Source organism: Mixophyes fleayi, chromosome 9 (genome assembly GCF_038048845.1).
Source record: "Mixophyes fleayi isolate aMixFle1 chromosome 9, aMixFle1.hap1, whole genome shotgun sequence".
NCBI classification, from domain to species: Eukaryota; Metazoa; Chordata; class Amphibia; order Anura; family Limnodynastidae; genus Mixophyes; species Mixophyes fleayi.
The window spans coordinates 13,093,121-13,165,209 of record NC_134410.1 but is presented as its reverse complement, the minus strand read 5'-3'; the positions used below and the strand labels follow the sequence as shown (position 1 = coordinate 13,165,209).

General features: G+C 42.2%; 2 protein-coding genes across 7 annotated transcripts; one reads left to right on the top strand and one right to left on the bottom strand.

Annotated features, from left to right (window-relative positions):
* Positions 1-13,747: 13,747 nt before the first annotated feature.
* LOC142101983 (class II histocompatibility antigen, M alpha chain) lies at positions 13,748-48,861 on the bottom strand. Of its 4 annotated transcripts, none has more exons than XM_075186478.1 (9): positions 48,772-48,861; positions 44,335-44,393; positions 22,800-22,952; positions 22,450-22,668; positions 21,861-22,098; positions 20,038-20,319; positions 17,305-17,433; positions 16,192-16,270; positions 13,748-16,025 (listed from the first exon to the last, which is right to left on the bottom strand). In XM_075186478.1, the coding sequence occupies exons 4-8, from the start codon at positions 22,606-22,608 to the stop codon at positions 16,248-16,250; spliced, it is 831 nt and encodes a 276-aa protein (XP_075042579.1). In that variant the 5' UTR covers positions 22,609-22,668; positions 22,800-22,952; positions 44,335-44,393; positions 48,772-48,861; the 3' UTR covers positions 13,748-16,025; positions 16,192-16,247. The 4 variants fall into 4 exon arrangements, with proteins under 4 accessions (XP_075042579.1, XP_075042578.1, XP_075042580.1 ...); XM_075186477.1 differs by having other exon boundaries at positions 22,754-22,952; positions 48,772-48,854; XM_075186479.1 differs by lacking the exons at positions 16,192-16,270; positions 48,772-48,861 and having other exon boundaries at positions 22,754-22,952.
* A 91-nt stretch (positions 48,862-48,952) lies between these two features.
* Positions 48,953-58,405, top strand: BRD2 (bromodomain containing 2). 3 transcript variants are annotated; one of them, XM_075186474.1, is made up of 12 exons: positions 48,953-49,466; positions 51,476-51,776; positions 53,187-53,324; positions 53,473-53,611; positions 53,712-53,908; positions 54,089-54,454; positions 54,775-54,903; positions 54,992-55,198; positions 55,404-55,645; positions 55,831-56,138; positions 56,572-56,721; positions 57,099-58,405. In XM_075186474.1, exons 1-12 carry the CDS (start codon positions 49,435-49,437, stop codon positions 57,230-57,232), a joined length of 2,343 nt encoding a protein of 780 aa, XP_075042575.1. In that variant the 5' UTR covers positions 48,953-49,434; the 3' UTR covers positions 57,233-58,405. The 3 variants fall into 3 exon arrangements, with proteins under 3 accessions (XP_075042575.1, XP_075042574.1, XP_075042577.1); XM_075186473.1 differs by having other exon boundaries at positions 54,086-54,454; XM_075186476.1 differs by lacking the exon at positions 48,953-49,466 and adding an exon at positions 52,394-52,496 and having other exon boundaries at positions 51,667-51,776; positions 54,086-54,454.
* The last annotated feature ends 13,684 nt before the right edge of the window (positions 58,406-72,089 follow it).

Sequence of the window (72,089 nt, the reverse complement as noted above, 5' to 3'; positions counted from 1 at the left end):
ACACAGGGGGTGCAGGGGCAAACGCAGGGTTTATAGAGGGGGGATTCCACACCACACCACCAGTGGGCTTGACCAGCATGTATGGGGGCGTGGCTATAATATTAGAAAGTGCTTGATTGTTCTCCAACTCTTCCTATCCCTATAATATACATGGGCAATGCTGCGTGTACTACTGTTAGGTGCACGCAGCTCTCCCTTTTCAAGCAGAACCGTGTGAAGCAGGGGCAGGGTCCAACCACCTCAAATATACAGTACCCCAGGCTTGGAGGGGGGTTTCCAGGCACTATGAACCCCCCTTGGTTTGCCTATGGGGGTAAGTGTCTCACAAATGATAGAATTCTCAGGCACCTGCCATTCTGCTATTTGGGTTTGGGGGAGATTGTATATGATCATATAATTTTAATTGTGGGTGCTTTCTTTAATCACTGGCTTAAATATGTAGCTATATGAAGAAGAAGAATGGCTAAACCATATGGTGCTTAGCGGTTAAAAAAATTGTATAACACTAGCAGCACCAATTTTGAAATAGTGTCCATCCATCCTAGTTTTACTGGTATCACCCACTCCTGGAGGGTGTGGTCATGGTAAGCCAATGGTGTCAATTGCTCCCACAATGTGCAAATCATGCACTGCAGTTATCAACAGGAATATCTCATATTATCCCTGAATAGAACTATGTTTATCCAGTGACTAAGCAAGTCAGAATCTTGATGGGGTCATCTCAATGGTGTTTAATTGTTGAGACGTAATGGACATTGAACCGCTGCATTTTGTTGTATGATGGGGCAATTAGTTCTAAATACCAATTTTACTTGTACAGCTTTAAATAGATGACGTTGTTTATTTGTGTAAGGAATAAGTAAGCTACATCACCAAGGCAGAAAAGCTAATTCACAATAGAATCAACAACTTAATTTCCTACAAGTGCTGCTTGAGACAATTGCGTCAGTCTGACCCATTACAGGATCAGCACTGACAACACCGTTGTTATATTTTAGTCTATCGGAAGACAAATCTTCCTACACGGGTTTTCCTGTGAACCCCACGGACGTGTTTCACAGGAATACGAGCACAGAGCTTTCATTGTTAAACTGCAGCCGTCCTAGAGATTCCGTTTAGGTGATGAGCGAGTCTAACATTTCATTGGATGGCTTTGGCTCCTGTCCAATCAGATGCCTCATTCACTACACTCTTCCTATCCCAGCAAATTTGAATCTTCTGCCCAGTACTCTCCCAGGGATCAAAACTCTTCCTCCTTCTGTGTAAAACAGAGGATGAAATGAGGCACCCAAATGATATATTAATATTATTGTTGTTTATTTATAAGGCATCAGACACCGTAAAGCGTGGAAATAGCACATAGTATATGGAACACAGAGGTTCAACAGGCATAATACAGAACATGCAATGGCAAATGCATAATATTCAAGAAACATAAATGCAATAACTGCAAAAAGAATTACGCATAATATGTAAAATAATTCATCCAGACAGCACTAAGGAGTGTATTTATGAATAGGTGGAAAAACCTATTGCCGGTAATAAAGGGAATTTTCAGGATGATCGTAAAATAAATGAGATCTATTTTTAAACTTTATTTCTATATTTTTTTAACAAGTGGAACTGAAAATCCGAACCAGCTTCACAAAACTAGTTTCACTGCTGCTGGAGCTAGAGGGACATTCACAGTGAGGTAGACACAGAAAAATGGGGACTCTTCCTCAGCCACAGTTCTAGACCCAGAACTGTCTGGTTCATTTATTTCCTGTCCATTGACCTACCTACCGGTATACTAGGTGATTTCAATATTCCCATTGACGCCCCCTCTGTCTCTGCTGCCACAAAACTTATTTCACTTACTTCCTCCTTTGTTCTCTCCAAGTGGATCTCATCTCCCACCCATTGTGATGCACACTCCCTTGTCTTCTCCCGATTCTGTCCATCTATAGTGTCTCTAAAACAACTCAATTCAGCCTTAGACAATACAGCACAAACCACCACATATAGGAGCCTGATTCATTAACGATCTTAACTTAAGAAACTTCTTATTTAAGTCTCCTGGACAAAACCATGTTACAATGCAAGGGGTGCAAATTAGTATTCTGTTTTGCACATAAGTTAAATACTGACTGCTTTTTCATGTAGCACACAAATACTTGATAGCTTATTTGTACACTGACATTTAAAGTTGATATCTGTGTGCTACATGGAAAAACAGTCAGTATTTAACTTATGTGCAAAACAGAATACTAATTTGCACCCCTTGCATTGTACCATGGTTTTGTCCAGGAGACTGAAATAAGAAGTTTCTTAAGTTAAGATCCTTAATGAATCAGGCCCATAGTTTCCAACTATCTAAATCTAAACCGTAGCACACCAAACAGAACGGCCACCTGCCAAAGTGCTCCCACACTGCTTAATTGGCTGCTGACAAAATGAACCCTAGTCTGTGTGTGTGTTTATATGGTAGGGAATTTAGACTGTAAGCTCCAATGGGGCAGGGACTAATGTGAATGACAAATATTCTCTGTACAGCGCTGCGGAATTGGTGGCACTATATAAATAAATGGTGATAATGATAAGTGCCACTTAAGGAAACCTCACTCCAAAGCAGACTTCCTCCACTATAAAACTCACAACATTGCTGTTTCAAATTCCAAGAAAATATACATCACTTCTCTAATATCCAACCAGTCTTCTAACCCTGACACCTCTTTGCCATCTTCAACAAACTTTCCTGCCTACTTGCACCTCCTTCCCTTTTCTCCCTCATAGCACATGATTTGACACCTATTTCAAAGACAAAAGCAACTCCATTCAACAAGATATTTTCTCATGCCAAATCCCACACACCTTCTCCTACACTCCCTAATCCACAACACAATAAGATCCATCAACCGAATTCCCTCCCAAATACTTAGCTACTTCTCCCCCACTGTATGTCCTCCTATAGCTCATTGTTTCAACCTTTCTCTCTCCACTAGCACATTATCATTCTCCTTTAAACATGCTCATCTAACCAATCCTAAAGAAACCATCTCTCAACCAGCTTTTCTCTCTAACTACTGCCAAATGTCTCTTCTCCCCCGTGCCTCTAGACGACTTCTGCACTCAATGGTCCTCTGAGACTGAAATCACAATAGTCAATGATCTACTTGCAGCAATGTTTAATGGTTACTTCTCCATACTCATCCAACTGGACCTCTCTGCTCCTTTCAACACTGTTGATCACCATCTTGTTGTGTACATAGAGGAGACACAAGTTTAGTCTTCACCATCCAGTAATTATTGTAGCTGGTAACTGACAGCACGAGAGGAGTAAGGGACAGGAGAGGGCGAGGAAGTACTCTCCCTCTCCTGTTATTACTCCACTTACCGGGGGGTATTCAATTGGCCGCAAGTTGTTTTTAAAATAAAAAAAATCTGCGGGTTTTTGACGGCAATAGCGGTCGTTTTGAGTTAGTGCGGTGGGAAAACTCGTGCAATTGAAAAAGAGGGACCGCTGCCCCCGCGCGTTAATCGTTGTGTTTGCGAGATTTTAGGGGAGTGAAGGGGAGTTTTAACGCGGTCATGTATAACACAAAAAAAAAGGTTTGCATACATTTCCATACATTAGATTGCATTACACATTGATAATATCTACATTACAGTACTTTCTTTAGCATTTTTTTAATTGAACTATTTTTTACCATACAATCATCTATATCATGTCAAAACACATTACTACACTCGTATTTGTACCAAAAACATACATAAATATAATTAATTAGTGAGTTTATTTTATTTCTTTTTTATTTCTTTATTTTTTCACAAGAAAATCAACTTTTACATGTTAGGCATTACTGATAAACATAAGTTTAACTTTTTTTTCCACATTATTACATGATTTCAAATAGTTTTCAGAGGTTTTTTTTATTTTTAACTAGAGATGGGCGGGTCCGGTTCTCCGAGAACCGAACCCACCCGAACTTTGGGTATCCGAGTACCGAGCTGAGCAGCTCGGTACTCTCCCGCCCATTCCGAATCCAAATCGAGGCCGAACGTCATTGTGACGTTGTCGGATCTCGGGACTCGGTTCTCGCGATACTTCAACTTTATAAATACACGCCTCCACAGCAATCCATCGCCATTTGACAGAGGGAGAGAGCAGGGTGTAGTCATAGGCTAATTAGAGCAGGGACAGAGAATACAATATTGTTCTTGCAATTGCTCTAACCAAAATCGCTAGTGCAGAGAGGAGGATAGAGGTTTATTATTTTTTCTTCATATTTGGCACTCCCCAGCGCTTTTGGGGTGTCCCCCATAATTGTGCATTAATATTTCTGGCTGTCAAAAGTCATATCTGTCAGCAGTATCTACTAAATAATTTGTAGCACACCTCAGTGTTTTTGGGGTGTCCTCCCTAATTGTGCATTAATATTTCTGGCTGTCAAAAGTCATATCTGTCAGCAGTATCTACTAAATAATTTGTAGCACACCTCAGTGTTTTTGGGGTGTCCTCCCTAATTGTGCATTAATATTTCTGGCTGTCAAAAGTCATATCTGTCAGCAGTATCTACTAAATAATTTGTAGCACTCCTCAGTGTTTTTGGGGTGTCCTCCCTAATTGTGCATTAATATTTCTGGCTGTCAAAAGTCATATCTGTCAGCAGTATCTACTAAATAATTTTTAGCACTCCTCAGTGTTTTTGGGGTGTCCTCCCTAATTGTGCATTAATATTTCTGGCTGTCAAAAGTCATATCTGTCAGCAGTATCTACTAAATAATTTGTAGTACTCCTCAGTGTTTTTGGGGTGTCCTCCCTAATTGTGCATTAATATTTCTGGCTGTCAAAAGTCATATCTGTCAGCAGTATCTACTAAATAATTTTTAGCACTCCTCAGTGTTTTTGGGGTGTCCTCCCTAATTGTGCATTAATATTTCTGGCTGTCAAAAGTCATATCTGTCAGCAGTATCTACTAAATAATTTGTAGCACTCCTCAGTGTTTTTGGGGTGTCCTCCCTAATTGTGCATTAATATTTCTGGCTGTCAAAAGTCATAACTGTCAGCAGAATCTACTAAATAATTTTTAGCACTCCCCAGTGGTTTGCGCTCAGAATGGATTCAAAGCAGTCCACATATGATCTGAATGAGCAACCAGGTTCTGTCACCAGTCCTGATGTTAGTGTTCCCAGTACGTCATCTGGCCAAGGCGATGTCAAACAACAGAGTGTTTTCAAATTAGTGCAAAAAACAAAAACCAAAAAAAATTTTACTGTATTGAAGCGAAAAAGAAGTGTAACAGAGCAAAAGTTAAGTGACGATAAAAAAAAAATTGCAAGCATGCCATTCTACACATGCAGTGGCAAAGAGAGAATGAGGCCTTCACCTTTGGCTATTAGTGGCAGATCCCAAAAAGTTACCCAGCCTACAATTGGTGCACAACTACTGTTACGCGTCAAAGCCGAGCTGCAAGATAACAGTGAGGCATTACAGGAGAATATTTGCTCTGATTCACAAATGACAACAATCCCTGTGGAGAGTCCATCCAACAGTGGGATGTCTAATCGTGACCATTCTGTTAGTCTACCCATAAAGAAGGGCCCTTTCAGCAGTTCTGCTGATGTGTGCCTGAACAGCCCGAGTGTAGCCGGTGATACACCAAGTGAGGATGACACTTTGTCTTTAGAAGAGGATGTGGGGGAGATTTGGGTATCCGACGATGAGGATGCGGTTGATTGTGTAAGTCCTGCAGCAGTGTGGCACCAGTGGGAGCAGTTCTGGCATGTGAGGTTCTGGCACCAATATGCACTTTCCAAACACAAGCAGGGATGACGCAGGGGGCAGACCACAACAGTTTGACATCTGGGCTGGTTTGAAGGATTTGTCAAAAAAATGTGTGACCTTGACCATAATTCCAACCAATCCTACTATTAACATGCAAAGGATGGTGGAGGGCCTATCAGGGATTAAACTGTATTTTTCATAATTTTCACTAATAATGTTTGGGTGTAATATACACCCAAAGACGAGTGCTCAATTGCTAAGAGTCATTGATGGAGAGGAAGACAAGCAGGCTTGTCTGTAGAATTTGCAGGCAAATTGTGCTGCGTTATATAGGTAACACCCAAAGAGAAGAGCTCCATTGCTCCATTGCTAATTGTAATTGCTGAAATAGAAATAATAGGGCTGACAGTCTTGGTCTAAATCTGCAGTTACATTTTATTGTACCATAGCTCATTGCGAAACTGGAGAGGTGGCAGGGTTTAGTGATAATCTTCCTCCAACAATACTAATTCATCCCAATATCCCAATATCATAGAAGTCTGTGTAGTATGATGTAATTGCTGATAATGGCCTTCCAAAGGGAATGACTAGTTGATTTTAGGGCAGAGCTGTCACGGTTTTTGGGCAATTCTTTTACAGCACAGCAAATATCAAAATGTTTAGCGGACTCATCTGCATCACCACTGGGTGTCTTGGGAAAGCAATTTCTTTTACTACAAGCAGTTGCCAGAGAAACTGAAGGAGAAGACGTCCCAACAAGATGTTGATAAGTCTGGGATCCTTGCAAAGAAAATTAAGTATTTCATCTACAATTAAAATATAGTTAGCACATTTACTTTGTTTTATTGCACACTATAATTTTATGTAGCACCTTTTCAAAATCTATTATTAAGGCAATCACTTGACTCAAGCTAACCGTGTCTGCACTTTCTTCACAGGTAACTACTTCGCTGGACTAAAGTATATTCCCCTCAAATGCTAGTCTTCTTGCAGCTGCTGTATTCTCCTACATGCTGTTGCAGAAACCACAAATTGACCCTAAATGTTTATGGACACAAACAGCATCTCCTGCATGTCATTTTTCAAAAGTTCTGTAACACCAAGTTGATAGTGTGTGCAAAACAGGAAATGTGATGGAATTCAGCCCCGCTGTAATGCTGGACCAATATTGGGGTCGTAATCAGAAATGACATATCCTCAGGAGACTCCAAGCAGGATTAGCCATCTTTCAATGACATCCCTTAGTTTTTGGAACAGTTTGTCAGCTGTATGCCTCTTAGTGAAGCTGCTGATACACAGAGTAGCCTACTTCTCAAAAATGTGATGTACCTGGGTACATGCTGCTGCTGTCCATGCTGGGGAAGGCGAAAGACCAACCCAGTGGGCTTTCACAGTCATATAATCTTTTGTTTGCCCAGTTCCGCTTGTACACATATCTGTGGTTAAGTATACAGTGGGTAGAATACCATTTTGTCACCCAATAATGACATTTTTAGGAACTTTCCGGTACAGGAGAGAATAAGCTTTTCTAGTAAAATGGTATAGTGATGACATTTGCTAACAGGGACATAACACCTCAATTAAATGTCTTAAACCAACTGTATTAATAGTGGACATTGGACACAGATCTAACGCTAACATAGTACCCAGGGCGTCTGTGATCCGCTTTGCGACTGGGTGACAGGTTTCATTCTTGCTTCCTCTTGCAGAGGATTGTTTACTTGCCAATTGTTGGGGGGGGAAGATTGCAGGTGCTGGGATGTAGATGAGAGAAGGGAGGTAGATTATGCTGGAATGCTTGTTGTTAATTTTTTTTTAACCAAAGTTTCTGATTTTCCCAACAGTTTGCCAATAACTCGCTGAAAAATGACGAAACATGGATGAGGATCCCAGATGGTTAAGGTCCCTACCTCTACTGAGTGTGGCTTTCAAAATGTTACAAATGGATAGACAACTCTTGCCAGGATTCGTGTAAAAATAATTCCACACTTAAGAGGTGGATTTTTGGTCTTATGCCCAGGCATGACAATGGCCTTTTTGTTAGCACTGGCAAGAACTGCAGCAATTTTTCTTTTCAAGTGTATGAAAATCATATTGTGATATAGGAGGTGTTCAAAATTGAATAAAAAATGACTGGAAATTAGTGTTACTGAGGTTAATAATAATGTAGCTACAAAATAATACCTAAATTATGTTATTTTAGCACCAATAAATGTAATTTTTATAACAAATTGCAAAACAAAACCAAACAAAACCAAAACCAAAACCAAAACACGCAATGGCGGTTTTGCAAAACCAAAACCAAAACCAAAACACGACGGTAATCCAGATCCAAAACCGAATCCAAAACCAAAACACGGGGGTCAGTGACCATCTCTATTTTTAACACACTCCAAGGAGGTGTGAGATATAACAGCATATTTTCCTGTTTTACCCACCGCGTTAAAAAACAACTGAATAGCTTTTAACGCGGCTGCCTCTCGCACACCCTATACTTTCAATAGACCTTCTACTGGAGCTCGAGAGGACCGTTTCATGAAAAAAAACGTAGCGTTAAAAATTGAATTGAATCGCGGGTAAAGTTAACCCGCTCGAAAGTGCCAAAAAAAAGCGTTAAAATGTATTAACACAGCGTTAAAACATTTCTTGTGGTCAATTGAATACCCCCCACTGTGTCAGTTACTGTACTATCAATACAGTGACCATCTGGGTGTGAGGGTGACCAGCACAAGGGCCCCCTGGGCAGCAGAAGGTGGGTGGAACACCCCTGATAGAGACTTTACTACTGCTAAAGGGGGCATCATTGGGATAATAAAGAGTGCTTTCTTCAACGGGTATGTGTGGAGACGCTGGCTCCACACACGGGCCGCGGGCCAATCACGGCGCCCGCCCACGGACCAATCACGGCTCCCGGCCGTGATGAGGTCATAGGGAAGCGCCTGGCCCGGGGATTTGGTCGGCGGCCACGTGGGAAGCGTGCTGTTCGGCGGGAAGAAAAGCTGGAGGAAGGACGTCCGGACGGAGCAGCACCCTCAGCAGCAGCACCCACGGTAGCAGCAGCAGCACCCTCAGCAGCAGCACCCTCAGCAGCAGCAGCACCCTCAGCAGCAGCAGCACCCTCAGCGGCAGCACCCACGGTAGCAGCAGCATCACCCACGGTAGCAGCAGCAGCACCCTCAGCAGCAGCACCCACGGTAGCAGCAGCAGCACCCTCAGCAGCAGCACCCACGGTAGCAGCAGCAGCACCCTCAGCAGCAGCACCCTCAGCAGCAGCAGCACCCACAGTAGCAGCAGCAGCAGGACCGAAGAGGAGTTACGCTGACGTCGCGAGCGGAGGGCCTAGACCAGGTAAGACCCCAGTGGGGACCACCCCTCCCGGGCCCACGCCCGCATCCTATCGGACACTCTTTACCCGGGCCCAGGGCCTTCTGCCGGCGTCCATTAAGTCTGCCTTTCCATTTGGTAGCTCCCGTTAGACCCAATAGGGCACCAGGCCCTGAGTAGATTCCTAGGGCGCTAGGCCCTCAGGTCACCTCTGGCCTTTAGGCCCTGCCTTGGAAGTCTGTCGTTGTTCCCTCTCTCCCTTTTCCTAACAGTATCACCCTTGGGGCAGAGTAGGACAAGAACCCACGCACTCTGCTTGATATTACACTTTTCCGTGTTAATAGTGTCCTGGGTATTGTACTGTGCAATTGAGTATTGTATTGTGAGTATTGTACTGTCAATTGAGTATTGTATTGTGAGTATTGTACTGTCAATTGAGTATTGTATTGGGGGGGTATTGTACGGTGTAGTGGGCGGTTGGGGCGTGTTGTGTCTCCCTGCAGGGGTCGGAAAGTGGTGTGTTGGGACTGATCGCCGGGTGGACTCAACTCGTTCCCGAGCAGGTAAGTATTGTCTATCCCCTTTCCCTTCCCCCTTCCGTGTAGGCCCTGGTGGGGCAGATCCTTGGGCGGCGGTGTGGCACGACTTCTTTGCGGGCTGGGAGAGATCCAGGTCTCCCTCGGTGCCTTGGAAGTAGTGTAGCACAGCCCTTCTGAGTTCCGAGGGCGGTTCGGGCCTTCCGCGGTTCCACTGGGGCAGTACAGCCCTGCCCTGGTGAGTTCCGGGGTTGGTCACAGCCGTCCACGGTTCCATTGGGGTGTCTGGCCTGAGTTCCGGCAAGGTTGCCTGACGGTTCCAGGGCAGACGGTGCCTCGTGGGGTAAAACGGAGTCCGCCCGCACGCCGGCAGGAGACTGACGGTTCTGGGTGGGGACTGTGATACCTCGCGGCGCACCGCCGGCGGAGTGAGTCTTGTCCCCACACTTGTGGCCCTCCCCAGAGGGGAGTAGGGAGTTCGGGCGAGAACGTTCTCTACCCCGAACTCTTGGAGCCGCGTGGCTTGGCCAGAATAAAACGGAGAGTCGCCAAGCGGGGCTGTGTAACCCTCTAGTCCTGGGCGGCATTCCGGACACCCCCCTTCCACCTCCCCCATTGTTTTCGTGCCTCTGTTCCTCTCGCACGCAGGAGGGACCGTGACTGCAGCAGAAGCCTCCTGCACTTGACGGGTTCCGCCCATAGCGACCCTCGGGATCAGGTGAGAACCTTTCCTCATTACAGGGGATCCTTTGAGACGTTCTTCGGGAGTACCGCTCTCACAGGTAGGGGGCTTTTTTTCCTTTTTCCCCCCAAATGTTTGGAGTTACGGTTTCACTGCCTTCATAGCACTGCACAAACACATGGACTGGTTCGTCTTTCTAGGGCAGTGTGATTTGTAGACTATCCCAGAGCAACACATAGAATGTGTAGAATATTTATGTACTTGGAACACGATATGTTGATGCAAAGCAAGGATGGTATTCCCCCTGTCGTAGTCATGCACTTCCCCTGTCCCAAAAAAGGATCTGTCTCACTTTTATTGTGAGCGGAATGTTCAGATCTCTTCCCCTTATGCAAAACCTTTCACTAGCATCACTTAATATGAAAAATGATCACTACAAACCTTTGCTGACCTTTAGAAGGAATAACTTTCATAACTGACTGGCTGCTAAAAGAAGTTATAAATTCTCATAATTATTTAAGAATAATTATGATTATTTGAAGAGCTATATATACTGTACTGCATTATGTATAATTTATACAGATTATAGTAACTAGGAAATACAATTTATAACCGATGGTAAATAATGGTTTCCTGTTAAACAAGTCCGCGTCCGCTAAAAAGTCACAGCTTCGGCCAGATACAGGTGAAAGCACTGATCCGACTTACCTGCATATGTAATGGTTACCAGTGAAAGAGATCAACTGAATTCCTCCCACACTCCAAAAACATGCTGGTAGGTTAATTGGCTGCTATCAAATTGACCCTAGTCACTGTTTGTCTGTGTGTGTTAGGGAATTTAGAGTGTAAGCCCCAATGGGGCAGGGACTGATGTCAGTGAGTTCTCTGTACAGCGCTGCGGAATTCGTGGCGCTATATAAATAGCTGATAATGATAAATATTCTGCACATAAGGAAAATACTGTTTTTTTCATGTAGGACACAAATATTTGATAGCTTTATTTTTATACTGACATTTGAAGTTGATCTAGGACGTGCCCTATCCCAACTATAAATCTGTCCCCACATTTTAAATTTATCTCCCCCTCCAATGCAACATGGTTTTGCCCAGACGAAAAGTTACTCATTTTTTTGCTTTACTTTCCTTGATGAATCAGGCCTATTGTGAGCTGTCAGGTTGCCTGTTGTGTTTAGTGACAATGATCAAACTGGCTATAAGATTTCAGGATATCCGTGGCAAACAATAAAATGTTAGTATGTACAATATCTGTTTTAGTGACTTCATGGGAGAAGAATGAGGAAGATGATGAAGATAATGTCTGAGTGCTGACCCCAGTGTTCTTATGTTCACATTTTAATAGTTTATTGTACATAGTTCTAGAATTGTATTTTATATTTGTTGACATTTATATTTTTTATCATTGTTGTTGGTAATGTTGCTGTTGTTATTATTATTTGTTAAAAAGTTGACAAATTAATTTTATTATTTTAGAACATTAGTATTATGTACACTGCTCAAACTTTTGCAATTAAAGTGCGGAAAATTATTATTATTATTATCCTTTATTTGTTAGGCGTCACAAGATTTCCGCAGCGCCGTACACCAAATTGTAATATAAAAGCAAAATAAGATAGTAAATACATTTTTTTTATTCCAGGAAGGGTGACTTAGTACAGGTGAATGGTAATATGATAAATAAATAATGTGGGGGAAGAAATTGTTAGCTGAATGGTTTTAGTTTTATAAAGGACCGTGCATATTGTGATTATTAGAGGATAACCAGTGGTGCAAGAGGGGGTGTATATGGTGGTATGTCATACCGCCACTTCTTCTACTGCCTTGCAACAATACCACATTCCAGTCACTTAAATTATATATATATATATATAGACACACACACACAGTGGTGGAAGTGGGGGGTATATGGTATACCACTACTTCTCATGCTGCCTTTACATTCCCATTACATTTTCTTACCACCACTTCTAAATTCCCACTTCAACCACTGAGGATAACCACATATGGGGGCCAATCAAAATCAGTATTGTTTTTTTAATGTTAAGCAAATAAAATGCAAGGAATGAGGTGTACAATAGTTTTTTTTAATAAAATAAAAGTATTGTCTTCTTGCACCTACTTTTAGGACAGTAACATAATATTTACATACCTGCCAACATCTCAGCTCCTTGACTCGGGAGAGTGGGTGGGGCCGCGTCACGATGGGGGAGCGCTGCCCCTTATCCCCCCCCCTTCCGTTAAAACACCTATTCATTGCCGCGCGCGCCTGTAACTGGCCCCTTGAGCACAGCAGCAATGAACAGAACAAACTGCCCAACTTTACCACCATGGTTCAAAAATGACACCATAATCAGGACTGTCCCTCCTGAATTAGGACATTTGGGAGACATGTAGTGAAGCTGTCTAAACATCTGTACCTCTGTACCGCTGCCACCACCTCCCCCCACTCTCTATCTTAGTAATTGTGAGATATAAGGACTCCAGGATGTGCTTGTGGGGCACTTACACTTTCAGTGCACAACTAACAGCTGGAGCATATGCTCCGCCCATACCACACCCACTGTTTAGTAGTGTACGTTTTATTATAATAACAGTGTTCCACTATAGAATGGCGCAATAAACTATAAAAGGGTACAGGAAAAAAAAAGAGCTGCTACTAGAAAGTGTTTTATGTAAGCATATATATATATAGAAGGAGTGAGATTCAAGATAACATATATGCACAACTCTATACTATCATCATCTATTTATATAGCGCCACTAATTCCGCAGCACTGTACAGAGAACTCACTGACATCAGTCCCTGCCCCATTGGAGCTTACAGTCTAAATTTCCTAACACACACACAGACACACACACACACACAGACTAGGGTCAATTTGAAAGCAGCCAGTTAACCTTCTAGTATGTTTTTGGAGTGTGGGAGGAAACCCACGCAAACACGGAGAGAACATACAAACTCCTCACAGATAAGGCCATGTTCGGGAATCAAACTCATGACCCCAGTGCTGTGAGGCAGAAGTGCTAACCACTGAGCCCCCGTGCTATGAAGCATCATCTAGCAAACAATATATGTTATTGTATACAAAGACACGCCCCACTATTACTAATCTGCACCTAGTTCTGCTGGAAGAGAATGGTGGAAAACCTGGAAATATCACAACAAACATCTAAAGGGAACATCAGGGCTGTCTTTATTATATGTGTTTTCAGTCTTGGGTTTTACAGGTAAAGGAGTCCTAACTTGATGCCTTCGGATGTTTAGGTTCTCGCATATTCTGCCTTTTTGGAGTGCCATTATTATTTCTACACTTTATGCATTAAATGTAAGACCGTGCAAACTAGCAAAATAAATATGAATTTGTGAAAGTTTTTTTGGGTGGAATTTAGCTCGAAAAAACCCCACGTACATGTTTACAGTTCACTTTCTTGCAATTTTAATGGAATAACATTTTTGGTACATTGTCTGTGCCCTGGTAGGCGTTATAAAGAAACCAATGTTATTTTTGGAAAATGCAAAGTCTTTAGAAACAAACATGGTATGATATCTCTGCACCGAATAATGATTAGTATAGATGTTGGAATGTGACCAGCCCAAAAAGTGGCAAAATATGTGCAGCAAAGGGGTGAGAAAAATCTTCTGCAGCGAAGGAGTTGAGCTTAAGAGATCATTCGCCTGAACTTCCTGTTTATTTTATTTTTATCATTCGGTCAGATTTCAACATTGGTCACGTTGTAACAGATGACCCTGGTCTGGTTTACGGAGCCTATGAGGACACTGAGACCATATAACCACGGGCATTTGATAGATTTTTACTTGCATTTTAAAGACTATTGTGTATTTTTAAATGCCTTGAAGCAGAAGCACAGAAATGAAATCAAACGAACACAAGTAAAAACTCTAATGCGTATGGAGTAGGACTCGCTTAGAACGATGATGTTTAGGGTCACATTTATTTATGTATGCATTTATTTAGCAATAAATACATGCATATAAAATCCAGAAATTATTATGTGTCTTAAGCGGAACAGTTCAGATTCAACTGTGTTGCGAGGACTGAAGTCAGGTTTAGATCAGAGCAGCCTGTAGATTGGGACCTCCAGAAGGGATCCCAGATTCTGTTTTTGCCCCCACATTATCACATGATTATCATACTGTATATATACATTTTATTGGGAACCATCTGTTCCGGGGTTCCACAACAATGCCGTAAAGACCTGGGGGTATATTTAGTAAACTGCGGGTTTAAAAAGGTGGAGATGTTGCCTATAGCAACCAATCAGATTCTAGCTATCATTAATTTAGTACAATTTACAAAATGAAAGCTAGAATCTGATTGGTTGCTATAGGCAACATCTCCACTTTTTCAAACCCGCAGTTAGGTAATTCTAGCCCCTGATCTCTACAACCTCTTTCCATCCCTGGCTCTCCTTGTGCATTTAAATAAATAATGGATGCACCAAATCTAGATCTATGGTTTGGCTGAATAAGGAGATATTTTACCAAAGACTATGATGAATGTCTAAAAAAAATCTATGGTCTAATTTGCATATTAATATTTAGCAGGTGTGACTAAATTATACAATCTCACAAGTCCTTTTTGGCATTAAGATTGCTGGGAAATCTAAATAGAGATGATGCTCAATCTTGCTTAAAACATAAATAAATATTTGACTAAATCTGGAACTGAATGGAGTCTTGATACATACCTAGAACAAGTCATGTCTCTTGCCCCAGATCCTTTGCTTCTCAACGTAACTGACCGCAGATGAGAAACATTCCACTGACTGTCCAACAGGGCAGGAGATTATTTCTGCACATCTCCTAACATCCAGCGCCAGACTTTAATAAATCAAATGAGTTTCCATAACATGCAACAATGCAATATTGTTAGTATTTTTAGGTATCCCCACCAAGCAAAAATAAACAAGGATACATTTTTATCTCTTCAATAAACAAAAATACAAAAGCAGCACAGGTAATATAAATTATCCTTTAGGAATCAGTGAGAACTCCCAGATCAGTAATGATTTACTATCAGAAATCATCCTACATTAGCAACTACTTTCAAATCCACACAATAATGAAGCAATTTTATTGGTTATTTCTATCTTCATCCCATTCATCCACTTATAAAACACGTGTACATTACGGCTATATTCCATCCATAATGTAAGATGAACCGTCCACACTGATATTACTGATGTTGGTGATCTTTGGCTAGCGAGGGACTGTACAGAGAACGGACCATTGATCCAACTGGAGCGGTCACGCAGGTCTTGTAACACTGCATAACACAGTTTAACATGGAGCGTCCCAGGATCCATATTCCCTGAGGAAAGTACTTTATAATGTATTAAAAGCTGGAACGGTCTGGTGATTGTTACAGATGCCTCCTGCAGTGCTATTTGCATTGAGGAAACCAGGAAATGACACATATTGAGCAATGGAAAAAAACAAAAAAACACTTCCTATTTTGACCAGTCCTGCAAAAAAAAAAGTCTAGGGGTATTTTTGAGGTTGCATCGGTTGCAAGAGGTGAAGAGCAAAATGACGCATTTCAGTAGTTTACGAGAAGTCTGACAATCATGTCACAAGGGGGCCTGGAATCTAAACCAAAGCACCGTTGTTATTGGAATCCATCTTTTAATTTTCGCAGAGATGAAGTGAAGAGATGCAGAGTCCAACTGATTCAATCTGTTGGGTACAAAACAGGGGAGACGTGAGAAACAATTTCATAAACTTCTTTCAGAATTGGAAATCAGGGCAGGAAAAGTAACAGGTCACCATTCACACTAAAACTACACAATATTCCAGTCTAGTACACATATAGACAGAATATATACATATAATGACTGCTTACACAATCAGGAGCGTATGCGGCATCACTGGGCCGCATAGCGAGTTTTGTAGGAGGGCTCAGCGATACCACTCCAGCTTTCCTGGGCAGAGATAAAACATACTTTAAGGGTGGTTTAGAGTGTGGCTAACCAACTTTTGCCACTCAAGAGAGATTACACTTTATGTAGGTTACAAATCTAGATTATACTCAGAAAAACTTTGTAACATAGTAATTGGATTTATGGGAGAAGAAGAAAATACACCATCATTTCTTCTAGCCGATAGTGAAACGCGTGGTTAGTGAGAGATCTACACAATAGGCTACTAACCATATTAAATGGGATATCCACACAAAAAGGTTGTTAATCTACCAGTGATTATTTAAATAACCCTGTTTGGGTCATCACTGACATGTAGCTTCAGCAAACCATGTCATGCCACCATATTTATCAGGGCTTGGCTGGTGACACCAGCAGGAGGGAGAAGGAACAACTATAGTCCTAATGCAGTGAAATGTGGTCTCTGGGATCAGACCATTACAAATCTCCAAGAGCAAGGCCAGCCTGGCCAAGGCTGAAAACTCTTGAAGACGTTTTATCCGTTTGTAGAAAATGTTTGTGGACATCCTCTTTTGTAAATGTTCATTATACTACATCCCTCTAAAACAGATGGTTTGCTTCAGTATATCAGAAAGCCGGAAACCATTGCTCCTGTATCTTGTTGCCTTTCGCAATAGAACTTTATGTATTTTACAATATCTTATCACAAAGGAAGACAAACATTAAAGAAGCAAATCAATACTTAGATTATATTTATTTCTGAGCCCTTACTCCTGTTGTGCGATTTCTAATATTTATAATGTATTTATAACTGTGTTGTAAAGGATGTAGACTCTTTATAAATATATATACATTATATATTATAACATAAATCATACTCTCTTGGATTGTTTTAGGTATTTGTGATTACAGCCTCACAACACAAAATCCTCCCCCAGGAATTACTAGTTATTTTCTTTGTCTCATCACAGAGTAACAGGGTAGTGAAATATATTGCTGTAACTAAATCAACGCATAACCTGAACATTATTGACAACCCTCCTCTTTAAACTAAACACAGGAAGCATCAAACTTACCAGTGTTCCGCAGTTTCCAAGCCAAATAGAGGAACACGGAACCCACAAGGAGGAAGACAATGCCGAGAGCAAAACCTAAACCACACACGGCATTCTCCAATAGATCAGACGGGACGGGGTAGTCTGGAACTAAACATAATTAGAGTTAAAACTTAACACTGTAATATACTAAAGCCGGACACTGGAACATGAATTGAATATAAATCTCAGGAGTTACTGAGCAAAGGCTTCTGAAAACCACATATCACTTGCCAAAGTAACCAAATAACTTTATAATGCACAAGTGATGCCAATAGTATGTGTATAAACTCCTTTAATGTCTGGATAAACTGTGAGTTCTAATATCATCACTTCAATGTTTTTTAGGAACAAGTCCAACCTGAGTGGGTAAAAAAGAGTGAAAGAGATAAAAAAATGCTGAAGAGACCCAATTAATAGTTGAAAACGGTAAAAAAATAAAATAAAAAAATAAAAATCGCCCTTAGTGGTTTTGAGTTTCAGTAAAAAAAAACTCTACGAGAGAAGATGCAGAATTGTATCTGTTACTCAGTGAGGAGAAAACCATTTCTGCCAAATATGCAGTAGAATGTGATCTTGCAGAAGCAGAGGTTCGAGATAAAGAGACCGAACCACTGGTCTTGGCCCACTTCCTGAGTTTCAAAATACACATAAAACATTAGCGCTTTTCCTTTAAAAGTGAACCTGCTGCTAGAGTGGAAAATGACAACATAAAAGGACTTTCTCATGAGAAAGTCCTATTGAGGACGAAACGCGTTGGTTACCATTATTTTGCATGTAGACAGGTGGTGAGTTTGACTGGGGCGGTACACCTGTAAAACCATAACTCAGGTGTCCTAAGGCGAGCTCACGGAGGACAGAAACCTCTCGTGGAGCAGAAGGGCTAACATCATTTTGCATGTAGACCTCATGAGCCTTTGAGGCACCCGTAGAAACAGGAAGTGCCCTTTGGCCTGCGTTCCACGCACGGACGGAGAAGGAGGGTCTACTTTTTTTGGAACTACCCTCTATCCCCTCAAGAAATCTACCCTGGAAAGAGCTCCATCACGAATACACTTATCGGGAGACAACGTGGAGAAGTGTATGCCAGGTCCAACAGGGAAAGAATAGGGTAAGAGTCCATATATTATAACGCTCAAAACCTATCTATCTTCAACAGAAGAGTATAAACATTCTGGTTTATTGTGTCATTTTGTATTTGCAAAACGCACTACTTTTTTTCACGTCACTGCGCCATGCGCTGGAAATGTGTATTTTTTTTCCTTGAGTTTCAGGCTGAATTAAAAAGACTCAACAAGCAACTGCACGAAGAGATGGAGGACTTGGTCAGCTCAGAGGATGAGGAAGTGCGGATACATGAGGCACAAATCCAAGAGCTAGAACAGAAACATAGACAAGCCGCTGAGAACCTGTCTGAGCAGCTGGAGATGACACGGGTGAAAGAGGACTTAGAATAGGTCAGCCAGGCTCTAGAGAGTGAGCCCAAAGAGCTAACCGATGAGGTGAAGCAAGATGGCGGCTCTTGGGAACTCGTGTGGATTGTTTCTTCCCAAGGAAATGTTTATTTACCAAAATAATTCAGCATTTGCAGGATTCTAATGATGAGTTATCGGATGGGGCGAGTTTCCAAAAGAAAACACTGAAGAAAAATGTAAACAAACAGACAAAGCTGGAGGTCCAGAAAGAACAGAAGGAGGATACCTCTGGGTAAGAGTGTGTCCGTATTTATGACACAGACATGCAGAAGATGGTCAGTAAGAAGACAAACTAATCTGTCTGTGAAAGAGGTCGATAGTCCGTTTACCTCTGGTCAAGGGTGTTTTATACATGTTGTGATTACCACAAATAGGTTGCTAAGAAGAAAGAGGGAAGCAGGAAAAGTCTGCATAAGAGACCAAAACAAGATGGTTTCACATCCAGATGGGGAAATCAGGAAGGAAGAAGCAGAGTTATAAAAAACATCAACGTTTGAAGAAAAAGAATGATGTTCTTGTACAGAGGAGCCAGGAAATAAAATTGTATCTGCAAAATGCGTTGAAAGAAAGTATAGCAGTAACATATCAAAGGGATAAGGAGGACACCTTGACATCTTCATTGGAAAACAGAAAGTCTGTCTGAGACAATGAGATGTCATTTAATTCTGTGCATGGAAAACAAGTGAACCTGACTGAAAGTAAAGTGGAGATAAAAGCAGCGCCAGAGATGGAGTTTACAAGTCCAAGTATGACATTAGCCAGAGAAATGTGATATATTCTGTACAGTCAATGCCGTTTAAAGATAATTTATGCTCAACCACTGAAATACTTGGTGGAGACCCGTGTGTTGCACCTAAACACTAGTGACTGACTAAAAGGTGCTACCTTGGAGTCTATTCCCTATCACATATGCAGTGGTCAAAGTGAAGATGTTGCCTATAGCAACCAATCAGATTCTAGTTATAATTTTGTAGAATGTACTAAATAAATAATAGCAAGAATCTGATTGGTTTTTCAAACCCGCCACAAAACTCTCAGCTTGATACATTTACCCCTCTGTGTCTCATTTCCTGATAAAGGGATGGACTACCCATTAGTTCCGCCCACAAAATGGCTGCTCCCAGCTAAATATACACAGATGTCCATAAACTAGGAAAGTGATTAAGCAATAGATAGTAGGGTATTGCTGGAGAGGAAAATCTGTCCCTCTTCCTTCTTCAGCGATATTGGATGTACTTACCCCAGTACGCTACAATAGTTCTGTTATCCCCCGCCACTTGTACGTCGCAGGAGAAAACATCATTATAGTGCGGAGTGACGTTGAGGTAGGAGATCGCCTGGAAGGTCAGGTCACCCAAAGCGAAGTATCCGTACGAGTCTAAGTCTCTAGACAACACCTCCGCGTTCTTCCTCCAGGTGATGGTCAGCGCAGGAGGATAGACATCGTTTATTAAACAGATCAATGTGTTGGTCGCTCCCATACTGAGGGGATGTGCGGTAAAAACAGACACATGCGTACCACCTAAAGGGAGGACAGATATGATATATGATGCTTAGCTATACTGGAATAATAGCACTGTTTAAATGTAATCTCCCCTTAAATGTATCAATTACATATGGTGTGTGTATAAGTTGTGATATATAAGCAAGACCATAACAGTAAAAAATTGCGTCCTATGAGATTCAGTGTCCCATTTATTTTTCCTTGGCAAATCAAATCCCCTATAATTAGAACTACCATATGCTTTGCTAATTTCCATTTGCATTAATAATTGACTATAGACACTTTTACAGATCCCAATCAGCCAAATATATAACCCATAAGGACTCTACATTTTAATAGTCCTCTCATGGGCTAGATCTTATACAGGATGCAATATATATCGACACACCCCTCCCCCTCTTCCAACACATGACCAAATGTATCGCCCAGTCACGTGTCTCATCCAGTCTTGTTTCTGTTATGTCCAAACTCAAGTTTACCTAACTTTTTTGGAGGACTTCCAGCGTTAGTTACCAAATCCTGCTCAGATTTATTTCCGAGTACTTCCTTGTTTCCTGTTGTAACCCGTGACTGCGCTCCTCCCCCAGTTCCCCTAACTAAGCTCTGCTTACAAGGTACACAGTCTCGCCCACTGTTCCTAGCTCACCTCTCCCTTCTCTGAACAATGTCTGGTTTACAATTTCCTCCAGACGTCTATCTATCTTCCCACTAACACATCTGTACCTTCCCCATTAATGTTCAGCCTACTGGAAGCTGATCGTTAAGTTGTCCTAGTTCTACAAAACCTTGCTTCTTTAACCAACCTCCCTAAGTTCTTTTCGTGGCACAGGTAGAATTGGATGTCCTTGAATATACACATACGTACCAAGATTAACCATCTATCTATTAACTCGAATCTGAGCACCCAGTAGACAACATATTGACCCTATCTGCCCTAATAATTACATTTGAAATGCTTGGTTGTAGACATCTACATCCCCCACATTTCTTAACCTCCTACAAAGTTTTTCACTGACCACCAAGTCATGGTCTCCCCATTACCCACTAGAACGAGGTCAAGTTCCTTGACATACTCGAGAGCTAGTATAAGCAGTGCAGGAGACCACAGGCCACCAAGACCATGACACCTGTGCAGTTGCTGGTTATAAGGACAGGTCCCTAACAGGCCATCTGCAGAGAACAATTGATAGGTCCGCATTGGTGGGTTACATATGCACTACAATAACACACTTCAGTGATGCAGTCTGATGTGGATGAGGTCAGTGAAATAGCAATGAGCGCAACAGACAACACGATTGGCAACAATACAAAGGGAGGGTCCTCATCTATCCACGTTGGGATAGATGAGGACCATGGTACCTGTGTTACAATATTCAGTTCCTGCTGCTCTAATATCTTGCACCATTATAGAAAACACCAACACCTCTTATACTGGATACGGTTTCCTGCCAAGAGCTGCGTCTGCTTCAATATTACCGTATGCAACCCTGTGTCACTGCATATGCTGTTGTTTCACCATGAACTGTATACACAAATCCCGCAGGTTTGTGACCTCTTACCTCTGTTCTCAGGCATGACGCCTTCCACCGCCTCGGTGAAGTTCTGCAGATATCTGCTGCAGAGCCCCGCATGTAGAGCTATATCTGAGGGGTTGGGGAAAGCCTCCCCGCTCCACTTATCAAACTGCTTCATCCAGGGGCTGGTGGAACGATCATTGAAGTTGTAACTGAACATCTGATCTTCATCAAACATCTTCAGGAGCCCCGAGGCCGGCTCACTTGGCTGGCAGAACAGCACCTGGTTTAGTGAGTGGTCATTGTTATCTGAGATACAAACATGAGAGTATAATGAGATCAGATGGGGATAAATACCAGATGGAAGAGGGAGAAAGTGTGAGGAATGGAGGGGGAAATAATCATGCAGAGAGAAAACGGTGTAGTACTGTAACATTTACAATTCTCAGACTTTTAGTAAATATTATTTCTGGGTTAACATAAACGCAAAACCAAAGTAATAATAATACCCTGCTCACACCAGCAATGCATATAATGAACCTATCTTTCTGCTACTTCTTGAATAGACAAATAATAAATCTATTTGGATATAGTATATTTTGTAACAAATGGAATTGAATATTGACATTATTACCGTCTTGAGCCTGCACAGCCAGCAGGGGGAGCAGTAGCACCACAGTGCAGAGACTATACATAGACTGCCTAAGGTCCGGGACTTGCATGTTTCTAGATCTTCCAAGTGCAGAATGAGAACTAAATAAGAGCTTATATTTAAGTATAAGTCACACAGCATACAGTAAGCTTCAATGCACCAGTATGAGCCTTGTTACTGGAATGTAAGGGTAACATCAATCTGTAAAAGAAGTGAAGAGCAGATGGAATAGAGGACTATACATATATTAGTTTACTGCAATCAGAGCACATGACAGAATACCAACCTTCTGTCTGTCTGGGGTCCAGTTCATTCCTATATACAGCACCCACCTTCCAGAATGTTGAAATAAGCTTATATAGACCAGGTCCAAAACATCTGTATATATAACTCCTGTTCTCCTTTATGTGTGCAGCATCTTCAGGGATATGTAGTATCTTCTGCAGGGTCTTGTATGGTCACCTTGCTCTATAAGACTCCTGCATCTTTAAACAGTAAGAAGTTTATCTCAGTTAATAGCATGACCATAAATTTTGTAATACCAAAAAACCTCCAATCACATCTCATCTTGGAAAATCCAGCCAATGGCAGAGCTCCTCAGCCTTCATCACTAGTTGCTGGGTAAACGCCTCTCTCAACCTAATGCTTTTCTGTCTCTCAGTATCAGTGCTGGGCTTAGCTCACAACCATTAAACATTTTATTTACTAGCAAATTGAAATAAAGATGGACAACATGTTTTAATGACACATTGATTATACCATTATAAAATGTATCAGAGATGAAAGGTTTTAGCATCTAGAGGACAAACTGTGTGAGGGAATTAATAATAAGGGTTATAAAACTATTTCAGACCCTTCTTGCCGACTCTGCTGGAATGTATATAAGACTCCCGAAATAGTGGGTGATCTCCTGGGGTCCCGAGAGAGTCTGGCAATCTCCCCGAATATGGCGTAATGGTGCGTTTTAACTTTTAAGCGGGATGATGCAAATTGTGTCATTGTGTCGCAGTGGCGGATGCAGGAGGGGGGGGGGGGGGGGGGGGGGTCAATCAGGACCCACCCTAGCAGGGGCTTGGTGCCGGCGGCTGCACGCTGTGTGCAGGTCCGTTCAGCAGAGACAGGCAGGGACAGTGTGCTGCCCGGCTGCTGTGATTGTGTTTATAACAATCAGAACGGCCGGGCAGCACACTCTCCCTGCCTGTCTCTGCTGAACGGACCTGCACACAGTGTGCAGCCGTAGGCAGCCTTAGCTGTCATAAAGGGGTCTGGGCCTAAATCGCCCCCCCCCTAAATCGCCCCTGGTAAAACTATTTTCTAGATCCGCCCCTGTTGTGTCGCAGCGGGCACTGCGGGATGGTGCAAATTGCCATCTCATTTGACTTCACAGAATTCCCCCCCAATCTCCCAGAGGGGAGATCAGAAAAGTAGGTTTTAAATTTCCCCAAGCCAAACCAGTTTCTCAACCATTTTGCATACCTCCCATAATTTGTGAATAATCCGGCATTGGGGCAGAGGGCGTGGTCACTTTGCCCCCCAGGGCATGCCTAGCCCTTTGAAGGTGCTAGGCTGGCCCTCACTCTACTTCCCTCCTAACCCCATTAATTGCTGTGCGCACCACAGTGCGGCCGCACTGAGCAGCAGAGAATGAGACACACCCAGGGCCGGATTAACCATGGGGCTAACTGGGCTACAGCCCAGGGGCCTCTGGCATCCAGGGAGCCCTTGAAAGTGCTCAACAGCAGTATTGATCGGTCAGGGGGGGGGGCGCCCCCGGCGCGATCAGTGCTGCTGAGCACTTTCACTGTGGTCCTTCCCCGGCGCGCTGTAGTCTCCTTACTGAGGAGATCTCGTGAGTCTCACTCTCATGAGATCTCCTCAGTAAAGAGCGTACAGCGCGCCAGGGAAGGAGGAGAAGGAGGTAAGTGCCGGGAAGGGGGGGTTAGGGGGGCGGGCGGCTCGACTCACCGGGGGGGGGGCCTCACGGGGGAATGGAGGCCCCCTTAGCCCAGGAGCCTCCATTCCCTTAATCCGGCCCTGGACACACCTCCCAAATTTCCCACCCTTCCAAAGCTGTCCCGATCAGGATGGCAGGACAAAGGCCTCAAACCGGGACTGTCCCGCTTAAATCAGGAAAGTTGGGAATGATTGTTTTGTGTCCCTTACCACCTGATGAAAACGTGCGAAAACATATTTCTGAGTACCCACGAGTATAAATGTTTACCTAGAAATTACTCATTCATGCATCTCACTAGTAAGAGTTCTGAATAAAAAAAAAAAAATGTATAAAAAAAAATATATAACAGCTGCTTTTCTACAGCAGAACGTAATCTAATGTGTCAGACAGTAGTGAAAGTGAAGGCATGTTAGGGAGATTCCAGGACTCAAGGTGATTTCCAAAATAAAGCTGGTCCTGTGACAATATATAGTAAGTGCCACAAAGCTTTATTAACTCTAAAATGACTGTATCCAAATCATTTTCCTGGTGTAATATACATATTTATCTCACACTGATCTAGTATACACACGCATCAAATCGTTTGAATGAAAGCGTACTGAGGTTACACCCATCTCCAATTTGGGCTGGATGACACTAAATGAAAAAAATAAATAATGTAAGAATGAAAATTGACATTCAATTCCAAGACTAATTTTCTTCCTGCGCTATGGTGTTTACAAATAAAAAAGTTGCCTCTTTTTGAAATACCGATCACAGTTATTAGTTGCCGACTCTCCCGGGGTCCAAATTTTTGGGAGTTCTCCCGGACTCCCGGGAGAGCAGGGCTACATTCCGCAGCCTGCCCTCTTTGTTGGTGAAGTGGGTGGGGGCGGGGCAAATCGCGTCACCCTGGCCCTTGCCACCTGCTGTGATAAGCCAAAACTGACAAAGTTTGGCAGGGGAGTGGTCTAAAGAAGCAATTTGCATGGCCACGCCCCTGTGATGAAGCCACCTCTCGGAGAGCTTTGTGCCAAAGTTGACAAGTATGAATTATTACATCACCCGAGAAGAAGCTCAGCAGGTGGAACAGCCAGGACGTTACCATTCACACGGCTGGGGAAAGGGGTTAAACTGTGCAGGAATCCAAAAAGGTGCTTGAAAAAAGTGTGATACAGGGATGAACAATTGTCATTGAGGCATGGAGAGAGAATTATGAATTGTTTTCCGCATGGTCTTTAACTTCATTCTTTCATGACTCAGGATCTGTTATGAAATAACAGCTTTGGCATTTTGATAACTTGGTGCACGTATTACAGCTTCAATAAGGCTTGTAACCACATCATAGGAGCATTTAAAGAACGTCACCTCCCCTTACAGACGGCAGTTTGTGGGATGAAGCAATATTCTTTAGAATGCAGGTTATAAATTCAGAGTCAATAGTATCTTGTAGCTCATGAAATATTGATAAGAAGGTTCCGTAATGATGTTACTATTTCCTAGTAAACCGATTGGCTGAACCAATATTATAAGCATGCAGCCAATGAGATGGCTGCCTCCAGGGTAAGTCGGTGATGAGTGCTCATTAAATGTTAATTATAAAAGTTTTGTGTAGTGTTTAAAGCAGTTAATAAGACACACACAGTACCGGTGTGATATTTTATGCTACCAGTTGTTGTGGAACTACAAGTTCCAGCTAACTAATTCTTAGTGAATTTTTAGCCCACAAAATGACTCCTTCAACAGTGTGTAGTTGGCAGGTAGACTTATAGGCTGTAGTTTCTGGTAACATGACAATACTTAATATAGTGTCATGGGATGGTCTCTATTGTTAAATATCAAACAGCTGTCCAATCAAAAACAGTCTCTGCTGCATTGAGCTTTTTAATATAAATAGACATTCAATAAGAAGTGCAGGCCTACATTCATGTAGAGGCCAAATAGCCTATCACTATTCAAGGTAACTTATACTAATCAAGGGGTCCTATGTGGTGAAGTATATTGGGATGTAGTCATTCTGGTGACGCTGAATCTGTTGATAGACTGTTCACACCAAAATGGGGACAGTCTGTCTAATTTATAATCCGGAGCTTTCCCATGTGCTCATTGTTGTGTCAATTAATAAATGTGGGTGTGAATGATGTGGGCGTGCCAAAGTCCTTTTCAGAAGAGGGGGGGGGGGGGGATTGGCCTGTTTCATTTGTAGTTGGCTCCACAATTGCCATGATGAACAAGCACCAAATATGCCTTTGTAGTTCAAGGCCTGACATTTCAGTTACCATAGGTTCTGATTTGCAGATGCTTCAGTTTGAATTCTATTTGAGTACTAACCTCTGTCTTGACCTTGAATTTGATTGTTAACCAAAATACAAACATGAGGTATTGGTTCATATTTTTATCAAAACATTTAAGCCTGCACCTTAGCATCAAGGCTACCTGTGGCCGGGTACCCTTGACCTACCACATGACCAAGACTGGTGCAAGGTCTCTAGGCACCCTAGGCAAAGTTTCAGCCAACCCTCCCCATACTCTGGCGGTCTAAAACAAACAATATATAAATAAATATGTCAGTATTTGGTTCAAGGTGGAGTGTAAAAAAAATAACAACTCTCACCTTCTCCTGGATGGCAAGGCTGCAGTTCAAATGCACCGATGCCTGATGCTTTCAACACTGACCAAGCTCCACTTCTGCCCGATGGTGAGTTACTGCAGTAACAGCTGTAATTTATTTAAAATTACTTGATGATATAATAAATATTATAATTTAAACTATGACTTCTATTTTTAGCCACATCATTCTTTTGTGTAGTTGGTAGCCTTAAAAATACAGGTGTAACCTATACAAATATGGCAAAGAAATAATGAGGCCTTCGCCTTTCTCTATGAGTGCGAGATCTGAAAGCGTTACTGATGCATCTTCTTGTAAGGTCAGTGGTGACCAAGCAAGACCTTGTCATTCGGACTCCAAAAGGGGTGTCCAAATACTTTTACGTGTAAAAGCTGAACTGTAAGAAAACAGTAAGGCATTAGAGGAAAATGTATGTTCAGATTCAGAAATGACACCAATCCCTGAGGAGAGTCCATCCACGAGTGCTATGTGTAATCGTGACCATTCTGAGAGTGTACCTATAAAGAAGGCCCCTTTCAGCATTTCTGCAGATGTGTGCCTGAACAGCCCGAGTGTAGCCGGTGATACACCAATTGAGGATGTCACTTTGGAATTGCAACAGGATGAGGATGATGACAACAACAACATCTTGCCACAGTAGAGTTAATTAACAGCACTGTTACCTTAGGTGGCTTAAGGCCACAGTTACCTTGTTTTGTGGGGGCCCAAACACACCAAGCACTTCAGGCACTTTTGTGGCTGAAGTGCTTGGTTTGTTAAAGTGTGCATGTCCTTTTTAGGATCTAACATAAGGGTGGGTAGGAGGGCCCAAGGACAATTCCATATTGCACCACTTTTCTTTTCTGCCACTGCTGTGTGCCAATGTGTCCTAGATGTGGTAGGAACTGCCGTGTGTTTGAGTCATTGCTCTGTCGCTTAGCATCCAGCCAGGTCGCTGCAGAATTTGTCCGAAAGTGTATGAAAATAATATTGTGATCTGTAAGGTGGTCAACATTGACTGCAAATGACTTGAAATTAGTGTTATTGAGGTTAATAGTAACGGAGGATCAAAAAATAAAAGAGCAAAATTATGTGATTTTAGCATATTTTTCTAAAAAAATACAGATCCAAAACCAAAACACACGAGGGTGGTTTTGCCAAAACAAAAACCAAAACCAAAACTGAAAGCTAATCCAGATCCAAAACCAAAACCACTTCACGGGGGTCAGTGAGCATCTGTACTTGGAACTTGGAATTTACTTAGAATTTATAATAATAATGTGAAAAGCATACCTTCCAACTGTCCTAATTTTGGTGGTACATCCCGATTCATGTGCTGCAAAAGGGGTGGTGCATAACCAAAAGTGGGTAGTGTTTTACTCAAAACCGTGCATTTGTGGGCAGATATTAGATTGAACAAGCAGAGCTTATTTTATCTCAATTTGTGAATCTAAATGTTGGGAGGTATTCATATGGGGTGCCTTAGTAACTTTGAATGTCCATGAAATGGAAACATTATTTGTTAAAGTCTAACATTTTATTTAGAATTGCATTTTTTTATGAGTGTACTAGGCGTGTGCGTATAATGTTTATTTCCGGTAATAGATATTGTGGTGGGCAACAAAATAGTAGGGTTTATTTTTAAAAAAAACGCACACACTTGCTGCACAGAATCCAAATTACTAGTTCCTGACTTGTTAGTAGATATAATAATGATTACAGTTATGTTATAGTATAGTCAGTGGTTACTCACAAAACTAGTCAATGTTGTTCCTGCAACAAACCCACAATGCAAACCTTTCCAACACCTCATTCTCTTCTGTGTTTCAAAACGGTTGACTACCTTCTGCTTTTACAAACACTCCTTGGAGATGCTGCCCTCTCCTGGTTATCACGTCTGTCTGACAAATGGATTTGTTATATTCTTTTATTATGTGCCCATACGTGTAGTAATATCATATCCTATGTATCGAAAGGCAGGATCAGCCCACATCTTACCAGCTTAAGTAACTGCCCTATTCTTGGTTTTAGTTTACATAATATATCTTAGAACATGAATATCCCCTTAAGGACTCAGTACAGTGGCTTAGTGGTTAGCACTTCTGCCTCACAGCACTGGGGTCATAAGTTCAATTCCTGACCATGGCCTTATCTGTGTGGAGTTTGTATGTTCTCCGTGGGTTTCCTCCCACACTCCAAAAACATATTGGTAGGTTAATTGGCTGCCATCAAATTGACCCTACTCTTTCTCTGTGTGTACGTTAGGGAATTTAGACTGTAAGCTCCATTGGGGCAGTGACTGATGGGAGTGATTTCTCTGTACAGCGCTGCAGAATTAGTGGTGCTATATAAATAGCTGATGATGAAGAACTCCAAGGGGTAAATTTATCAAGCTGCAGGTTTGAAAAAGTGGAGATGTTGCCTATAGTAACCAATCAGATTTTAGCTGGCATTTTGTAGAATGTACTAAATAAATGATAACTAGAATCTGATTGGTTGCTATAGGCAACATCTTCACGTTTTCAAACTCGCACCTTGATAAATTTAGCCCCGGAACTCTGCACACAATTCACATCCAGTTCCATCTCTCATCCGAAGAACTAACTCCCTCAGTATTAGCCAATATTTCAAATTGTTTTTCATCCATTGCTCATGGACATCTCGAAAGCACTAAAAGGAATAAGAAAAATACTATTCACCCTATCTTCTTCACTGCTAGCGGATTTTTATCAATCAATGGCTCCATTATTCGGTCTACCTTCCAAGTATTGCAGTTCTTTCAATGGCTGACGATCCTCCAGAATAAAATGTAAAGTATTGAAACTAGCTTACAGCCCCCTATGAGTCTTGTCCTGCTAAGATTCCTGAACTCACCCATCAATATTCCCACTCTCTGCCCTCTCTCAGTGACTTACTAATGTCATTCTTGCATATAACCTTATCTCATATCAGTCTTCTCTTCTGCAGCTTAATAATAATAATAATAATAATAATAGCTTCTCATCTATGGATATGGTTACATTACCATGCCCCATCATACTCTCCTCAACCTGCCAACACTCCCTGATGACCCAACTAATCCATTTATTCAGGAGTATCATGTACCTTTTGTTGTAGTCACCAAAACAATGGACTATTCCAGCTTGCTACTTGTCAGGAGCCGCCGCGGCCACGGGCACTGCCGCGACTCTCTTCCTGCTGGTTCTGACGTCCCGGCCGTCACTTCCTGTTTCTCGGTCCGACCAATGCCAAGGCAATGGCCGGAAGCCGAGTATTCTAACTAGCGAGCCCCGGCAATACAGAACAACTGGGCGCATGCGCTGAGATTGCACAGCCTGTGGGCTGATTAATTAAAACTCCCTGCAAGTACCTGCTGCCTGTGGTCTGTTACAGGGCAAAGCCCTGATTGGTCAGTGTCACTATTTAAGGCAGGGAGGGCTTAGCCTCCCTGCCGGTTATAGCGTTCCAGTTGTGTACTGTTGCTGACCTGCTCTGGATACTTTGATTGTTGGATATCTGTTGTGACCCTCTGCCTGTTTCTTGGACCTTGCCGGCTTGCCTGTGACCCTGACCTTTTGGCCTGTACCTTGGATTCTGCTGTTCTGCCTGTGACCCTGACCCTTGGCGTGTTTTCTGACTATTCTACCCTTCAAGTGACCTCTGACCTTGGCTTTCGTCTGACCATCCATCACCATCTCCGCTGTCTCCGGGCCTGCAGCTGCGGTTCAGTATAACGAACCTATACTACATTAGAGTTAAGTCCTGGGGGCATCCGAGTACCTGTGAGCGCGTCTAGCTCTATAGGAAAGACGGCTGCTATAGGTGAAGACCTCTGCCTATCAGTTCTGCAGGTTCGTTATCTGACCAGACAGCCTAACACTACTATAAGTATTGCCAGAGATTCAACGATTGGTGGTCATTTATTTGCATCATATATTCTTTCTTAATTATAATAGTCGAGTAAAATTCATGCACAAGTTTATATAAAATGTATACAGAACACCACTGTCTTTTTTTTTTTTTTTACATATTGTACACTGCAGATATAACCCCTTGATATGAACACTTAATTTAGTGCACTGAATGGAAATCATTTTTATTTTTTTTTACTTACTTTGAAAGTTACACACAATATTATATATTTTTTTTACTTTGGCGTCCATTTGCACCAGATTTACTAACATATCAAGATATTCCTAGAAGCCAGATTTGGGAGCTTCCTCTACATCCTGTCAACAATCAACTGCTTCTAAAAAGATTTTGTTTCTCCATGGGACACTGGTAAAAGCATCAACCTCATTGTTTGACCCCAGACTTGTTCCGTTTTAGCTCATTGATTTAATACTTGAGGCATACAGGTAGTGTACAACAGAAATTTAATATGAGTAATTTATCACTGTACAAAAAAAAAACCAAACACTACTAGAGGCAGAGTCTCCAATAGCACATTCAAATTCATGCAGAGTTCACACAGGTGATGAAACGTAGCTGAGTTGGGACATATTTCACTCCCACGTCAGTATGTTACAGAAATATCTATATTTGTTACATAGGCATAGAACATGAGTGCATACTCTGCCTTCCATAAATCAAGCGAGGAAACAGAGAAGCTTCCATATTCAAATAAAATCTCTCTTGCTAAAACAGCAGTGAACAACATGACATTTTTCCGAGACATCATACAAGTTGGGACGGATGCGTTTTCCAATGCATTGAAGCTCATTTAGGGAAATAACTCAGGGGAGGTTGTAAAAACAGTGTATCGCATTACAAATATCTATTTTATGCAGCGGTGACATCCTTGCACTGCCTTTGTTATACTTTTCGGTACAGATATAAGTGTTGCAAGTGCACAGTGAAATTGTAAATTTATGAGTATGTGGGCAGATGCACCCCTACCAGAGTCTAGCCCAAACCGCCTAATCTCAGACAAACCAGCCCAGCTGGCAGAATTGTCAATGAGGCCTGGTTGTAACTTCATGTAATAGACAAGGAAGTCCAGCACAGGGTTCAGGTGAAACATATTGTAGCCAGGGCCGGTGCTAGGGTCCGTGGCGCCCTAGGCACATTTACAAAATCGGCACCCCGCGCCCCCCGCCCGGCACATTTTCAAAATCGGTGCCACCACCCTGCACGCTTACAAAATAGTGTGTAAGTGTGCAGGGTGGGGGCACCAATTTGGAAAATGTGCGTCTTTTCTTACCTGCTTCTAACTGCTTTAACTCACTGACACTGTCGGGCCGTGATGATGATGTCACGGCCCGCCAGTCAGTCAGTGAGAGTGGAGGGGAGGAGACGGAGCAGAGAGGCGGCGGTGGTGATGATCAATAGTCCCTCCCCCCTCCCTGTGGATGTATGTGAAGCTGTGCGGCGGCCGTGGAAGGTATGGTCAGCGGTCGCCGCACAGTTTTAAAGAAATTTTTAATCTGTGGCGCCCTCCAGAGTCCGGCGCCCTAGGCAAGTGCCTAACCTTGCCTAATGGGAGCGCCGGGCCTGATTGTAGCGGAAAGAAGAACAAGCTGCAATCTGTCTATATGCGTGTAGGTTGCAACATAAATGGCTTAGTGGTCATGAGTTTGATTCCCGACCATGGCCTTATCTGTGTGGAGTTTGTATGGGTTTCTTCCGGGTGCTCTGGTTTCTTCCCACCCTGCAAAAACATACTACTGAGTTAATTGGCTTCTACCAAATTGACGTGCGTGTGTTAGGAAATTTTAGACTGTAATCTCCAATGGGGCAGAGAGAGATATGAGTGAGTTCTCTGTACAGCGCTACGGAATCAGTGGAGCTAATAGCCGATGATAAGAAGATCGCACACACCAATACCACCCCAGTATGCCAGAAACATAGTTACCAAATAAATATATATCTCATTTCTTTTTTCAAGGTACCCAGAGGGTAGATTTCAAATATCCCTGTGCACCAAGTACATGGAGAGCCACAATCTTCACAGTTCAGAAAATGTGCGCGCAATGTGAGGTATCTGATGAGCAGAGTGCACAAAATATAGATACTTCCCTTATGGCAAGACCAATTTTGGTATTGGCTCTATATACAGGATGGCCTTGAGGGGGAAAGGACAATATGAAATGAGCTCCAGCTTCCCTATAGTCATGCAAATTGAAAATAATCATGATGGTTAATATGAATAATGCAAGACAGCATTGTCTCATCAAACCGCTGTCCACTGATCAGGATATTATTACACATCAAGTGCCATAATAAGCCAAGGAGCAGGTTTATCATTCAGGGCCTGCTTCATCCAGACAGGCATTGTGTGCACAACCGCACCTTTAGTATTGAACACACGTATTTCGGCTTTGCGCACTCCCAACTTCATTAAGCCACGGATCTCAAGCTAAGAGTGGTCTTTACAAAAAAAAAAAAATCTCCATTAAATACATTTAATAGAATGTTGTTAATGTCTACTGACCATAAAACACACACCTCCTGAATAATTCACCTAGCTGTAGTCTCATTGGCAACTTTCTTCCCTTTACTAAAGCCATCAAAGTCCATGAACAAGGAGTCTGAAAAGGGGCCGACCATGGGCAGCTTGGCTAAAAAAATTGGATTTAAAACATCCAAAGCAAGTAACCTCCTTTCATTTTAATTTGACAGGTCTCGATCAAATGCTGCCAATTAAATGTCTTGGTTTTTGTGAAAAGAAGATGCAACCTACTGAATTAAAGAAAGATCCCCCCATAACACATTACTAAAGGGAAACAATATTAGGAAAGTTTCTCTACAAGGCAATCCATGGTTTTCACTTACTGTGGTGATAGCCACCTGAAAAACAGCATGAAGGGAAGACTTTCCAGACCTTTCACATTTCAACAGTGAATTTCTATTTGCTCAGGATAAGAATGTCAGCTCTAGAAATCAATAGGTCCCTTTTAGTCTCCTTGCCCATAAGCTTGAGAATAATCTGTGCCAAGATGAAAGATAGAATCCTGTGAGAAAATCTCTTTCCTGCAAGGAAGATGCAATGGAAACATTAGCCTGAACCAAGCAGGAACAATAAGTTTTCAGTCTGATTCTCCTTATGACTCGACAGAAGAGGAACTGGAGGAAGAACAGGGCAGCTAATAGTTCAAGTTTATGTTACAGCATTAATTGCTATTGCCTGTTGACTGCTATATAAAGAGCAAGTCGAAGGGATTCAGATTTATGCAATTGCAATTAAGTCCATTTGTAGAATATGGTAAATTTTGTGAAACCCCTCTGGATGTTTGGAGCAAAATCATGGGGTAAATTTATCAAGCTGCAAGTTTCCGGCGGGTTTGAAAAGTGGAGATGTTGCCTATAGCAACCATATTCTAGTTATTATTATTTAGTACATTCTACAAGATGATAGCTAGAATCTGATTGGTTGCTAAAGACATCTCCACTTTTAAATCCCGCAGCTTGATACATGTACCCTCATGCCTGCTTAGTAGAGGGATATAGTTAGCTGAAATTTCAAAAATTGTTCTTAAAATGTTAAGAGTGATAGATTGGTACCACCTTGACAGGGTACACAGAACTTTTGAGGACCAATGTCATCATCAATTTATATAGCGCCACTAATCCCTGTGACTTGCACTTTTAGGAAGTACAATTTATATATAAAAAAAAAAAAGTCTACACTCCCTTATTGAAATTGCAGGTGTTTGAGATGTAGAGCCTGAAATCAAGGTAACAGAGGTCAGACCTTTTTCCACCTTTAATGTGACTTTACAACTAACAAAATTTGAGAAAAACAAAACAAAATATTTTTTTCGGAAAAAGAAGTAAAAATAAAAACCTACACATCCCTAAATGAATACTTTGTGGAAGCACATTCTGCTATTATAGCAGTGAACCTTATTTGAATAAGTATCTATTCATTTCACACACCTGGGAATAAATAACACACCTGAGAATTTGCAGCGGGTTTGAAAATCAGATTCTAGCTATCATTTTATAGAAAGTACTAAATAAATGTCAGCTAGAATCTGATTGGTTGCTATAGGCAACATCTCCACCAGAAACTCGCAGCTTGATACAATTACCCCCCCCTGGACTCTTCCCTACAGGTTCTCAATGGGACTGAGGTCCGAGCTCTGACTGGGCCATTCTAAGACTTGGATCATTCCTTTCTGAAGGTCATTCCTTAGTTGTCCTGGATGTGTGCTTTGGATTGTTATAATGTTGGAAGGTTAAACTCCTCTTCATCTTTATGACAGAGGCTAGTAGGTATTGTTCCAAAATATGTGGAATTAGTGGCACTATATAAATAGATGATGATCCAGGTATAATCCATCAATTTCCATTACAAATTCCTTAAACACCCATAAATGAGCTTTAAGTGACCCTTGCTGGGGCTTAGCAGCAGAAGTGGATGGAACCAATAATGCCTTTTCTTTAACAATATATAGCTGAAGAACAATTATTATTGATGCCTATTTGGCCATTAAATATTGCAATTATGACAAGTGAAATCCAAGAGCTGTATTTTTGCTCTCTCTGGCAGTGCTGTAACTAGACATTTCAGTGCCCTGGGCGAGACAGGGCACCGGCGCCCCCCATCAAAGTGGGAGTGACATTTGCCAAGTGGGTGTGGCCAACCTAATGTGGGGGTGTGGCTAGCACTTTAAAGAATTCTGCTACACATATTTGCAAATGCATGATATATATATCTATCAGAGCCGGATTTACACCTCATGCTGGTGTGTGCCTTAACCCCGAAGAAGAGGTTCCAACCTCCCAATGTCCTCTATTCCTCCCAATCCCCTCTTCTTGGAGTTAGGGATTTCAAAGATAAAAACCACATACTTTTAAATAAAACTGTGATTACTTATACACACAAGCATGAACAATTAAAACATTTTTCTTTTTCAGATTAAATTAAAATACTCCCATGGATGCATCATACATATTGAATTGCAAGGTTTATACTGTTCTGCATGATAATTTAGCCAGTATTAGTGATACAAATACAATATAAACAGCCTCCTAGTGACCGCCCTACAAAATAAACATCATCCTAGGGATCGCCATACAATACAAAGAGCATCCTAGTGACCGCCATACAATACATAAGTGAATTCTAGTGACCATCATACAATGCAAAGAGTATCCTAGCAAACGTCATGCAATAGAGAGAGCATTCTTGTGTCAGCCATACAATGCAGAGGGCATTCTTGTGTCTGCAATACAGAGAGCATCTTAATGACACTATATAAAGTGCCCTGTGTGTCTGCCCCTGGTATGAGTGCCGCCCTGTGTGTCTGCCACTGGTATGAGTGCCGCCCTGTGTGTCTGCCCCTGTATGAGTGCGCCCTGTGTGTCTGCCCCTGTATGAGTGCCGCCCTGTGTGTCTGCCCCTGTATGAGTGCCGCCCTGTGTGTCTGCCCCTGTATGAGTGCGCCCTGTGTGTCTGCCCCTGTATAAGTGCGCCCTGTGTGTCTGCCCCTGTATGAGTGCGCCCTGTGTGTCTGCCCCTGTATGAGTGCGCCCTGTGTGTCTGCCCCTGGTATGAGTGCGCCCTGTGTGTCTGCCGCTGTATGAGTGCGCCCTGTGTGTCTGCCCCTGTATGAGTGCGCCCTGTGTGTCTGCCCCTGTATGAGTGCGCCCTGTGTGTCTGCCGCTGTATGAGTGCGCCCTGTGTGTCTGCCCCTGTATGAGTGCGCCCTGTGTGTCTGCCCCTGGTATGAGTGCGCCCTGTGTGTCTGCCCCTGTATGAGTGCGCCCTGTGTGTCTGCCCCTGGTATGAGTGCGCCCTGTGTGTCTGCCCCTGTATGAGTGCGCCCTGTGTGTCTGCCCCTGTATGAGTGCGCCCTGTGTGTCTGCCGCTGTATGAGTGCGCCCTGTGTGTCTGCCCCTGTATGAGTGCGCCCTGTGTGTCTGCCCCTGGTATGAGTGCGCCCTGTGTGTCTGCCGCTGTATGAGTGCGCCCTGTGTGTCTGCCCCTGGTATGAGTGCCGCCCTGTGTGTCTGCCGCTGTATGAGTGCGCCCTGTGTGTCTGCCCCTGTATGAGTGCGCCCTGTGTGTCTGCCCCTGGTATGAGTGCGCCCTGTGTGTCTGCCCCTGTATGAGTGCGCCCTGTGTGTCTGCCCCTGTATGAGTGCGCCCTGTGTGTCTGCCCCTGGTATGAGTGCGCCCTGTGTGTCTGCCGCTGTATGAGTGCGCCCTGTGTGTCTGCCCCTGTATGAGTGCGCCCTGTGTGTCTGCCCCTGTATGAGTGCGCCCTGTGTGTCTGCCGCTGTATGAGTGCGCCCTGTGTGTCTGCCCCTGTATGAGTGCGCCCTGTGTGTCTGCCGCTGTATGAGTGCGCCCTGTGTGTCTGCCCCTGGTATGAGTGCCGCCCTGTGTGTCTGCCCCTGGTATGAGTGCCGCCCTGTGTGTCTGCCCCTGTATGAGTGCCGCCCTGTGTGTCTGCCCCTGTATGAGTGCGCCCTGTGTGTCTGCCCCTGTATGAGTGCGCCCTGTGTGTCTGCCCCTGTATGAGTGCGCCCTGTGTGTCTGCCCCTGGTATGAGTGCGCCCTGTGTGTCTGCCCCTGTATGAGTGCGCCCTGTGTGTCTGCCCCTGGTATGAGTGCGCCCTGTGTGTCTGCCGCTGTATGAGTGCGCCCTGTGTGTCTGCCCCTGTATGAGTGCGCCCTGTGTGTCTGCCCCTGTATGAGTGCGCCCTGTGTGTCTGCCGCTGTATGAGTGCGCCCTGTGTGTCTGCCCCTGGTATGAGTGCGCCCTGTGTGTCTGCCCCTGTATGAGTGCGCCCTGTGTGTCTGCCCCTGTATGAGTGCGCCCTGTGTGTCTGCCCCTGTATGAGTGCGCCCTGTGTGTCTGCCCCTGTATGAGTGCGCCCTGTGTGTTTACTCATCAACTATATGTTGAAGTACAGGACTAACAATTATTTTATTGAGGTAGAGAGAGCATAAAAGTCTGTATCTGCAACAGTTTGTGTAGTGACAATATTGGGGTTTTTTTTTTCTTCACTTATCAAGTGATTACTTAGGCTGACACTGGATATTCAGAGAGGAACTAGAGGTTTGTATATAATCTGCATTTATAGTGTACATATGGTGCTAGTGAATATGTGATTCTGTGAGTGTTAAAATACCTGCTATTTACTGCACAACTTCTTCATGTGAGTCAGTCAGGAAGTCAGAGGAGCTGTCCTCCACTTATCCCACCCCCCTGCGCTGTCACATTGGATCTGCAGCTGCGGTGATGTCATCACAGATGGACGCATAGCTCTCTCCCAGTCAGCAATAGGATTTGATCCTTCCATCACCACCTAACCCCCCCCCCGCTTAAGTGCCAACCTCCCTCCCTTCTTACTCTACACCCCTCCCCCCCCCGCACGAGTCGCGGGGGGGTGCCGCGAGTCGGGGGAGGGGCCAAAAAAAAATATTATTTTTTTTTCCCTTTTAATGTGCCACAAAGGGGAGAGTAGCGGGCGGCTGCTGCGCCCTCTCGGGCTTGCGCCCTGGGCGACGGCACCGCCCGCACCACCCTAGTTACGGCTCTGCTCTCTGGTAATAAGCAGCTAAGATCTGCAGGTCACACCAAAGTTACATGGGTCTCATCAAATGCACTGAAAATGTGCTCTCAATGCATCAAATTTTTATTTCAAATAGGTCAAATGCAAGTAAAAAATCTATGTGCTGGATTGCAAAAGTACTGTGGATACATGTTAATGAGCCATAGATATACATTATTTAATATTGTACATTTTATTTTATTTTTTGTATTGTAGATTTGTATTACTATAGGATTTCTTAAGTTTATTTAAAAACTAATAAAAGCACAAATGCTTACGATTTCTTTAATCAAAATGAATGGCAATATTTTTGCCTGGGAAATTTTCCTTAAAAAAAAAAAAAAAAAAAGGAAATCCAGTTATCCATGTTTGCACCTGTCCAAAGTTATTTTCAGGTGTGCAAGCAACACAAGCGAATTGTGGTAATAAAACTAAACAAAAGTATGCCATTTGTATTGTCTGCCTGCTGTTTCTAGTATCACAACTGACCTTTATTTAGTTGTATAGAGGGTTTTCAGATTGATGTCACTTCCGGCATCTACCTTTCCGGTTTTTTTCCCCACTTTGCTCAGGAATTTTGTTAAAACTCTGGAGGCAGCAGAGTGCCGTGCCGCCCCCCCCCCCCCCCCCCCCTGGATCCACCCCTGTCTTTATTTGGGTATAGTTCAGATTAAATAGCCTCTTGAAATGTGACTTTATTTTTTAGGAGAACAACAAGTATTCATGTCATAGAATTCTGGGTTTAGAAATCTATAACATTCTATGGTGTACCCGTGCTCTATGATTTTCAATACCTATAAATATTTAGTTACCTTTTCCCATCCAAAAAGAAAAAAGTGAGACCTTCTACTGATCTGGCATTAGGAAGAAAAAAAGTTTTGCATGTTTGTTACATTGTCCTTTTGCTGGCTTTACCCTCAATAGAAAGGATCCTCCAGCTCCATCAAAGCTTTAACCACAACAAGAAACTAATACTAATAAAACCTCTAAAAGAAAGGTTTCTTTGTTAATTTGTCATCCTGAAAGCAAAAGTTATACATAGTACAAAACATTAAAAAGAAAAAACCCACAAAACAAAGAAGACACTCTAAACCTAACCACAGAAGGGAGACCTCAAAAGGGAGAGGAACATAGGCGATGTTTGGAAGCATTGTCCACAATTCAAAACCTCAACCATACAGCGTGGCTGTATCCACTAAATCTATACAAAAATAGGTGAAAATATCTTTGTGTTGAAATGTCTATTAATGGTGCAGTTTGAGTAGAGTATATTATAAATGCTGAAATATATTTACACACTGAATTTTCAGATGTATGGTGTTTGTTCACATGTATGTCTGTTCTGTGGCTGAATCTGTGACACATGGCATATTGAGTGAACATCTGGGTGTAAATTATGTTGCACTTTCTGCAACTCGCTGATATTCTGCGACTTTGACAGCTAAATTTAAAACGGCAATGTCTTGAAGGGCAAACTTGCCCTTCAAGACATCGCAGTATTACATTTTCCCTGCAAAGTTGCAGAATATCGGCGAGTTCCATAGTCTCACTACTTTTCAAATCAGTCAGAAGTAATCCAGTTATAACCCAAACTAAAGCTCTCTACATGAAGAATGTTAGAAGCCCTGTTTTTTGATGAGGAAGGTTCCACTTTATTTAACACAGTACTGCTCTTCTTTCACCAGTCTCAGTGCTGAGGTAGTGCTGTATATCCTAGTGGATAATGTGGAAGCAGCAACAATACATCCATTCAGTCACTGCTGTGTGAGTACCTGCTGCATTCACTTTTCTTTGTGTGAGTAAGGGAGACTGGAGTGGGCGGGGTTAGAACCAATATGTATTCACAGCATTCAGAGCGTTTGCAACACAAACCGTGATAATTGCAATAGCACCAAAACGTTTGTAAGTGCCATATAGGAAACAAAAGTTTATACTGATTAAAGTTCTGTACAGAACATTCAACCTGGGCTTTGTATATTGTACACTAGTCAATTACCACAAGCTCAATATGGAAGGTTGGACAGATAATTAACTATGTATACATTTTACAAAGTAGTAATCCATTCGTTTTCTAGCTGGAAATAGCTTAATTTTGGACCCCCGGTGGGGACACACAGTGATTGCGACACGGGTGTGGGTCATAATGACGTGAAGCATGTTATTGGTCACCAGGAAGTGGACAGAAACCGGGAGAAAATCCCTGTCGCGGCAGTCCAGGATAACTACGCAAAATAATTCAGTTGTCTTTCGCACATTCCGGCAGAGTACGCCCAAGTATAAATCTAGCAAATGATTGTACAAAAAAAAAAAATGGAATCCCGTATTGCTTTATAAAATACTATTACTACTTTCGGATTATACTTTATCAATAGGACTTTAGAGAATATTAGAAACATTATTATTCATTCGTTGCTTTAGTCCGATCTGCTCTCGTCACTATTGTGCTTTGAACTCAGTCATGTGACCATTGTAACTGGTACATATTACAGTTACACAGGTTTGTGAAATTTAAGGTATTTAAAGCTTTTTTTTAATAATACTTTTATATTCTTAATTATACTCCTGTGTACATCAAGAAATAGTATATCATTTTTTTTATCACATTTACCTATGTGGGGGTTACATACATTTTTAAGAAAAAACAAGAAGTTTAATTGTTCTTGACATATTTATTGTGAAATACGAAAAAGTGTAGATGATATCACTGTGTTTTTGTCTTTATTACATAATAAAATAACAATGAAATCAAATAGAAACAAAACTATAATTCTTGAAAAAATCGTTAATATCTTGTTTTTTTTTTGTCTTCAAACTTCGTTTTGTTGCTTTTCACTTATAAGTTTTTTCTGTGTCGTCTCTGTATCATCCAGCAATCACGCTGATGTCCCAACGATCCTGGTAACTTTTCTACATCTTTAATGTCTTGGTGGAACTGTTCACCCTGTTCTTCACTGTAGTCACCGAGAATATTCGGGAAATGCTCAATATGGGAATTAAAAATAAATAAATAAAAAAAAAAAAAAAAGGTACCTTTAAACTCATTGCAGCCAAGATTTCTGCAACTATTAAGCATTTCCTGAGTATTACTTTGTAGTTTGGATCCTTGACATTGCCTAAAAATGTTGAAATCACTTGTTTGAACGAAAGTTTTACAATATTCATTACACAGCCGAAACGTTCATCTTTTATTAATGTAATAATGCCTTCCTGCAGTTTAGCATCAGATATGTTAGAAATATCAAATATATAGAATCAAATATCTTTGGTTCAAAGATATTTAAAACCTTCTCCATCTTTAGGCAGTGCTTTTACAAGTTGTTTCATCAGTCCTAATTTTATATGTAGAGGTAGAAGTTAAACTTTATTTTGATCTACTAAACTGGAATTGATGATGTTATTCTTTCCAATTTCTAAGCTTTTTTGAGCTGACCAATTGTTTTTTTGCCAATGTAAATTTTTAGCTCTGCTATCCCATTCACAGAGAAAACATGGGAATTTGGTGAAACCTTGTTGCTGGCCAAGTACCATGCATAAAATTTCAATATCTCCACATATTAACCAGCTGTGTCTTTTATATCCAATCAGTTCCAAAACAGTTTTCAAATGTTTCTTTAAGACTGAATGTGCCAACTGTATTGACACATATGTGTTGCAATTGTGCAATAAAACAGCTTTTAAACTTTGTTTTGAAGAATCTATGAATGTACATGTACTCTGTGTGGGTAGTGTGTGGGTGTGGGTAGTGTGTGCTGTGTGTGTGCTGGTAGGCAGGGGTTAAAATGAGACGGCACAGAGCAAAATTGTGTTGCATCTGTTATATTTGGTTCCACCTTCGCCAGCTCACCTTGTAGATATAGTTGTGTTGTGTGCGTGCAATGTACCTTGAGACAGTATGGTGTTTAGGCCCTTTGTAAATTTCAGCTCCAGGCCCATGTGGACCTTAATCCGGCACTGGGCAGGGGAAAGTTATATGACGAGAACGGAATTGCAACGTTCTATACTACCAACTGAATTCATTTAAGACAAGGTTTTATAATAAATGTAGGCAGAATACATTATTTTAAAGAATATGAAAAAAATGTCGACATTCATAAATACACGTTTTGCAGAAAAAAAAAAAGTGATGTGATATGCAAAATCGGAAGTCATTTTTCGTGTTCAGAAGCCAAAAATCTATAAGTATCACATAAATTAGTTAAAAAAAAAAAAAAAGCTTTCATTGCAGACCCGTTTTATTTAATACAACAGGGATCTTAGACCAGGGCCGTCTCTTCCATTGGGCACAATGGGCAGGTGCCCGTCGGAGGCAGCAAAAACAAAACCTTGCATTGCGGAGCGAGAAGGAGGAGGAGACCATGGAGGGAGCCGGATCGCCAGCTGATCGCAAGGTAAGTATTTTCTTCTTGTTTTTCAGGTTTTGGGGTTTTTTTTGCTGCCTCCGACGGGCCCCCCCTGGGCTGCAGGGCCCATATATATATATATATATATATAAAAATTTTTTTTTTTTTTTTTATAGATAGGGGCCCCGGTGCACTGCTGTGCCCGAGGGCCCAAGATGTTCTTAAGAGGGCCCTGTCTTAGACTAGGTCCACATGGACGCCTTTTATAGGCATGAAGTTTGTCAATGATTTAAATGTACTCAGAATCATTAATATTTAAATAACCAGTTCACAAATAAGAGCATTCCAGCAAAGTCAGATTTTATTGTCTTTCTGAACTCCCTAAACATGTCCAAAAACTGATAAGCAACAACATTTTAGCCTCATCCATTTAAATGCAGATAAGTTACAAGATCAGTATTAAAAAGAATCTAGTTAAGAATGCATTTGTCAATTAGTTGTCTCTTTGTACTGACCCCATTCTGATCTATTCAGCAAGTTAGAGGATTAAGTGAGGCACTTGTTACTGAGTCAAGTGAAACTGAAAAGAAGCCTCCAATGAAACTTAATTTCATTCAACAATCTTAATAAAAAAAAAAACAAAGTGAATTTTGTTTGTGATTGATCTAGAGAAACAATTCCTACAGTAATTCTTAAAATTATCCTTGTTACATTTGCTACAGTACTGTAGTGGCATCTAATAGAAATGATAGATAGGTCCCTATAAGTGGAATCAACAACCTAAATAATTGACCATTGTTATGCAGATGACTAACATCTCTCTAATGTGTATACACATTGTTAAGCTGGGTACACACTACAGAAATTTCGACCAACTTTTTATGCCGAGCGATTTTACATGCAATCGATGGTCCGATCGCTGGGTCCATGGACTGCATACACACTAGCCTTGTTTAGGACGATAAAGGGAAGAGCGGACGTCCCTTTAGCGACTTTTTACAGCCATGTTGTCGTGAGCAATGATTGTAATTTCGTACTCACTGTTGTGGATCGGTCGGAAGTTTATACACACTACACAACGGAAACGGGATTGGAACGAAAATATTAAACGGTACGACCAACAAAATGAGGCGACAATCGTCCATCTGGGCAGACTTTCGACCATCGTGTAACTGTACACACTGATCCAACTTTTGAACGAGCGGTCGTATGTCGGCTGTTCAGCCGAATATTGAACGAAAACAGTGTAGTGTGTACCCAGCTTTAGCTAAACTGGGCGAGATGTGAGATCTGGTCATTCTGCACTCAGGCAGATAAACCAAATTCCTTCCAGGCCACATAGTGCGGTCAGAAGACGACTAGACATGTATGCCAGTAACTACTATTTAGATACAGTTTATCATGGATTTAACTTAAATATTTGTAGTTAAGTACATAGCACTTCCACAACAAAACAATTCACCACCACTTCACTATACCTTTGACACTGTCCTTTTCATAGCCAAGAACATCCAAAACAGCATTTGGGCGAGGGAATCTGTCATATAGAAAACATTCCATCCATAAGCTAGTTTAATGTAGATTTATGCTCTTTGCATGCACAAACATTTTTTTATTTGCAAAAAAAATAATAAAAAAAAATGGTGATAAAAGCTGTATTCCCTAAACTGCGTTCAGTGGAGCAGACCTTACAAGCCCCTAGATTCCGGGTAAAGGAATGCTTGGCACCACTGGGCAAATGAATAGGGCTGAAGGCTAAGACTATGGGAGGCTATTTGGAAAAATAGTGTAGAGTTGGATTCTGAAAGTATATTTGCTCTACATGGTGGAGGTAAAAGTTAAAATCAGTAGCCCTCAATTTAGGCAAATTGACATTACTGTAAAGAAGCAATCACCCAATGTCACGACTATACGTTGCGTACCTGCTATCGTTGGCACTACTTGGAAGAAGGTGCAGAATCCAACGTGCCCCTGGTATCCACCAGGGACTCCCGCAAGGAGGCATGGACTCCGCTGCAGGAGACACGCAGGTCGCGGTCCTTCCACAAGTCGAATAGCATGGCACGTGAGAAGAGTTGTCAGACAAGCCGGGTCGGTAACTGTGCTGGCAAAAGGAAGTACACAAGGAATAGCCGGAGGGATGGCGAGACAAGCCAGGTCGGTAACGTTCTGAAAGCGCAGTACAACAGGGAGATCCAAAGGGGTAGTCAAAACGGTCCAGGTCAAAAGGGTCACAGGCAGGCAAGAAGAGTCAGGAACAAGCTAAGTACAGGAACGCTGGAGGTAGGGAAGACCTTATACTCTAGCACTGGTGTGCAAACAGGAAGCTCCTTATAAAGGCTGAGGAGCCAATGAGTTAGCAGGGGGCAGCAGCGCTGTCCTCAGCTGCCACTGGGAGTCTCAAGTATCGGCCCGTTGCTAGGCAACGGGACGCGCATGCGTCCGCGCCGGGCGGCTGGAGGTTCCTCGTCTGGTTGCCTGGCAACCAGACGCACAAGGAGGAAATGCAGGCGACCGTCCCGAAGAGACAGCGGGACGGCGCCTGACACCCAGCTAATGTTGAAGGCAGGTGTCACTTTTCCAATACAGTAAATAGAAATGTGTCTAATCTCATTGCACATTTCATCCTAGCATGCTCTGCTAAAAGGTGCACATGAACTATTATTACCATTTCTAAAATTTAACAAGTGAGAATTTGTTGAACACAAACAAAAGGGAACTTGAGCCATTCTGGGGTCAACCGAAGGCAGCAAACAATGCTTTGTAATGCATGCAGCACAGTGGGAAAGTTTCCAGACAGTGCAAGGAGTACAACTATATTTGTCTGCACACCTCTATAGGACGAGAGGAAAAATGAGCGGAGAAACACCTTGATTGAGTGCCTTCGCAGACTGTTCCAGAGGAACTCCACGGCACATCGTTTTGAGTTGAATCTCCCACCTAGCCTCATCCATTACCTATTCTCCAGCATCTTACTGCAATGTAGCCCCCCCCCCCTCCCGTGGCTAATTCACCCAAAGTCTACCCATGCTGTGGGGTTATGGCACACTATATACTGTTAATAGGGCAACCTAGTGAGGTAAAGAGGGTGCTTGAGGAATATTATAAGCTTGCCTGAAGAGGTGGCTTTTCAGAGAACGCTTGAAGGTTTCCTGACCAGAGGAAAGTCTTATTGTGCGAGGGAAGATGTAATGAGAGTGGATGAGATCTGCAGAGCGGAGTTGTAAAGTTTGGAAATATTTTGAGACAAGGAGATGTATGCAGTTTTGTTGATGGCCTTGTATGTTGGTAGAATAATTTTATATTGGACGCTCTAAAAAACATGCAACCGATGTAGAGACTAAGAGTGGCTCAGCAGAGGAAGAATGAGTTGCAAGGAAAATCAGTCTGGCCGCTGCATGCACAATAGATCATAGGAGTTTGAGTCTGTTTAGGGGGAAGACCAGTAGAGAGTGAATTGCAATAGTCTATGCCGGAGGTAAGTGCATAAATTACGGATTTTGCAGTGTCTTGTGCAAGATATGCGCATATTCTGGAAATTTTTTTTACATGTATGTAACGTGATTTAGATATAGAGTCGATGTGGGGAACAAAGAATAGTTGTGAGTCAAGGATCACACCTAGGCATCAAGCTTGTGGGGTGTGATTTATGGTCATGTTGTCAACAGAAATAGAAATGTTAAGCTGGGTACACACTACAGAATTTTCCACCAACTTTTTATGCTGATCGATTTTACATTCCATCGATGGTACGATCGCTCGGTCCATGGACTGCATACACACTAGCCTTGTTTTAGACGATAAAGGGAAGAGCGGATGTCCCTTTAGCGACTTCTTACAGCCATGTTGTCGTGAGCAATGAGCAATCGGTCGGAAGTTTATACACACTACACAACGGAAACGAGATCGGAACGAAAATTTTTAACGGTACGACCAACCAAATGAGGCGACAATCATCCATTTGGGCAGACTTTCGACCATCATGTCACTACACACACTGACCCGACTTTTGAACGAGCGGTTGTATGTCGGCTGGTTAAAGGTAAAGCAGAAAGCCGGCGTTAAAGGTACCGTAATAACGGTAATTATGCGCACTATTACTGTAATAACGGTAATAGTGCGCAAGTGGCTTTAGTTTTGCATGTAATGCTGACAATTGAATATGCCCCTATATATGCTACCATTCCCTATACCAATGCTGTAAACACCACCTATTACGCTAAAACTTGATGCTACTCACAAGCAACCCTTCCTGAAAATACTGCAAGCACCAGGATCATTGATCCCTAAGCCTCCACATCCCTCCTGTTCACATTAGGCAACAGTGTAATCTGCATGTGGGAGCAAGGTGTCCCAAAATCATGAATGTAGATTGAACATAGCACTCAGACAGAAAACTCTTGTAATTATTTATTCACTGTTGATTCATACAGACCTATATGCATAAAAATAGGGACATTTTGCATGGAAAAGGGGTTGGGGGATTTGTGTTCCATAGAAGGAGTGTTCGAAAAACCCTGAAAGGCTACACACCCAGCGGCGTTCAATGTGTTTTTAGTTGCAATTGTATGCTTTCCAATGCACAGAAACGCATGAAAATGGAGCAAGCGGTGTTCAGAAAAACACTGCAACACCAGTTAAAAAGCAAATGGGTAGAGCACCAATGATTTTTAATGTTAAATTTGTATTTTTGTGTAAAAAAAAGGCATAATTTAGACAACTGTGGCTATTTGCCATAATGCTTAATACACTTTCACCTTTTCCTCAGGGCAGTATGACATGCTTCAGAGGATAGACAGGTTGTACTATTACTAACAAGAAACCTGTGTCAGGCAGCAGGGGGGAGCAACAGAGCCTGCAACAAGCTACCATGTTACACCCAGTCAGGACGTCGTATTATATAATATAATAACGGGGGCTCCATGTACAACCACTGTGGTGTTACAGAGCAGGTCACATACAGGATGTGCTATACACTGCCTCATGTGTGTATCTTCTGCCTTCATATAAATTATACAGGGGTCGACTATAGATCTTCGTGGGAGCAGGATTACAGAACAACGACCTTTTATTTTTTTAGTCGGCAAACTACGTGTTAATGAAAAACTCAATATGGCGATTACACGCGTTATCCCTACCACCGAATTTATAATTGTGGCGAGTATAAAGAAAACAAAGGAAAACATACGAGAGGGGTGTCCATGACAAGATTTTGTATTATATGAACGTGATTTAATCGCTTTTCGCTTGTGAGGGGGGAGTACACAGAACAATGACCAGCCGCCATTTTAGAGCAATGACTGTGCACTTACCAGAGGAGGGGGGGAGGGAGGTGTTGTAGAGCGATGGAAGAGGAAATAATAATAATAATGCAGCCGCCAGTAGGTGGCGGAAAGGATCTAGCATCCGGGGGCCGGGGCGTCCCAGAAGCTGCGGGAGAGCGGCAGCAGGGGGAGAAGAGAGCCAGAGGAAGGAGAAGCACAGCGCTTGCTGCCTCAGCTCCTTACAACAAAATGGCGGCGAGTCTAAGCAGGCGGGGGCGGCGTGTGCCTGCGGGGACGGGGAACGATATTCTGGCGTCAGGAATCGGCGGAAAACGGCTCATTCTAGAAGACGGATTTGGATTTACCGGGTCAGCAGAGTTATTTTTGAGAAGGAGTCGGGGTTGTCGGAGGAAAGCGTCGAATTGTCGTGTGCGGTCCTGGGAGCGCCCAGACGTTAAGGGACTTAATACATCTTATTGTGAGGAGAAATATTACCGACTGAGAAGAAATTGGCGTTTGAAGGGGTTTGGCGGTTTCCCTCCCCCTCAAGGTTTTGTCATTAGCTCACACTTTTGTTTACTAGACTATGTTAACAAGTTTTGAGATACGATGACGATTTAGGAGGACACGGACATTCTGTGGAGTTTTTACCGAATTTATTGTTGCGCCACAAAATGGCGGTGGTGTATATGGCCTCATGATAGCCATTACAGCTACACAACAAGATGGCGCCGTCTCCTTCAAAGCCCTGGAAGGATAAAACAACGGACACGTCACGCGATATGGAAAAACCGCCCAGTCTGAGCTCGGCTGCCTAGTAACAGCCAATGGCACCTAGCAGGACGACAGACTTCTGCATGGCTCCAGCCAATGAGAGGACAGGCTTTCTTGGGTGACGTGGAAGCTGCGCTGAGTCACTTGTCCTGGAGTCCTACGAAGGAAAGGGCGCGTCCTCGTTCTGCTGCTGCAGTAGCTGTGCTCAACGAAACCGCTAGGTGGCATTCAAACGGCAAGATACATGGCAGCCAATAGGAAAGCGCTTTTGTCCGAGTGGGCGGATGGCGTCAGAATGGATGGGGTCGGCGGCCAATGGAAGCGTTGCACCTCCCAAGGAGGCTGTCTCTGATTAACCAATCCTCAACGGCTGCTGTATTTATATAAGACCGGCCTCAGCCTTCGAGGCGCCATTTCGCTGAAGCGGAGAGCAGGAGCTGGAAGGGAGAGAGTCTGAAGTGGGGTTTTTTTTTTTGAGCCAAAGAGACCGCTACGCCCTCGGTCCGAGAGCGGGCGTCTACACAATCCGTATCCATCCGCATGGAGACAGCCCTAAACACGGCGTTTAAAAGGTACAGATGCCTGACGGACCCTCTCTGCTCTAGATCTAACCCGTTATTGTTACGTAAAACCGCATTTTTATTCAAATCGTAAGGTGCCCGCAGTAACCCCCCCTCCCTGGCCTTGCTTCCATAGTGATGGCGTCTCTTCACCCCCTACCAACACTAAACACAATCCACCTCCATCCGCCTTACCCCTTCCTCCGCAGCTGCAGCCGTTGTTGATACACACGCAGCCGGTACCGATGGTTCGCGCTCCATTCATATTGGCGGACGGAGATCATTGGCCGGGGCTCTCCCGGAGGGTTTCTTAGCTGCACCCTTGTAACTCTGCGGCGCCGCCATTTTCTTCCGGCTGCCCAGACCTTTATATCCCCCAGGGGGGAGGAGACGCTGCGTTTCCAGGCAACGGGGGGGTAACTCTGCTCAATTCATTCGTGTATCCCGGATGTCACACCTGCGGCGGTTTACCTGGCGGTTTTCTGTGCGAGGCTATCGGTTAGTTGTGTCTATGAAACGCTCGTTACTTAGCAGCAACGTTTGTTTCATTCCTACATGGTGATTACAGTGACTTCAGTTCAGTGACGTTGCCCTATTTATTAGGTTTATATTGTTCATTTGATTGTAGGTAACCTGTGCCCATTTTCTGTTTCAGCTTATGATTGAATGGATTATTTTTGTAATATCTTCAGCCACCTGGTGCAATGTATTTGGGTTTATACACGGGAATTTTAAACTTTTACACACGTTTTGGATCATGATTTTAATTTTCATGTGTTTGTTCATATTATTGGTCAGACTGCTGCGGGTCTATTACTGACAGCAAGCTGATTTTGTATGCTGGGTGGCTGTGAGGTCAGATCAAATTTTACCTAATAAACACAGGACACTAGTGCAGGAGAGGAAGCAGATTGCTAACTACGATTTTGTATTCTATTGATACTGGTTTCTATGGTGATTTTATACACAAAGCATTTGTAGTCCAGTAATAGTACAGTATAATGTGTTCTTCCAGTAGATGAAGCAGTTACAGTGTTTATTACTGTTAGATGTGTGTTCTGTATTCTGTACCATCCATATTGATATCCTTGCAGTTTAGTTTGCTGTAATGTTTATCTGTGCAGCAATGAAAGAGCTTTGGGTCACAAGGTATGAGGTCACTGCTGTATACACAGGGATGTTTGTGTCTAATAGTTGTGCCGGGTAGGGTGAGTCAACACTTCCTGGTGTGTGATGTGTCAGGGGATTTAAAATGATCACTTTTACTGGAGTGTATTGATGTTGATCTCTACATTGCTAGTGTTATTTGCCAGGAGTTATGCCAGAGGATGGAATGGTTCATAGTGTTGCAGCTTCTCAGCATGTATTGAAATTGTTGCCACATTTTGTCATGTGATCGTCCCGTTTAGGAGGCAGGTTAAAATAAATCTTAATGTGACAACCATGGTCTGTCCTGAGTCACCCTGTGTACTATGGCCTTCTACTTTACCTTGATAATCTATTTACTTATAAATTGACGATGATGGAAAATCGGTGACATAGCAGTTCAATATGCGAATTGTCTAATGGCTACAATATAACATCCCAGTTAGTGTAGGATGATTTAAGTAAGTGGTGTGCAAAGTTAAAAAAAACATTGTAAGTGGATATTATAATTTGAATGTCACGCCAGTGTCTGGTATACTTTGTGTCCTCCTGGAGTTGGGACATAGCATTTTAATGCTAATCTGGTGCCGTTTACTGCTGTTGCATCAGTCTATGGCTAGTGATTTACTCTCAGCAAGCAACATAGTACCCATATGAATGTATACATGCAATCATGTGGAGAAATTCGTTTTCCTAATCTTTGTTGGTAAACTGAATTTAAAACGAGCACTTATACAATGTGCTCTCTTACTAAGAATTAATTTTGTCTGGTAAACGTAATATATTAAAGTAATCAATGAGCATGGATAAAATAATGGCAGTAGGATATGCTAAACTGTAAAACAAATCGACTAAACACTTTCTCACATCTGCAGGCCTCCTTTGGATTTAAATCATGGTATGATGGGCCAGTCTGTGGAGGGAACACCAGGAAAACGTATTCGCAAGCCCTCTCTTTTATACGAAGACTTTGAGGGCCCAAACATGACTTCCAGTGTGTTTAATCACACGCCACAAGTCAATCCACCACATCCTGAAATTAGCAATCCCAAAAAGCCTGGCCGCTCAACAAATCAGTTGCAGTACTTGCACAAATTCGTTATGAAGTCTTTATGGAAGCACCAGTTCTCGTGGCCCTTCCGCGGGCCTGTGGATGCTGTAAAGCTGGGTTTACCGGTACGTTTCAGGGTTGTTTATGTTGACTTGGTAATTCAAAGTATGTATTTAATAACCATCGGTTACACAGCAAGGGATCGGACACTTGAGGTGTAGTTATATGTGATACCACCTGTCGTCTGCTTCAGCAGATTACAACACTTTTCAAGTAGCATTCTCAGCATTTACCATTATGCTCTCCCCAGCACAAACACAAGACATATTTTCACTTTAAAGACAGATTGCTTACACAACCTGATGACAGCTCTGGGTTTGAGGCGTCTGGTGCTGAGGGGCTCAGGGCACGTTGCTTGATAAATGTATTATTGAGGATCCTTGTCTTGTCACTGCTCTAACTTTGTGTAAAAGTATAGAGCAGATTGCCTAAGAGGGTTGTGGGTTCATATTATTTTTATTTATTTTTCTCCCTCTTATTTATACATAATGGATAGACAAACACAATTCATTCAGCTTTTCTTTATACCTTGCACTCCACTGGCCCATCCATCCCTACAAATGTATGGATGTCTTGATGCACGCTACGTAGTTAAAGCTTATGATATAGTCGCCACCCTATATTTTGTGAATTGGTTGATTTACTTTGTGAAATGCAAATTTCCAATTGATACGTTTTGCAGATCTGCACATCCATGAATTTGTACAGGAACCCAAGTGTGAAAGTATTTAACGCTACACATACTGAGATGTCTTGGATTAGAAGTATGAAGGTACATTAAACTGGTAGGTGTCCTATTATTTAGCTTCTAGAATACAGTCATACTTTGCCCTGCACCACCTAACCATCTTGTCATTCTGCTATGTTTGGCAAATCTGTCACCCATCAAACCTCTGCAGTAGTTCTAAGCCTCCAGCATGAACTGTGCTGCAGAGCAGGACAGGACTCGGGCTGCCATCTTTTTGGTGGACCCCATCATCTGTTTAAGTTTTTAATTCCGTTCTATCGTTTGTCAGGGCTTAAATAAAGTTGTGAGGAATAAAAATAGTAACTATACCCATAGTTTGTTTTTAACTCCCATGTGTCTCCAACATCAATCTACCTGCTAGGAATGTGACAGTTGCATAAGTTTTCAACCCTCTAAATGTCCCAGAGCTGTCATCAGGTCCTATGTACACAGAAGCAGTCATTACTGGGTTAGCGTTCACTGTCCACAGGGTCTGTTGTACACTTTGGGGAAGATGCAGCCGTTATTGGGAACTAACAGGTTTTGGGTTATTTTTGGGTCTGTTATTTTGGTGTATAATATGAAAAGATGTGTCCATGGTGTTTTGGTTGTGGTATTACTACAGAGAAAATGATTCTTAATATTTAGAATTGTATATTATGATTGTAGGATATATTCAGAATGTTGGGATAGAGCTCACCATCGCTCTTGCTTTTTCTCCATCTTTGGTGGCTGGTTGTCTCTACAGGACTATCATAAGATCATCAAGCAACCAATGGACATGGGCACCATCAAGAAAAGATTAGAGAACAACTATTACTGGAGTGCATTGGAGTGTATGCAGGACTTTAACACTATGTTCACTAACTGCTACATCTACAATAAGGTGAGGACAGCTTCCTGTATTTTATTTGTTTTTTTTATGTAGCCTTTAAATGCATCCAATTTTTTTTATTTTTTTACTGTGCAGACAAATCATTTTGAAGAGCTAGTTATACACTCAATATCTAAAGATGATGTCTTTTATATTAAAGCCCACTGATGACATTGTACTAATGGCCCAAAGCCTGGAGAAGATGTTCCTGCAGAAAGTAGCACAGATGCCCCAAGAAGAGCAAGAGATCCCAAACACTGCTACCAAGAGCAAACATGTGAAGGGCAACAAATCTCCAGGTAAATATTTTTCTACGTAACACTTTTACGTGCACCGCTAAAGGATAGGGCATATATTGTTAACTCGCTGGATTATAACCTCTTATATTTACATCCACAGGTGGGATCACAACTGCACACCAAGTGCCGGCTATCTCCTCCATGTCTCAGTCTTCACTTTACCCAAGCTCCCCAGAAGCTCCAACCACCATCATTAATTTACCACACCCACCAGTTCTCTCTAGTCCTATCCTGAAATCCATGCCCTCTTCTCAGGCTCTGTCGGTTGTTCCAGCGACCACACAACCAAGTGCGAAGGTATAACTTTTAAAATGCTACAAGTTGGTTCTGCATTCAGATTTTTTTGTGTTACTAGCCTTCTATCTTGGTAACTCTTTTTAAATTTTGTGGTAGCCTTGGATGGGTAACCTGTTTTTATGGAAAGGGCAAATGTGTTTATGACCTTCCAAGTTGACTGATGTGTTCTTCTGACAGAAGAAAGGTGTGAAGAGGAAAGCAGACACTACAACACCGACCACCACAGCTATTATTGCTACCAGTGGAGATTCTTTCCCTCTAACGCCACCTGATCTTAAACCTTCTAAGATCCCTGCCCGGCGGGAAAGTGGCCGGCCCATCAAGCCACCTCGTAAAGACTTGCCTGACTCTCAGCAGCATCAGACCTCCAAGAAGGGAAAACTGTCTGAACAACTCAAATACTGCAACGGCATCCTCAAAGAACTTCTCTCCAAGAAACATGCAGCTTATGCGTGGCCATTCTACAAACCAGTGGATGCCTCTGCTCTAGGACTGCACGATTACCATGATCTCATCAAACATCCCATGGACCTCAGCACCATCAAGGTGGGGTTAGGGGCAGGGAGCCAGCACAAATCTTATAGGGCATTACTGTAAGATAAACATAAGCCTGTCCAGACGATCCATGTTCTTTCATGACCTGTGTTATTTATGTGCATGTTCTATTTGACAGGCAAACATTAAATCTTTATACGGTGAAAGTGTTTGGTTAATGGTCTCCTAGCTTGTCTTGGAGTAAAAGGTCCAGACTTTGACCATCTCTGTGACACAGGATAAAACATAATGAATAGTCTGTGGGATCTCTATTGAATGTAGGTAATTATTGTATGGGTGATGACCATACTCATCGGCCTCTCTTTCTACAGAAAAAGATGGAAAATAGAGAATTCCATGATGCTCAAGAGTTTGCAGCAGACGTTCGACTAATGTTCTCAAACTGTTACAAATATAATCCCCCAGATCACGATGTTGTGGCAATGGCCAGAAAGCTGCAGGTGAAAATTTGTTCTTTGTACTTGTCACTACTATTCAATTTTTCATTGTAGTTGTTCTGTACTCATAAATTCATGATCTGCTTTCCAGGATGTGTTTGAATTCAGTTATGCCAAGATGCCAGATGAGCCTATTGCAGTGAATCCCCCTACGACCTCCTCACAACAGCCCGCCTCAGATTCCAAATCCTCCTCTGATTCCTCCAGTGAGAGTAGCAGTGAAAGTTCAGATGAGAGCGAGAGCTCGGACGACTCTGAGGAGGAGAGAGCAAATAGACTGGCAGAACTTCAGGAGCAGGTACGCATGGGTTATTTCAGTAGCTGCTGTATTACCAAGGTGTGAAGCACACAGGTTGTGTATTTATCGCAGTAACTGATCTGTAGATGCTTCTCCAGACCGTTGCATTGTTTGTAGCAATGTGGTACGAGGAACGTTGCACTAAATCTGTCCTCTATAGAGCCATTTCCGTAAGTTAATGTTTTAACAAAATATTTATTTTCAGCTTCGCGCGGTACATGAGCAGCTGGCTGCTCTCTCCCAGGGCCCGATCTCCAAGCCTAAAAAGAAGCGTGAAAAAAAAGAGAAGAAGAAAAAGAAGAAATCTGATAAGCGGAAAGGGAAAGACGATGATGAATGGAGGTGTGGCAAAATGCGATCTTCCCAGAATAAAAAATCCTCCAAGAAGTCTAGTTCTGGTGGGACCACTAGCACAAGCAGCAGCTCCACGACCCCGGCTATCTCAAAGTGAGCAGCATTGTTTAATGAGTCCTTTAAGTAGCTGTTTGCAAGTAATAAGTGAAGGTTTTTTTTCAAATATTCCGATTAATATCATTTTCTCACATAATGGAGGATCCATCGTAGTTTAGATTTTCAGTATTCTATTACTGTTTTCGTTTGTGGCTTTAATAACTGATTTTATATTATTTCAGGAGCTCCAAGAAATCCTCTGCAAAACCACTGCCTCCGCCTCCACCTGTCATGTATGACTCCGATGAGGAGGACGAGTGCAAGCCCATGACCTATGATGAGAAGCGGCAGCTGAGCTTAGATATTAACAAGTTGCCTGGAGAGAAGCTGGGCCGGGTGGTTCACATCATTCAATCTCGGGAGCCCTCATTGCGAGATTCCAACCCGGAAGAGATAGAGATTGACTTTGAGACTTTAAAACCTTCCACTCTCCGTGAGCTGGAGAGATATGTGATGTCCTGTCTCCGGAAGAAGCCTAGAAAGCCCTACAGTGAGTGTCACATTCATGATGATGGAAAGCATAGTTCCTGCTGTATCTTGTTATAAAGTTGAATTGTATAGATAAGAAAAAGATGGGAACATCGTCCATATTCTGTAGTTGCTTATATAGAATGTAAATTTATATGATCTTTGTGCCATAGTAGACTAGTTCAGGGACTGGTTGCTCTTTTTCTGGACTGTATTGTGAAGTCCAGCACATGTTTGAATTATTGTCACACAGACTTGTTAAGAAAACATAAAGTTGCAGAGCAGCTAAAGTCAAATGTTACGGTTCTATTGTCTAGACTAAAGTTTTCTAAATGCAATGGTAAAAGTGGCTAAAAGCGCCATATATCTGTATACTTCATATATCTGCATACTTTGTATTGATAATGGGTTGTGCATTTCAAGCTAACACAATGTCTGTCTTTGTCATTCCTCAGCTCCTCTTAACGCTGCGCTCTCTGCAGCACTGAAGAAGACTGTGGGTAAAACAAAGGAGGAGATTGCTCTAGAGAAGAAAAGGGAGCTGGAGAAGAGACTACAGGATGTCAGTGGACAACTGAACTCCACAAAGAAGCCTCCCAAAAAAGGTGAGCAACACTCGTTTCTGTTAATAATAATAATTGCAGTGATAGAATGAACGTTGTATAGTGAGAGTTAATCCTCGTAATGTGGCCATTTATCTATGACTGGTACTCGCAAACCACACTAAATAAAACTAAGTGCTATTTATTATACACTGTTCATAAACATGAACATGATTTGTATTTTTATTTTATTTTTTTACTGGTGAGAAGAGATGTTCTTGTAATAAATAATCAGTTTAGAAAACCGAAACTCCAAATAAAATTCTCCTTAACTATATAACAAAGCACCAATTTGGATATTCTTTTCAAGCATGTGTAGAAGTTAGTAGTTTAACACTGTTATTAATCTAATGTATAAATTTAACATGTTTGTTTCACAGCTCACGAGAAGGCGGAATCAGCCCAGCCGGTTTCTGTCTCTCGTCTCAGTGCTTCCAGCTCCAGTTCTGATTCTGACAGTAGCAGCAGTTCCACTTCCAGCTCTTCAGATACCAGTGACTCCGATTCTGGCTGAGGGATGGGTGGGGGGCAGAATATAGTGACTTTACTTTCCACTGGAGCAGGGTAGGAAGGCTGGATATCTGCTTCATAAGTGGTTCTAAAAGGATCTGCAGGCACAGATCTTCATGAACCAGACTGACACCCTTTGGGGGGGGGGGGGGGGGACAAACTGAGGCCTTTGGTGTTTAGTGAACTGTCTGCCTATCCCACAGCTAGTTGTACACATCAGCTCCGCTGGGGAAACTCCTGGAACATGAGGAATCGCCCTTAATATCGGACTTGTGACTCCTGATTGGAATACACAAACAAGGCATTATTGAGGGTGGGAGGGGACATGGCAGAGATGATGCAGTGTCCTTATTTATCCTGTTTACAAGTTCTCATGGAGCGCACAGACACCTGGAAGAGTTTGGCTTGTCGGGGGCAGGTCTATTTCAGAAGCCCTCTGATGTGGTTGTTGCTCAGTGCAGTGTTAAAAGTTGATTCTCCCAAGTTTTCTTTTGTATGGCGCACACTACAGTAAGGCTCTCGGGATAACGGCTCGGTTGCCAGAGTCTTGCTGATGAATGTGGGTGGTTTTTCTTTTCTTTAGGGAATTTTAACATGCAAAGAGGGACCTGCCCAAGGGTCCAGAAAACATTGTCCTTCAAAATTACAGACAATTTCAAGGCACTTGGAAGAGTTTTTTTTTTTTAATACCTGAAGTTAGAAGAAGCCCTTCAGCCCTTTTACTGCATGTCGGTGTAGGCGGTGGCTGGTTATGTCTCTGGACAAGATCATCCGTATCGAGCATCCCACCTACAGAACTCCTGCGTAGCCTTTTTCTTTTTTGTTTCTTCTTTTTTTAATTTATTTTAAACAAGCAAGAGAAGGAAAAACTTTATTCTTTGTTTTATAATGTAAAATAATTACAGAGGGCTCCCTGTTGATACAGGGGCCAGTGTAGATGTAAGATTTTATAAGCCTGTATATATATGTGTGTGTATATTATTCCAAGTTGCACAAGCAGCATGTTTCTCAATGTAAAGGGTGACCTTATTTTTTACCTGGGAAAATTGTTTTTATTTTCTTCCTAATCATTGTTTTGTTTGTCGCTATGTATAAATCTGTCTCTACTCTTTGTCTCTTGTATCTGTTGAAACCCTTTAGTTTGGAAACATGTAAATAAAGAAAAATATACTTCCAACCAGTATGGTCAACTTTTGTTTGTTTTTATCATCGATTATTACATCCTTAGACTGGGGGAGGGGGACAGACTGTAACTGTTTTTGGGGGTAATTTCTGTGCACATTTCCAGTTATTACGGTACCCTGACATCGTGGTTGTCTTCCCGCACCTCTATGGGTTGTGAGGAGACATAGAGGTGCGACATTTGAATTCCTCCCCCCTGTCACCTTTAGGGTTTGTAAAGCAAAAAATAAAGTTGCACTCAGTGAGGTGTATCATAGTCCCCATTAATGTAATTATGATAGCTGCAAAGTACATTTCTAAATAACGTCTTTATCGGTATATCATCCAGCCATACGGATTAGAAATCTGGATACATTTATGCTGTGTGCCTATATCTGCTATTACATACTTGGCCAGCAGAGGACAATATAAAGTATAGTCCAGTGGATTCCAAACTTTCTCAGTTAGAGGCACCCTTAGGGTCCCCTGTTTTGCTTAAAAACAGCCCTTGCCGAGGCACCCCTGTGAGATTGCCACGGCACACAGTTTGGGAACCACTGGTATAGTCACTACAAATAGCATAGTATGGCATATTTTACTTGTGTGTTTTACGGTTTTGTTTTTCTTCTAGAGAGATCAGATAAAGTTTAACCTATTCTCATGAGATTTCTGATATCTGGTTAGTTAGTGACTGGGACATGCCAATTATAGGTCTTGTCTATTCAGGGCAGAATTTGTAGCTTAGGTCCTAAAGAATTTTTTTTTCCGTCTGGTGACGTGAACTGTCCGTGTGCAGGTTTACGCTGACTAAGGCTCACCTAGTTGGAAAAGCTTATGACCCCACTGATATCTGCTAAACACTGGGTGACTTACAGCTAAATTTGGCAGCCGTCCGTTTACCCATGAGAAGCTGGAAGTGTTTCGTTGGTTTTTAGTTACTACTACTAAAGCAGAGCACATAAAGTATCTAATTTAGGTGAACATCAAGCTGGAAGGTGCAATTTTGCACCTTGGCAAAACCAAATGTTTCACTGCACAGGGGGATTTAAAACTGCCCGGTTGTCCACATTACATTTTGGGCCGCCTGGTCAGTAGGGGGGAGCAACACCCGCCCGTAACCACTACACTTACTATTTAGAGCGCCCTGAAGTGAAAAAAACGTCAGGACGCTGCAAGAACAGGAGCTGTATTGACAAGAGGAGCCGACACGGGTGCAGGTAATTAAAGTACAGAGGGATGGTGAGAAGGGGAAGGGGGGGGGGGGGGGCTGGAGACTAGAGGGGGCTGTTGAGAAGGGAGGGCTGTAGGGAAGGGGGGACTGATGAGAAAGGGGGCTGGAGACTAGAGGGGGCTGTTGAAAAGGGGACTGATGAGAAGGGGGCTGTTGAGAAAGGGGGCTGATGACCAGAGGAGGCGGGGGGGCTGGTGATAGGAGGTTGGAGTTTCAGGCGGCAGGAGGGTGGTGATAAGGGGAAATTTGTTATAGTATGATACATACTATAAAAACAGGTAATAAAAAAATAATTTAGTAAAATATTAATTTGCAATAATAATCTCTATTAAATGTGAGGAGAGTTGTAACCACATGTAACAGACATGTGTATTACATGGGAATGTTAATAATTTAAAGACATTGCTGTGAGGGGTGAAATTGGTCTGTTTGTTAAATGTGAAGGTTATTAATTTAATGTCTGGGATGATGGGGGGCTATGTTTGTTTATTAAATGGGAATGTTATTAATTTATTATAGGGGATTGGTTGGGGGGAAGGAGGCTTTTAATTTAATGTCGGGCTGGTTATGGGGAAGGAGGCCTAATTATTAAACATGGGTGCTATTAATTTGATGTCGGTACTATATGGAGAAAAATAGACATTACACTTAAATGCTATTAATTAAATTCTGGAGCTGATTGGTTGGAAGTAGTCCTGTTTATTAAACAGAAAAAGCTACTGATTTAATGTCCGTCTGGTTGTGGGGAGGGAGGCCTAGATTCTTCACTCACTGCTCAACTTTTCAGAAGGTGAATAATAACTATCTCTTATCCAAACAGGACCCCAACATTCCAGGATCCGGCCAAGCAGTCACGGAGGATAAGACCAGCAGGCACAAGACACCGGCGATGTGTAACCGCTGATAGGCAGTATCTACTCCCACAAAGGTACGTTGTGGAGGAAGGGAACCTGGTGGTCCATGGGGAACGCGGTGCAGGAGCCTATGCAGTCCGCACATAGCGGCATCACATACTACTCGATATGGCCGTGTCATCCATTGATAGAATATACAGCTTGTAGTACAATAATCTATCAATGGGTGATGCAGGCAGAATCCAGTAGTATGTGATGGCCGCCTAAGCGCGGACTGCATAGGCTGCCTAAACCGCGTTTCTGTAATGACAGTTCTACAGGGCTCCTCCCCTAGACTACAGGAGCCTGGGAGCAACAAATGACTGTGTGTGAGTGCGATCACCATCGTATTGATGTTCCCAGGGTGTCAGATTATAATCCATTATAATCAGACAGCTATGTGAAAAAGGGAAGGAACATATACAATAAAATGCAATATAAAGGGGGGTTTGTTTTTTGTTGCATTATTTATTTTCATTGTTTAATATTTACATTTATAATAATAAAAGTACCGCCGGATTAAGCAACACTAACATAACTTCTTTTTTTATATTGAGAAATATATATTATAGCGAAAACTACCCTTTAAGGATAGGCCGCTACTTATGGGCCAGTGCTGTGTGCTTGTCCTCCGGGCTGAAGTCTGCCCGCCAGCCCCTGCTTGATAAACTTCATAAAGGTTATCATATGCCTTGTCACAAAGTCTATTGGATGCCAGAATTTTTTGTACACACGACGGACAAGTGCTACAAATTTTAGACTTGTTGCAACTGGAATCCATATTCTCACCATCATTAAGCAATAGCACAAGAAAACAATTACAATATTACTTGATCTTTGCTGATTTGTGGAGACAGTTTAATAATCCCTTCCAATGCTTCATCTTCAAGGCCCTTGTCTGCAATAGTTTTAAACTTTGCTTGGTCCAAGCAGGATAAATCTTTATACAACTATTGCGTGAATCTAGTGAGTGGACAATGAGGTCCATTATTAGGTTAAACACATTTACTCGAAAATCAGCTGGAGAATCTCAGGAATTTCCTTCATCATCCATAAGCTCATCTGTCAGTCTGTTCTTCCTCTCTGCCTCTTAACTGGCAATGTTGTTTCCAAAGAGTCAATTTCCAAAGTTTGATTTTCATCCACATTCAGCTGTGAAATCTTGTCATTATATTTATTTACAAATTCCAATGCTTTGCTGTGAACGTTATCAAATGTTCTTGTCTGTTCCTTCAACTTTGTTGTAACTGAATCTACCAAACTCCATGCAGTAAACATATCTAAACCACTTGTCTGTAAATATCTTGATAACGGGGCTGTAGTTTCAAATATACACAAGTAACTAAATGATGTCAATATTCTTTCAAACTTTAGAAGACTTTGAAGTAAAACATTTGCTTCTTGTTTTGTTTTTGCATCAAACCTTTCTGAATCTTGTATCATTGATAAACATGTCAAGAGATTTACAAAAGTACTGACAGCGGCACCATCAAAACATCCAAATACAGTTGTTCCTGCATTGGATTTCCCTGACCATCTTGTCTCCCCAATTAGCTTTAATCGTTTCAATTCTTTCTTGTCCTAGATGTTTTCCTGCAACTTCTATCCGTACAGCCGTTCTCTGTATGATGTTTTTATAAAAGTTGCTAAATTCTGGAGAAACTTGAGAAAAGAAACTGCAACATTTTGGTGTTTCAGTTATCACCAAATTCAAGACATGGGCACAGCACCATATATGAACAGACTGATCAGCCACATCAGTCATTTTACTTTGTAAACCCATTATACTGGCCATGGGAGCTTACAGCTCCATCTGTACTATCAGTCAAACATTTTTTTGGGGATCAATTTTAAGATGCTGTAATGTCAGTCAATAGATCAAAAAGTCCCTGTCCTGTACCATCATTACTTGGTGCAACTGAAAGAGGTCGCTCACAGATAACATCTTTAAGAACATACCGAATAATAATGCTAAACTGATTGATGGATGATGATTGATGGATGAATTATCTTGTGTTGAATCAACTTGAATAGACGAAGCACAATCAAACTGAGGCAGATGCAATGAAAAATATTTGCTGTCTTTGAAATGTATGCAATGCACATCACAACCCAGGCTGGGATTCCCAGCTAAGCTTCATTGCACAGTCGTAATAGTAAAGATCTGAGCCTATATAACGTATGCGTCGGCCTCACATGACCCGAATCAGAATTATTTCAGAATTGTTTATTATTTTCTTACATATAAAGTATCCTCGAAGAATGATTTTGCTAAAATAGTAATACAAAGTAAGTTTTAGTTGCATACAGTAATAATATAGGAACTTCTATTTTATTTTCAAGCTACTAAAAGGTCATTAACATTTTTAACATATTGTCTAAAGTTTAAGGGGGCCCATCAGGGCCCACTTGCCATCGGGCAAGCCGACACCCTGGACAGTCCACCACTGCCAACCAGTCTGTCTATAAATAAAATGTCATGCCACTCAGAACACACAGTAAATCTATGCATATTTGCATGGCGCTAGTCATCCACTAGCCTGGAATTAATGACTGATGATGTCACTGAAAGTTTCTCAGGAGCACAAACTGTCGGAAGTCTGCCAGCTTTCACCACACTGGCTCTACGTTATAAGAGTAGAGTCACAGGGTGATCAACCCACAGGACATCCTACACCAGCCAGCAAATCGAATAATGCCTAAGGATTTAAACTCGATAGCTTATTTTTGCAAGAACTGTATGTTTGTTAGTAAAAAACATTTCAGTGAGGCTATTGCTCAGGCTGTACTATAAATCTAGCTATCTAGGTTGTTCAAACCCACATAACTTTAAGAAAGTTGCTATGGCAGGCCTGAATATCAATACATTTATCATCTGAATTGACAGTCGTGCTTAAATGTCACTCATGACTGAGTGTTCCCCCAGTACATACATTGTTTAGCAATTCATTAACATTAATAGCCCTTTCTCTTGGACTATCCTTATTCAATAAACATTTACGAGGCTATCATCAGAAATCGGATCTTGCTGGCTAATCAGTTTACCAGACTCTACAGAAGATGAGCATTCATTTACACAATAATCCACTGCTACAATATTAGAATCAACGTGATGGCACCTCCATGTTAATTATCTTATTAGCTTCTTGTCACCCAAAAGAAAGAGATATATTTCCCAACATAATACAAAAAAAAAACAGTCTTGAAAAAAAATAGTATGTAAAATTTGCCCAAAAAAGCTTTGCAGATAAGTACAAACAGAGCTGGTTCTTGAGGAACAATTTACCTGTGCCAGCACTGACCCAGGTCCTTAGAGAATACTCCTAGTTCTTCAGTGATGCAAGCTGACCCCATCATCATCATCAACATTTATTTATATAGCGCCCAGCAAATTCCGTAGCGCTTTTTACAATTGGGAACAAACATTAATAAAACAATACTGGGTAATACATATAGACAGAGAGGTAAGTCCCCATTTCATTATACAACTTAATAATAAGTTTTAATTGTCATCAGAATATAATTGGTTGTAATTTACCAATTGCAACCAATTAATGTATTAATATAATGTGAAAATGATTATTGCATTTATAATGAATTGTATAAAGGAGCTTGCTTCGTTTTATCTGTAGTTTATTCACAACGCATGCACTGTGAGGAAACGCACTATAATACGCAGCCCTCTGAAATAGTCAGATCTGCATCTAAGGCTCCATAATCTCTCAGGTTGGCCATACACTGGCGTATACACAACTAAATATGTCCATTATGCTCTCATTGGGACAGTCCCGATTTGAGGGCTCTGTCTCGCAATCCCACTGGTGGAAAACTGAGGTATGTGTCTTTTACTGATGCTCTGCATGGCAGTGCAGCGGTAAAGGGGTGCCTTGAATGGTGTTTAGAGGGGGTACAGGGAAGCTTAGCACTTCAAACTTTTTTGAGCAGAGCGGAACCATATTTAATAGATAATTATTACATACAACGTAGATCTGCTCACAAATGGTGGCGCGCTGACCTCCGCCACCTGTAAGCAGGAGGGGAGTGCCGCACACACCATGGGAATGATTAATCTCATTACCATGTGTGCAAACCATAAGCTCCGCCCCACCGGTACAGGTTTCAGTAGCTTTTGGAAACATAGATAGCTGTGTAACCATAAACTAGACAGGGAGACTGGCTTTGTCTTTGCCTCCGTCTACATCAAGTCCACCTACAAGTAACACCTACACTGTAGGTCCTACAGTAATGTTTATGCTTTCTTGAGGTTGGAGTGAGATAAATATAAATACAAAATGCATCCAGATCAACAGCATTTTTAAAAACGAATCAACTTGGAACATTCTTTGCACCATCCAAAAATACATTTATAGATGTTGGATACGCTAGTGATGCTTTCATGATTTTCAGGGAAGCGAGAGCAGTGTTTAAGGAAGCGTGACGTGCTATTCCCAAGTATGTGAAATGTAAGGACCATAGGTGTAATGAGGAGAGAGCTGGGGCTTGTTATTGTAAAGGTAAACAGCAAACATAGAGGTATATAAGTATTTTTGGCTTTAAATATTACTGAAGGATTATACATTGACTACTGTTGAACCCGCATGCTAGTATTGTCAGAGAGTGTCTGTATATGTACAGTTAGGTCTTGTTCACACTTTTATTAGAGACATTTTCCCTTGGTCCACCTTAACATTATCCCAAGACCTCACTTTGAACCTCCCGCAAAATGAACCCTACAGAGTAGCCCACTATCCATAATGCTAACTGAGCATCCTCATCTTGTCACCCTAAAAAGGCAAATCTAAGTTATCTAAAACCCACTAAAGCGAATATCACTGCACTGTACCAGGCTATGTGAGTCATCTTCATAATAAAGTTTCTGTTATACACATGATAAAAACTAGTGACTTGGGAAACTTCTACACATTTTTGTTAAACTCAAGTTACCTGGTTGTCAATATGATTTGTTAATATATAAAATATGCTTACCTTATACTATAGTACAGACATACTGGATGTACACAGTGCACACCTACAGGCAGCTGATAACTGACTGGTCTGTACCAAGCACTGACTGTTATACCAGAGCTTAGTGACATCACAATACCTGTCTATGATGTCAGCCAGTCACATGATCAGCCTAATCAATGCTGTTAAAGGACAACTATTGAAATTGAAAATTAATAACTTTATTGATATTTTCCTTTGTGGTCAATGTTTGATATCTCATAAGGGCTGAAGATATAGATCACAGTATAGCAATAACTCCTGTACTCACAGCATAACTGGCTTTAATCCTGACTAGAAATCTGACGGCTGCAGTTACCTAGTCAGAGTTCCAGTTGTGCTGTCAGTATAGGAGATTTTAGCAAACGCTTTTTAATATTTTTTTCTTTGAGATATTAAGCAGTAACGAAATGGCAAAGAATATTATGTTGCTGTAATATAATCACTATTGGTTTTCCAATTTACTAATAGTTATCCTGTAAATCTCAATCTGCCCGTAATTTGTTGCTGAATGAAAGATAATTACACATCTGACTCTTTTCATCTCGCTTGTAGCTAAAGGCGTTATCAAAAAGCCTTTGCAAACTTTGTGCGGGGTCTTAGGGGGTACAAAGCCAACAATATGGCTCTATTAAGACTTAAAATGCAAAGGGTGTTAGCAGGGCTGCCAAGAGGAATTCAGGGCCCGGGTACAACTAACTCATGGGGCCCCCCCATAGTTGAGTAAGCCCTAAAAATTTTTTGCGCCGCCTAACGGCGGCGCAAAAAACACGACGCGGGTTTGGTCATACATTCAGGGGCGTGTCAATGCGCCATTGGGGCGTGGCTAGCCTAACGACGGTGCAAAAATTTTCGGGAATGTGGTCATACATTTGGGGCCGTGGCAATGCACCGTTGGGCGCATAGCTAGCACATCAAAATCACTAGGTCCTGAATTCACCACAGCGTCACATATGTCCAAGCACTCCTGACTTTTAAGACATCCAGCACCACAGTGTAGTATACAAAGAATGCAGTGTGTACACAAACAGTTCAGTCTTGGCCTGCGCCCACTGGGCTCACCAAACATTGGCATTGTCCCTACTAGAATCACAACATTTCACACACTATGCTGCTCTGTCCTACCTGTTCTTCTCACTTTCTCCACCCGAGGCTGCTGCTTTCTTTAGTTGTGGCTTGCCTGGATCTTGGAATGTAGAAGGACCTATTTGGGAAAAAAATGGCTACATTTAGAAAATTTCAGTCAGACGCAGCGTTAAATCAATAGCACCCACGATTAATAATTAGGCCTTCCTCCAGCCCCAACATTAAAATAATAGAATTCACATGTAATAAATAAACCTATTTCCCGTCATGCAAACAGCCTAGCAATACCTATTTCCCGCAACCATCACTGCCATTAAATAATTCATAGTCACATTTAATAAATAGACCTCATCCTCCCCAAACTCACCTCCACATTCAATAGGCCCCAAATCACCCCATCTTAAATTAATAATCCCCACTATTAAATTGCCTCACCATCACCCTACAAACAAAATAGCGCCCATTAATTAGCCACCACCTACCGCACACACACTACATTGCAACAAGCCCCATCACAACTACACTGCGCCCTCCATGCTGCTTTCCCCCCTTTTTATTCACTCTGTGCCTCTTTGCCCCTTTTTTTTATAACTCTGTGCCTCTCTGCCGCTGTTTTCCTCCTCTGTGCCTCTCTGCCCCTGTTTTCCTCCTCTGTGCCTCTCTGCCCCTCTTTTCCTCCTCTGTGCCTCTCTGCCCCTCTTTTCCTCCTCTGTGCCTCTCTGCCCCTCTTTTCCTCCTCTGTGCCTCTCTTTTCCTCCTCTGTGCCCCTCTTTTCCTCCTCTGTGCCCCTCTTTTCCTCCTCTGTGCCCCTCTTTTCCTCCTCTGTGCCCCTCTTTTCCTCCTCTGTGCCTCTCTTTTCCTCCTCTGTGCCTCTCTTTTCCTCCTCTGTGCCTCTCTTTTCCTCCTCTGTGCCTCTCTTTTCCTCCTCTGTGCCCCCTTTTCCTCCTCTGTGCCTCTCTTTTCCTCCTCTGTGCCCCTCTTTTCCTCCTCTGTGCCCCTCTTTTCCTCCTCTGTGCCCCTCTTTTCCTCCTCTGTGCCTCTCTTTTCCTCCTCTGTGCCCCTCTTTTCCTCCTCTGTGCCTCTCTTTTCCTCCTCTGTGCCTCTCTTTTCCTCCCCTGTGCCTCTCTTTTCCTCCTCTGTGCCTCTCTTTTCCTCCTCTGTGCCTCTCTTTTCCTCCTCTGTGCCTCTCTTTTCCTCCTCTGTCCCTCTCTTTTCCTCCTCTGTGCCTCTCAGTTTCTTTCCTTACCTTTTGTCAGCTTCTTTCTTTTCTTCTCTTCTGTCTTCTCTTCTTTCTTCTTCTTTGGTCTTGTCAGGCTGCGGCGCTCCACACTGACTGACTGCCGGGCGTGACTTGATGACGTCACGCCCGACAGTCAGTGTGAATGGAGAAGACAGGAGAGGAGGGACGCGGCGCCGCGGTCACGTGAGTATTGATTTTTTTTTTTTTTTTTTATTTCTTATAGCTCCCCCCACCAACGCCCCCCCCCCCCTCCCCCTACCCCGCGGGAATTTTTTTTTTAAAAAAATAAAAATACGCAAAATACAAAAAAATAAAATAAAAAAAAAAAATGACAAAAAATAGCAGCAAGGGCCCGGCCCGGGCCCCCTGGCATGGCCGGGCCCGGGTAAAATGTACCCGCTCCCCCCCCCTCTCGGCGGCCCTGGGTGTTAGTATATAGGAGAACTTTCGCTCTGTCTCCCTCCGTTGCTATGGTTACCTGAATCCCCACTGGTCTAGGAGGAAATAACTGTAAATTCGGCTTTGACGCCGGCATTTCCATCAGTACACCGAACGGAGCAGACGCAGCCCTCATAGATGCATATATACTTTAGTATAAAGCTACAAAAAGTCCCCCAAAGCACTCTAGAAGGTGACCGGAGGCTCCCACTAGTATTAGGAGAGTCTGTGCCCACACAATAAGTTACCTACACGGCTGTGCAGTATGGACTGAGAACCTGCATATGTATAAGAGAGCATTACAAGCCTGCATCTATATCTATATGAGAGTGCACATCCATCTGCATGTCTACCAGCCTGTATATACAAGAGTGTATAACTGCAAATGCATTCAACTGTTATTGCCTGTTGTACCTCAAAATATACCACCTGTGAGTACCTGCATATATCTACTGTTATTAAGCGTTCAATAAACAAGAAACCTGTTTAAGTTAAAAAGCATTGTGGTGTAACATCCACATTAACAACACTGACACCTTTAATAACATCAGAAGGTATAACCAACAAGGGGGTCTGATGAATGTACTCTATTGTTAGACCTCCCAACTTGCATCAGTTCACTCTAAGCAGGTGGTCTCATAGTGGGTTTCCATGGAGGACCAGTCATAACCCCTAAGACCAAACAATCTGCTGTTATGGCTTTCCCAAAGTCTCATCTGCTCCGCCGCCTTCCTGAGGGATTGCTTAGGCCATAGCCTGGTACTCAGATTTGGGTTGTACACTCATCCCTGAAGACTTTTCTAGAATATGGTCTAACTTCTAAAAATGTGTTAATGCCTCATTTTCAGAGGCTGGATATAAAGTGCTAATGAAGAGGTACATAGACTGGTCTTGTATTGCTTATTTAAATTTGGTCAGCATCAAATTTATAATCTCAGGCTGTGGTCAGGAGGGAACCGTGTATCACATATGATGGTTATTTCCCAAAATGCGCGGTTGTGGAGACGCGTTTGTTGTATGTTTGATTTAGTAACAGCTCAATCTGAGGAAGTACCCCTGGGAAACTGTCGGATTAATCCATTCCCCATGTACCTAAAACTATGTATTTACCTTTACAATCGGCTATAACAGACTGTGGAAATTGATAGAAATATGTTTCTTTAAAATAACTATGATTACTAAGAAATGATCGAGCATTCTTCTGGATAAACAGGAATTATTTTGCAATATCTGGGAACTACGGCTTAGATTTACCTCTCCTCTGTCCCTTTACTATAAATTGGAGTCTCCTCAGATAACCCATCTGGATGATGGGCTGTTTCCCACCTTGTCGCCCCCCTTTTACACTTTCTGTTCTTCTCCCTCTTTTCATGGGCATTGGGTTGGGGTAATCGACTGATTAACCAGCCATTCTTTACATTGTGTTGTGATCTTAGTAATATACTGATCTTGCTCCTTTTATGATGGATATTAAGAATCAGTTTATTCTGGATTTAGTAAACATTTTTTTTTAACACAAAATAAAAATCTATTGAAACATAGAATACTAGTTTAAACTTAATGATATGATTTGTAAAGATATAAAATACACTTACCTTATACTATGACACAGACATACTGGATATACACAGTACACACTTACAGGCAGCTGATAACTGCCTGGTCTGTACCAAATACTGACTCTTTTACCAGAGCTGAGTGACATCATAATACCTGTCTATGATGTAAGCCAGTCACATGATCAGCCTAATCAATGCTGTTAAAGGACAACTATCCTGAAATTGAAAGCAAATAACTTTATTGATATTTTTCCAATGTGGTCATTGTTTAATATCTCACAGGGAAAGAAGATATGGATCACCGTTTTGTAAGAACGTCTGTATTCAGAGCATAACCGGTAACTGGCTGAAATTCTGACTAGAAATCTGGCATATATATATATATTTTTTTTTAGATATTAAACAGTAACGAAATTACAAAGAATATTATTTTGCTGTAAAATAAAATAATTGCTTTTGATTTTCCAATTTCTAGATAGTTACCCTGTAATTCTCAATGTGCCCGTATTTTGTTGATGAATGGAAGATAATTACACTTACAATATCTGATTATAACATTTACATGGGCATTAACACCCTTGTGTAGTTATTAGTAGACAATCCCAAGTTGTGCTCTCAGCAATGACTGCTGTAAAACCAAATACGTTTTTCGGGTATTAGGATTTTTGTGGATTTTAATGTGTCCCAACTGCGTTATTACGTTGCATTTCCAAAATGTAATAATAAGAAACTCTCCCACAATGTAACTTGTACCAGTGGAAATGTAAAGAAATAAATGTTTGTTTGCCTTGCACTGCCCTCTTGAGTAAACCTGATACACTGCATTTGGGATATAGTTACAAGTTCTCTCTTTTTTAAAAAAAAAAATAGGAATTAGGTCCCACAAATTAGGCAAATTTGCCACCTTAGCGGTCAGTTAACCCTATAGATAAAGCTGTGTCAAATATCAGTTACTTGAATTTCTCATACAGTGAACAATTGCATATCTGAACAATGACAAATTACTTTTACAAGTGTTAATAAATTGTTAGCTGGTAAAATCAACTTGGCTGAGCTACACAACACATGTCTGATGGGAAAGTTTCACGGTGCTAGTTGCTTCTGGGAGAGAACCACTTGGGTGGGGTATCATAGACACACCATCTTCATCTTCAGGTATGTTCATCCATGCTGCTCTCAGGATCTTGCTTCCTACTTCAAGGACAAGATTGACAAGATCAGACTAGAAATGGTATCCTCCTCCTCAACAAGCCATCAGCTCATTTCCTTCCCACTACCCTCTGACACCCTTTCTTCATTTGACCCCACAAATGAAGAGGAAATTTCTACGCTCTTCTTATCTTCCTACTCTACCTCCTGTCCTCTTGATCCTATTCCCTCGCAAATTGGTAGATCCCTGTCTTCTGTGCTCATTTCACCTCTAACTCAAATCTGTAATCTCTCACTCTCTACTGGCATCTTTCCATCACTATACAAGCATGCAGTGATTACTCCTATTCTAAAAAAACAAAACTCCGACCCAAACTCTCTCTCAAATTACCGTCCCATCTCTCAGCTCCCTTGCCCCTCCAAGCTTCTAGAGAGACTTGCCTACACTCGCCTCACACGCTTTCTTTCCGCAAACAACCTGTTGGATCCTCTTCAGTCTGGCTTTCGTTCTCAACACTCCACAGAGACTGCGCTGACCAAGGTTGTTAATGATCTGATCACTGCTAAGACTGAACACCATTACTCTCTCCTAATTCTCCTTGATCTCTCGGCTGCATTTGACACCGTTGACCACTCTCTTCTCATACAAACGCTGCAATCCCTAGGTCTTCAAGACACAGTTCTATCCTGGTTCTCATCTTACCTCTCTAATCGCTCTTTCACTGTTAATTTCTCTGGAGCCACATCTGCTCCGCTTCCCCTATCAGTTGGAGTACCACAAGGCTCGGTGCTAGGTCCTCTGCTGTTCTCTATCTATACCGCTTCTCTTGGAAATCTAATAAGTTCCTTTGGCTTTCAGTATCATCTCTATGCGGATGATACCCAAATCTATCTATCCTCTCCTGATATCTCGACATCTGTGTTGTCCCGTGTAACTGACTGTCTTTCTGCCATTTCATCTTGGATGTCCTCTCGTCAACTCAAACTTAATCTTTCTAAAACAGAGTTAATAATATTCCCACCCGCCAACAAGAGCATACCTGACATTTCTATCTCTGTTGATAACATGACCATAAATCCCACCCCACAAGCTCGCTGCC

Excerpts from the sequence above, each read along its gene's own strand:
- BRD2 (XM_075186473.1), top strand. The coding sequence starts at position 49,435 with ATGGAGACAGCCCTAAACACGGCGTTTAAAAG. Across the intron at positions 54,904-54,991 it reads CAATGGCCAGAAAGCTGCAG|GATGTGTTTGAATTCAGTTA; the intron begins GTGAAAATTTGT and ends TCTGCTTTCCAG. Across the intron at positions 56,722-57,098 it reads AAAGAAGCCTCCCAAAAAAG|CTCACGAGAAGGCGGAATCA; the intron begins GTGAGCAACACT and ends TTTGTTTCACAG.
- LOC142101983 (XM_075186478.1), bottom strand. The coding sequence starts at position 22,608 with ATGCTGTGTGACTTATACTTAAATATAAGCTCTTATTTAGTTCTCATT. Across the intron at positions 17,434-20,037 it reads AACTATTGTAGCGTACTGGG|TTCCAGACTACCCCGTCCCG; the intron begins GTAAGTACATCC and ends AATTATGTTTAG. Across the intron at positions 16,271-17,304 it reads TTGGAAACTGCGGAACACTG|GAAAGCTGGAGTGGTATCGC; the intron begins GTAAGTTTGATG and ends ATCTCTGCCCAG.